The 71877-nt window shown below is 30.8% G+C and overlaps 9 protein-coding genes across 13 annotated transcripts in view; 2 read left to right on the forward strand and 7 right to left on the reverse strand.

Moving 5' to 3' along the window:
* Positions 1 to 657: 657 nt before the first annotated feature.
* On the reverse strand, positions 658 to 4097 carry LOC114177004 (thaumatin-like protein 1b). Of its 2 annotated transcripts, none has more exons than XM_028062219.1 (3): positions 4021 to 4097; positions 3034 to 3724; positions 658 to 1128 (listed from the first exon to the last, which is right to left on the reverse strand). In XM_028062219.1, exons 1-3 carry the CDS (start codon positions 4073 to 4075, stop codon positions 993 to 995), a joined length of 882 nt encoding a protein of 293 aa, XP_027918020.1. In that variant the 5' UTR covers positions 4076 to 4097; the 3' UTR covers positions 658 to 992. The 2 variants fall into 2 exon arrangements, with proteins under 2 accessions (XP_027918020.1, XP_027918021.1); XM_028062220.1 differs by having other exon boundaries at positions 3034 to 3667; positions 4021 to 4092.
* A 4281-nt stretch (positions 4098 to 8378) lies between these two features.
* LOC114174934 (cold shock domain-containing protein 3) lies at positions 8379 to 11348 on the reverse strand. Its single transcript, XM_028059667.1, has 2 exons — positions 10466 to 11348; positions 8379 to 8697 (listed from the first exon to the last, which is right to left on the reverse strand). Exon 1 carries the CDS (start codon positions 11253 to 11255, stop codon positions 10500 to 10502), a length of 756 nt encoding a protein of 251 aa, XP_027915468.1. The 5' UTR covers positions 11256 to 11348; the 3' UTR covers positions 8379 to 8697; positions 10466 to 10499.
* A 1319-nt stretch (positions 11349 to 12667) lies between these two features.
* Positions 12668 to 15186, reverse strand: LOC114176250 (ferredoxin--NADP reductase, leaf isozyme, chloroplastic). The gene is made up of 9 exons (XM_028061224.1): positions 14903 to 15186; positions 14480 to 14714; positions 14234 to 14367; positions 13969 to 14047; positions 13744 to 13835; positions 13564 to 13641; positions 13343 to 13405; positions 13025 to 13259; positions 12668 to 12941 (listed from the first exon to the last, which is right to left on the reverse strand). The coding sequence occupies exons 1-9, from the start codon at positions 15005 to 15007 to the stop codon at positions 12874 to 12876; spliced, it is 1089 nt and encodes a 362-aa protein (XP_027917025.1). The 5' UTR covers positions 15008 to 15186; the 3' UTR covers positions 12668 to 12873.
* A 2844-nt stretch (positions 15187 to 18030) lies between these two features.
* On the reverse strand, positions 18031 to 20896 carry LOC114178026. The gene has a single exon (XM_028063699.1). The coding sequence runs from the start codon at positions 20370 to 20372 to the stop codon at positions 18366 to 18368; it is 2007 nt and encodes a 668-aa protein (XP_027919500.1). The 5' UTR covers positions 20373 to 20896; the 3' UTR covers positions 18031 to 18365.
* Positions 20897 to 30651: 9755 nt separating this feature from the next.
* LOC114178951 (40S ribosomal protein S4-1-like) lies at positions 30652 to 32954 on the reverse strand. Its single transcript, XM_028065108.1, has 5 exons — positions 32858 to 32954; positions 32309 to 32386; positions 32044 to 32224; positions 31669 to 31766; positions 30652 to 31325 (listed from the first exon to the last, which is right to left on the reverse strand). The coding sequence occupies exons 1-5, from the start codon at positions 32858 to 32860 to the stop codon at positions 30891 to 30893; spliced, it is 795 nt and encodes a 264-aa protein (XP_027920909.1). The 5' UTR covers positions 32861 to 32954; the 3' UTR covers positions 30652 to 30890.
* Positions 32955 to 40137: 7183 nt separating this feature from the next.
* On the reverse strand, positions 40138 to 40743 carry LOC114175847 (chaperone protein dnaJ 11, chloroplastic-like). Its single transcript, XM_028060677.1, has one exon. It carries the CDS (start codon positions 40685 to 40687, stop codon positions 40382 to 40384), a length of 306 nt encoding a protein of 101 aa, XP_027916478.1. The 5' UTR covers positions 40688 to 40743; the 3' UTR covers positions 40138 to 40381.
* Positions 40744 to 45793: 5050 nt separating this feature from the next.
* On the reverse strand, positions 45794 to 46806 carry LOC114174956 (chaperone protein dnaJ 11, chloroplastic-like). The gene has a single exon (XM_028059691.1). It carries the CDS (start codon positions 46746 to 46748, stop codon positions 46443 to 46445), a length of 306 nt encoding a protein of 101 aa, XP_027915492.1. The 5' UTR covers positions 46749 to 46806; the 3' UTR covers positions 45794 to 46442.
* A 9869-nt stretch (positions 46807 to 56675) lies between these two features.
* On the forward strand, positions 56676 to 63087 carry LOC114178818 (mediator of RNA polymerase II transcription subunit 4). 4 transcript variants are annotated; one of them, XR_003603385.1, is made up of 5 exons: positions 56676 to 56820; positions 57059 to 57149; positions 57228 to 58462; positions 59344 to 59422; positions 62860 to 63087. XR_003603385.1 is itself a non-coding variant. In XM_028064925.1 (4 exons), exon 3 carries the CDS (start codon positions 57252 to 57254, stop codon positions 58416 to 58418), a length of 1167 nt encoding a protein of 388 aa, XP_027920726.1. In that variant the 5' UTR covers positions 56677 to 56820; positions 57059 to 57149; positions 57243 to 57251; the 3' UTR covers positions 58419 to 58462; positions 62860 to 63087. The 4 variants fall into 4 exon arrangements, 3 of the variants coding, with proteins under 3 accessions (XP_027920726.1, XP_027920725.1, XP_027920727.1); XM_028064925.1 differs by lacking the exon at positions 59344 to 59422 and having other exon boundaries at positions 56677 to 56820; positions 57243 to 58462; XM_028064924.1 differs by lacking the exon at positions 59344 to 59422 and having other exon boundaries at positions 56678 to 56820.
* A 6564-nt stretch (positions 63088 to 69651) lies between these two features.
* LOC114178480 (TSL-kinase interacting protein 1) overlaps positions 69652 to 71877 on the forward strand; it is a 7084-nt gene continuing 4858 nt past the window's right edge. Inside the window, exons 1-5 of the mRNA XM_028064413.1 lie at positions 69652 to 69938; positions 70421 to 70592; positions 70706 to 70791; positions 70882 to 70929; positions 71047 to 71156. Coding sequence (XP_027920214.1) covers positions 70463 to 70592; positions 70706 to 70791; positions 70882 to 70929; positions 71047 to 71156 — 374 coding nt within the window. The 5' untranslated portion in view covers positions 69652 to 69938; positions 70421 to 70462. The remainder of the gene's footprint in view (positions 69939 to 70420; positions 70593 to 70705; positions 70792 to 70881; positions 70930 to 71046; positions 71157 to 71877) is intronic.

The raw sequence follows: 71877 nt of genomic DNA on the forward strand, positions 1-71877 counted from the left end.
TTAACATTCCTCTTTTTGGGATAAAACAATTCATAATTAAAACAGAATTAAACCTAGGTAATTGTTGGAAAATAACTTTTTTTTATTAATTAAGACTGTTTTCTTATTTCCGAAAATTTACTTTTACTGTGTTAAAATTAAAATTAAAATGTATATACATAAGGACATTATTTATTATTTAAAAAAATAAAAAATGTTAATTGTAAATATTTAAAACAATTACATATAGATTGATATAGTGTATCATCATACAAATAGAAAATTTATTTTTTGACAAACTTTTAACGATATACACATAACATTTTTAATGAATGAAAGAAATGTTTGATGTGACTTAAAAAGAGAAAAAAAATATTTGATATGAATTAAAAAATAAACTTTATATAAAAAAAATTGTATAAGTATCGTAATCGATACAAATAATAATACGTGAAACTAAAATATTTGACTTTTTCTTCGTTCATTCCATTCTCAATTTCAAGTGGCTAGGTCATTTTCTCTCCGTCAAACTTATTTATATAAATTTCAAGTCATTTGAAAACACAGTCGATAATTACTCATGGTAAAACATTTAAATTTGATCAACTATTGGTATTTTAGAACATGTATATTGATATATTATGTGACAGTTATTGAAGCATTTAAGTTGGTAAGTGATTTTATGGCACCCAAGAATTCACTCTCTAATTGTAAACTATACAATTGCATCAGCTTGCAACAAAGAAAACAACTATACATAACACAGCCATATCACCAAAATCCGATTTAAAATCCTAATTCTGGTTGTGGAATCATCTAAATCTGTTGATTTTGTTGAAGTTGTGTTACAATCTTGACCCTGCTGCTGATTATATATGTGCGTGTGAACCACAAGTTGATCTCCTCATGCATTGTAGTAATGGAAACTATCATTGGCATGGACGCATAGTTCATCAAAAACTGAACTCTTCTGGAATATGAATTATAGTCTTTAATTGCTTCCATCACCTAATTTATAGTTGCCACCATATTGTTAATAAAACAGTGGCAAGACCTAATATCATCAGCTTCGGTGACTTCTCAGCATAACCATGCCCAACTGACACATCTACTGCAACTGGGAATTTCCCATTTCCTGATTTTATCGACCTGCGTAATATCAAAAACATTTATTTTACTTCTTCATTCTTTACAGAGGAACACACAAACAAACACAATTACAATATCATTGCTTCCATCTTAAGAAACAAAAATGAAAACCTACATTCTTCTTCTACCTTTATATTTCCACCAGTAAAGGCTTTTTACCCGGTTATTTTTCTCATTTTGGCTCGGGTCTGGGACCGAGGCATATTGGGGTGAGGTCAAAAGGTATCCCTTTTGATCTCGGTTGTTACCCGAAGCCATAGAGTCTCTTTTATGCTTTGGTTCTAAATGAACTGGAGCCATATGGTTCCTTTTCTGCCTCGGGTCCACGAGAACCAAAGCCATACGGTTCCTTTTCCACCCCTAGTTGCTCCGACCGGTGAGTCTACAAAACTCCCTGTGGTGATACCCCTTGGTGCGGCAATGGCTGCTTGTGCACAGTTGACGCAGGTTAGGTATGGTGAGAAAAGTGACGGCCTTGTGACATGCCGAGACGCAGAAGTTCCTGGATCTGTTGTGGTGCGACCTAAGCGAAAATTGGACCATGCTTGTGTTAACAAGTTTGATTCGCTTGGTTCAGAGATCATTAAAATGCCGAAGCAGTTTACCTACAAGGAGCTGAAGTCTGCTACAAAGTGTTTCAATGCGAATAGGATCATTGGTCATGGCGCGTTTGGGACTGTGTATAAGGGGGTTTTGCCTGAAAACGGGGACACTGTTGCGGTGAAGAGGTGCAGCCATAGCAGTCAGGGGAAGAATGAGTTTTTGTCGGAGTTGTCTATCATTGGGAGCCTGAGGCATCGGAATCTGGTTCGGCTTCAAGGGTGGTGCCACGAAAAGGGGGAGATTCTGCTGGTGTATGACTTGATGCCGAACGGGAGTTTGGACAAGGCTTTGTTCGAGGCAAGGACACCTCTTCCCTGGTCTCACCGGCGCAGCCCCCTCTCAGAACCCTTGGCTTCGAACCTAGGGGTTCCAAGTTAGCGTCCGAAATGACGGTCTCTCCCACCTTCGTGATCGCATTCGAGCATCGAGCTTCGCATAGCAACGTCGGGGAGCTTTCCGGCAAGCTGAGCAACTCTGGCGCGTTTCAGTTCTCCACCGGGAATGACGGCTCCGGTGACTTGTTGGATTTGGAGGAAAGTTTGACAGTGCTAGAAGAAACTAGAAGCTCTAGTATCGCTGAGTTTTGGGACAAGTCTGGGTTCGCAGAGAGAGATGGAGAACATGCAGCGGCGCGAGGAAGAAGCAGAAGTGTTCGCGATTTTGTGCCCTAATTAAACTATATGGTCTCGGTTCAATTAATAATTGAGGCATATAGTCCTATTTGACCCCGGTTCAGTGTCATTTTTGAAATTTCTAACCACGTTTTTTGCTTCGGGTCTGTTCAATCGAAATCGAAGCATATAAGCGTCTTTTGGCACCGGTTTTTTTTTAACCGAAGCCTATAACCCCTTTTGTCTTCGGATTTTTCTTGAACCGAGACATAAAAGTTACTTAGAATTGCAAAAATGCCACCGCGCCGTTATATGCTTCGATTCCTTGCCAACCGAGATCTATAAGACGAGATAAAAATGCAATTCTGCACTAGTGTTCTAATGAATTTTCCTAAACAGGTCTTTCTTTTCGTCACTAATCGGTAAAAGTTAGCATGATTCTCAATGTTAAAGAGATAGTTTTAAAATGAAATTTATAATCATTGAATAAGACTATGCAAGATTAGAAAAAAATACTCCTTTTTCGAAAAAACATTAACCATATTAAACTTAAGAAGAATATTTACAAGGGCTAAGAATACACTTCATCCTACATTAAATCGTTAAGAAAATTATTCATGTTTTTAGAAAAATATATCATTTTCAAAACAATAACTATTCTTAATATGGAAAAGAAATTAACTTATTATACCTTTTGGTGGAGGAGGGACAGAAAGTGATGCGGTAATCCGCAGAGGCGCAAGTGAAGGTGCTGGTGGCATCGTCGTATGCGAAGCTATAGGCGCGTGGGCACGCGCTCTTGAACAACTGCGAGTAAGAGCTCGCCTTGCATGTCTCAGGCGTCGAGTAGGGCCCACTACAACAATACCGCGGATCCCCAAAGGCTTCGCACGCGCTCTTGCACGCAACGCCTTCCCCACTCGCTGCTGCCCTCACCTTCAGCTCCGCCGGACACCCTCCGTTCAAGTCCGCCGCGCATCCGGTCGCGGTGCAGTTTCCCCCGCCGCCTTGTGCCTCAACCAGCATGGGGAGGTTGTAGCCGTCCACCACGCTGACGTCGTAGAAATCCAGTCCACCGCCGCCGTTCAAGGTGAACTCAGCTAGTGTGGCAGGCGGAGCTGCCCCTCCACCGTTGCATTCCATGGCGGAGGAGCCGCAGTCTCCGGTGACGCAGGAGAATTTTCCAGCGGAGTCCGTGGAGCACAGGGTTCGGCCCCAGAGGCGGCCGGACCAATTGGTGGGGACGACGAAGGCGTCGGACTGAGCGGGTTGCAGGGCAAAGCCGGTGGTAGCGAGTTGCGCCGTTCCGGCGCCGGACAAAATCCCTGGCCAAACCGGGAAACTACACTTGTTTACTATAGTAAATTTCGCTGAATTTGACCCTGGATAAGTTAAAATAGAAAAGGTTACTAGATAAATTTTTTTCATAATTATTTATACAGTGTTATAACTTAAAATTATTTTTTCTAAATAACTAATATATACATGGATAAAATAATCTGTTTTATAGAAAAAAATATACTTCAGGAAAAAAATAATATTTCCCCTCGGTATATTTTTAACAACATTTTACATTCTTAAAATTTCCAAGGAATTTTTTATCCAAATATCTACCATCTACGGAAAAGTATAAATAGAAGAAAGAAAATGTAGGTGTTTATGGAGATATGATTAGCACCTTTAAGAAAGTGAGAGAAAAATAGGAAGATGAGAGTGACAGTTGAAGAAGTCATGGATGAAAATGTTGAAGGTGTAGGAAACAGGGTTTAGTGGAGGAGGGTGGCTCAGTAGTGAACTCAATATATACACTGATTCTGATTCTGATTCTGATTCTGGTGTGGCTGCCATGTGCATTTCAGGTCCCACTTTAGCTACCACATGCATGCACAACACAACACAGCACAACCTTAACACTCTGAGTCCTCAAAGTGTGTTTTTTGGTGAGCATTTTTGAATTATTATCATAAGCTCCAGATCCAACGAACCTGTTATAAAATAATCACAGGTTCAGCTTTTCCATTAAATGTGTATCAGTGGTGTATGCTGACGGATACATGAGAGGAAAAGAGGTTAATGGCAATGAAGCATGCGCAGGATATGTGACATAAGAATTTGGTAAATTTTGAAGGCAAAGGAACAAAGATTGAGGTTCAGGTGTTTCAGTTTTCATGTGAATTATTATGTCTCATTTTCTGTGTCCAAAGTTACTGCATTCTCCTCTCTCATCACATGCTCCTACTAGGAATACCATAAACCCATACTCTATACAACGCACTTTCCACTAATTCACCCCAAAACGGAATAATTGGTTTTAAAGTTTCTGGTTAAAGAAATCAGATTTTGTGTGTATTCTAAAAGCAGCTTCTACTACTACATATTAAATACCAGAAAATATATTCTTCAGATCATCTTACTAAATATACTAACAACATAATTTTCATATATAACATATCTAATTTTGCAAATAGATATGTTTTATGTGATTAGGTTATATGTTAATAAGTCATATGATACACTTTTATGTTTTGTTTTTGTGAAAATCCAATATATATTGTTCTTGTGTGTGTAATATATTGATCTCCTATATTACTGTCTAGTGCTAGGAGTTTTCTTTTATTGTATTCAGCTTATATAATTTATTGTTGTCAATGTTTTGTTCTTGTGTGATATTAATCCTTAAAAAATAAGATTTTTACTTTTGGTTCTTATTTGACATTAATCCTTGAGGACTTTTGTCTGTATTAAATAGTTTTTGTAAAATGTTGACTTTGCTGAGTTTTGTCCTTGATTAGGACTAAAATAAAAACAATCAAGTTCAAGTTCAAGAGAGTTATTCATATAAAAGTGAACCAATAAAAATTTAAAAAACAAGAAATGCAATGCCTTCTAGGGATTAAACCCGATAAGAATTTTTATGGAGACAAAAAACAATTATATTATAAAAATAAATATAATAGTAAAGATAAGACTTAAATAAAGTTTAGGTCCTATGTCATGGATTCTTGTTTTGAGTGTTTAACAATAATAAAAAAATCTTCCAATACTTTGACTTAAGTATCTAAAAATTACAGTATTTTTAGATTTCATTTTTTATAATTTATTAACTATTTTTTTCATCCTAACAAATGATATATTTTCATTATATGTAGGCTATCTTGTGAGTGCACCTAACAGAAAGCCACTTAAGATATATATTTTTAATACTTTGAATTATATGATATGTATTTCAGATACATAATGAAATTGATGAAAATGGCATTAAATTAAATAAAAGAAATTAATTCATTAGGTATCTGATCTAAAGAATGTTAAACACTCAAAATAAAAATATCCGTATATTAATATTAGAAAATTATTTAAGCCTAAAAACTAATATACCAAAATATTTGTTTTCCTCCTTCCCATAAAGTTATTGATTTTTCATAATGTAAACAATATATTTCGAAATTACATAATGGAATCAAGAATTTTATGAGTACCGAAATGAAAAAAAAAAACATAATTTAAAAAAAATAAAAAGAAAATTTAACAAAAATGAATGCAACCCATTTGACACAATCCTCAGATAGGTATGCTAGGTTAGAAAATGATTACCTTACAAATAAATTTGTGTAGCATTTTGTTATTAACAGAATGATACTCCTAAAATACAACGTCGTTTGATATTATGATATAGTTTGAGTTAGGATCATTAAAGTATTACATTTTGCTGAGAAGAAGAACATGGAGAATGGCTTTGGCCTCATCTTCATCATCCCTTATCATGATCAAGCCAGTGGTGTCCCCAATAATGACCAGTTGGAACATCAATAGTTTAGAATTCTCCAAAGCCTTAATTCGTTTTCCTCTGTGGTGTTTGTCGATAAGGTAAAAAAATTGAAGGAAAAATTGGGTCAAGTTGGGATGGGAACCTTTTTCTCTTTTAGGTCCGATAAGGAGATGGAGCTCCGCCACAATGCCATTGACATGTCACATTGGAAGTCAAGCCAAGAGTAGGGCGAGGAAAAGATAGTCTTCCAAAGCAATATGATGGTGTCCTGGTCTGGTGTGACACGATAGCATCCGAGGTACAACCTTAGTGGAGTTATTTTTAGGGATGTCAACGAAGCGAGTAGGGTTAACTTCCCGTAACTTATTCATTGGATAAATTCGTTTCATATCTGTATCAATATTTATTAGGTATATGTTATACAAGTATTTGCATAATTTTTTAATATCCACATATACCTATAATATTTATAAAAAAATAAAAATAAATATTTAACAACATATTTTAACTATAAATTCAAATAAAATAAAATACATAACTTATTCAAATAGTGTTGAATGACAGTTTATAAAGAAATGATTTTTTTTTAAAACTAATTGATAAGAAATAACTCATTCAAAATAGATATATTAATATTTTAATCATGTTTTTGTTTTTTAATTTAAATTAGAGTATAACGGGTACGGATATCTACGGATACTATGATACCCGTACTCGTCCCATTAACATGTGGATATTAAAAATATTCGTACATGTTATCTGCAGATATCTATTTACAATATGCATCTCTTATCCGTTACGAATTTTATCCATAAATACTTACATATATGAATTTTTTTGACATTCTTAATTATGTCAGAAAAAAAATGGTTGTTGGAAAGGAAGAAAAAAGTTTAAACAGATAGTGATTACCTTTAAAATCCAACTTAATTTATTGAGACAAAAAACTTATTAAGAGATCGCATTAAATAAATTTATCGAATCTTAGTACTAAAATATTAATTAAATCTTCATTTTAAATGATTTAATTTTTGAATATCTTATTTTTTATAAAAGCCATTTTAATTTATTCAATAAAATTAGATTTATTAAACATAAAAAGTACCACCTTGATCTCGTAGATATCACAACAAAATAACCTTACAAAATATTTCTTACAAACTTCAACAATCTCAAATGACATCAAAAGAAAAATATATACGTTGTTATCAGCTAAAAAAAATGTATTTGACATGAGTTGAAAAACATGTGGAGAAAAAATAATTAATTAATATTGTTGAATTATTGAAAACATGTAAGTAATAGAATTATTGAACAGTATAAATTAGAAAAAAGAAAAGTATTCTATTTAGTAATGTTAAAAAAAACATTCAAGGTTAAGTGCCTTTGCATGCGTGGTAATGCCAGATCTACCGGATGTGGTCCTTGGATACATGGATGGACAAAAATTTAAATGTTTTTGTCACGAGAATTTGACGTCACACACTACTGAGGACTAAAGTTAGTGTTTAACACACTTTTAAGAATGGATTTGGTAATTTGCAAAATTTAATTTCAACCCCCACCATATACTTAATGATAACCTGAATAAAAAAAGAAAATTATAACAGTCATATACTGATCTTGGACACCGAGTTGAGTTGTTGAAAGCTTCTCTCACTCCATCACTTGATTGTGTTGTCTACCAAAGGTAACTATCACACCAATATCCTCCATTACGCGCCCCCTACACTCAGGAACAACAACATAATCACTCACCCAAAACTCCAACCCTCTAACCGTCAACATGTCTTCCATTCAAATTCGCCTAGTGCAAAGCCAGACCTACAACCCTCAACCTGCTCCTACCGACTTCAAAAGCCTCAAATCAACACCAAAATAAACAAAAAAACAAAACCTCATTTTTCATATTGTCACCAATCTCTTTATCCAGCTGACTCTCCTCCAATGATCCAACAACAAAGCTAAGAGAATTTTTATTATATAAATAAAAAATGGTAGAAGCAAACAAATCACCATGATTTTGAGTTTTCCTCCTTGTGAGTCTACTTAAGCTTTGTCTCTTGAAATAGTAAATAATCAAATTCGAACCTAAGAGTGTGTAGTTCTATCACTTCAGTGTTTAATCCTTGCAGTGTGACATCAAATTCACCCCACAAAGTAAATAATTCTCAGCCTATAAACATGGCATACCATGTTTATAACCAACACATCTGACAGTCAACATACATAGAGATGTTAACCTTGACGGAATTCTTTTATAAATCTCACGAAGCCACTTGGCAATTAACATTTCTTAATTCATGTGAGTTCAACAAAAAATAAAAGATACTAGGAGGAGAAGTTTTGGTAGCCATAATTTGTGTTGGGGATAAGATTAACGCTCCATCCAAGTCAATAAATAAATTGAGCACGAGCCCTGTTTTTTTGGTGACCATAGCTTGAATAGATTTTAAAGAAAAGATCAAACACCAATGGATGTTAATAAACGAGTCTACCAGACAACCGTGAGCTGGCATTTGATTTTGGTTCACTTCTTCAAATAGTCACTTCTCAACCCAATCCATTTGTATCTGGAACAATGGACTAAAATATACATGATAAGACAAAAAAGAAAAAATATTAGACTTGTTTCTAAAGTTTGCCAGGATTTTTTCAAATCCAACCCCAAAAACTGAGAATTGCAAGTGACAAGTGATCCGCAAGCACAAGCAACAACGACGAACTAAGTACGATATGAAGATGAAATGCAATCAACACAATATGTCGATGCCACTCAAGCTCGATAGAAATAAAGCCATTCATTCATTCAAGATATTTAGACAAGGTATAGACATCACAACAATGCTGCTCGCACAGTTTTTCTAATCACTTCTTAGTTCTTAACAAATTATAACATTTATATGAAACCATATATATAAATCCAATTGAATCGACTGCTCAGTTTGGTTTTGATAACATTTAGGTTAAAAAGTCAACCTAACCAGTCAAGCATGATCCGTTTGAAAAATATTCTGGATCTTATGCAGTGATACCATTAGCTTGGGAAAAAGACATGCCTTGCAATTTGCTACTTAGGTACAGGTAGAACACAAACACAGTACTGCAATTAGAATATTAGGTTCCGCAAGTGCACAAAACATTGACAGTTTCACAAGATTTTTCCCTGATAAGACTAAGTTTCAACAAGCCCAACCAAATGTACAGCTTAAGAACGAAATAAAATCTATTAGAAAATAACTAGGGTGTTTTTTTATCAGCAGAAAAGAAGAATTAGATGTGTGTTTGAATCGAAAAGGTAAGTTCTAACTAAACAAACATCCTTTGAAGATTCGAAAAATGCTAACAGCATGCTCTTCTGAACACTCCTTATTACTGAGTGAAAGACAATAAAAAAAATTGTAGTTCTCAATAAATTTTATACACTAGCAAAGCGTGTTATTGGTGATACTCCTAAAGTTTTAAAATTTCATGGGTATAGAGTTCAAAAGAGGGATTTATGGAATACCATGTTAAAAACACGTAAAGTTAGGCCAGTATAATTGGTGCAAATAACCAAATCTGGTAAAAAAAAACTCAAAGACTTGCATTCTAATGTCTCTAAAGAAGCTCAAATATCTAATAGCCAAGTAACCGCCCAAGCCGGCAACATGTTGATAGACGTTTAGGGGAAAGCTGATATGCAAACCAAACAACAGCTATGCACTGCAATTTTATTTAATAAATATAAGGAGTTAAAAAGTAAGCAATTTTAAAACAGTGACAAGGTGGGAAGAACCTCATTCTGATAATCTAAGTAAACTTAAGGTAAATGTGGAAATGTATGTTATACTCTCTACAAATCTACTTCTCTTGTTTCCAAGACTCAACAGATTGGGATATCCACTTAACCAAATACAATCATGAATCTTAATCTTCATTCAATCATTACCCCCGTAATTGCAAGTTTCATACAAAATTAATGCTCGCAATAATCAATGACCAAATCCAAACACACACCAATAAAACACAAATCTTTGAGAAGGGCAACACTCCACAATCTCTTGAGAACTTCACTCTAAATTTATGATCACTTGATTATGAACCTTTGAGACAAATAAATCAAGATATAAAATCTCAAGTTCGGGAACAAAGGTAGACTATAAATCAGAAACAAGGTCTAACCGGCAGAGTAAAAACTAAAAAAAAAAGGAGGCAAAATCGCCTGCGAAGCAGTACCATAGTCAAAAACCAAAACCACATAATTTTTTTTGCCATATGTATAAACTTCCCCGAAATTAGAAGAATAATAAGAGAGGCTAATAAATTACTAACTGTTAAAAGGTGCAAAAAAAGAGAATATGTACTATTCCACCTTTTTCTCCCTTCGCAAAACGTAACCCTTCACCTCACCCGGAAGCCTCGACACACTCCCTCGCAAAATGCCCAGGCTTCCCACAATTAAAGCAGGTGCTCTTCCCAGCACCGCCGCCGCCGCCACCACCACCACCACTATTACCACCGCCGTACCTTCCTCCTTCAATGCCGCAATCCCTAGCCAAATGACCTACCTCCCCACACCGAAAACAACCGCCACCACTACCACCACCACCACCACCGACGCTCTTCGCGGTTGCGCAATCCCTCGCCATGTGTCCAAATCCACCACACCTAAAGCAAGAGCCGCTTCCGCCGCCGCCTCCTCCGCCGCCGTTTCCTCCGCGCACGCAATCCCTCGCGAGGTGACCGAACCCGCCGCAAACAAAGCACCCTCCCCCGCCTCCGCCGCCTGAATTGCTGCTTCGGTTGCAGTCCCTAGCCAGATGGCCGAAATCGCCACACTGGTAGCACGTGGCTCCGCCAGAGCCCGCGCCATTCCGCCTGGAGCCGAAGCCGTACCCAGAACCACGATTGCCGGCGGCGGCGCGGGGCTGGAGCGGTGCGCCGTCGATTCCGGTGACATCGACGGCCTTGGTCTTGTCGTTGTCGCCGGTGGCGATAGCGAACTCGACGCGATCGCCCTCGAGGAGAGTGCGGTAACCGTCGGATCTGATGGATGACTGATGAACGAAGAGATCCTCGCCGCCGTCGTCAGGCTTAATGAAGCCGAAGCCCTTTCCATTGTTGAACCACTGCACAACGCCCGTGAATCTTTCTTCCGCCATGGAATCGGTTCGATTTGAAAGCCAACAAACCCTAGAGAGAGCCTCAGAGGTGGAATGCCACAACACAACACTTGGTAGAGTCTCTCTCTCTATATATATTCTATGTGAACTGCAATTCCAAGGATCATAAATCAAATCCAACCCTACCTGCGATTAATTATTAATTATTCATTAATTACTAATTATTGATTAATTAAACCAATTTCTGTTTTTTTAAATTATCGTCGATTTTCATAAACAACCGAGTAATGATCGAATATGTCTCAAATTCATATATTTATCCCACTATTTTATTATCAAAATTTTATTGTATGTTAAATATATTCTTAAGTGTGAAAATAAAATATAATTAAAGTTGAATCTATATATCTATCACAAGTATGTTGTACTCATAATTATTAAAGTTGTACTCATAATCCCACTATATATTTTCTTAAAATGATCTGGTTTGTAACTATTATATAATAATGAGTTATCATTTTATTGTACTTTATATTTATGTTTTATTTTTAATTATATTAAATTAATATACGTATACATAGACATAATTATTTATATTCTAAAAATAACTAGACATTAAAAAATATATGAATACAAGAAGAAACTTTGTTATATATATATATATATATATAAGATAATTGAAACTAAAAACATTTTCAAGAATATGAACATAATTGAGACTAAAAAAAATCTTAGGACCTATTTGAGATTTTTTAACAAAAACATAGACCAAATGAGTATTTTAACATATATATATATATATATATATATACACACGTATAAAAAGGATTTTTGTTTTTTTACATGTTTTATTTTTTATATTTTTAAATTTCATCTTTTAAGTGATAATTATTTTAAACAAAAGTAATTACATTTTTATTTTTTAAATAGCTGTTAATTTAAATTTATTTATTTTTAAAATTAAAGAGTGATTGTATTATATTAACTTTTTAAGTGACTGATTATTTAAATTTATTTATTTTTTAAATTGAAATGATTATTTATATATAATGACAGAAATGTCTAATGAATTTATTTAAAAATTAGAAATTAAAAAATAATGTTTAATAGCTAAGTTATAATTTTATTTAATAGTTCAATTGTTTCAGAGGCAAGGAATTTTCATCATACTATGTTATCCAATTCAAGAAAAAAAATAAGTTGAATTTTTCTATCAAATTTAAACGGAATCGATCATATCATAATAAGTAGTAGCTTATGTTGTGTTGTTAAAAGTAAGTTATTATTTGAAAAACAAATGTTAAATATTATATATAATGGTTAAGTAATATATTTAAACAAAATAAGTCAAAATTTAAATTAGAAACGAAACACAAAAACAACATCTATTTTGGCTTAACGTGATAGAAGTTTAGAATCCTGATTCAAGTTGGTAGAAACAATGCGCGGGATAGTGAGACAATAATAAGGTTGGATTCATGTATGTTGGATCATCCCTCAAAAATAGTACTTGTAAAACTGACAATGAAATTATTGATGAACAATATAAAAATTGTCAAAGAAAAAATTACAGGGTCGTCATATATCTACACAACGAAGGAGGAGTGATACACTTTGAGACTTGTTGCAGCATGAAGTAGGAGTTGATATCTGTAAATTAATACACTTCCACATTCCATTGCTCTGCTTTCTTCAATTGCTTCTTGTAATCAATCCAATCAATGCCTATAGTACACAATCAAAACACAAAACATAATCAATCAGGTTTCTCTCAAAATCATGTGCCAAGCCAAAGCAAAATTTCTTACCATCTCTTGCAGCCAATGATACCATAATGTCATCAATTCCCTTTTCCATTCCTTTTAATCCACACATATACACAAAAGTATTATCCTTCTTCAGTAGTTCCCAAAGCTCTTCTGCATATTGAGCCATTCGAGTTTGGATGTACATCTTCTCTCCTTGCTCATTTGTTTGTTCTCTGCTCACAGCAAAGTCAAGCCTGAAGTTCTCTGGATATTTCTCCTGCATCTTTTCAAATTCCTGCCCATACAGAACAACTTCTATCACTATACTAAAATCTCTACAAAACAAACCATGAATGAGAAAACTCTCATTCTTCTCACCTCCTTATAAAGCAATGAGCTGCTTGTAGGTACACCCAAGAACAGCCATGCCAAACCATTGAACTACATATACGCCAAACATGGTTAATAATCACATGTTTCCACTTATAAACACATACTAATAATGTTCAAAGAAATACCTAAAACTTATCTCACAAAGCAAAAATGGCTAAATGAATCACAACATGTGAATAAGTATACTAGATTTTGCAGACACTTGCCTTGTAATCTTCGTGCTTCTCGAAGAACATTTTCCATAAGAATGAGCGAAATGGGGCAATCCCAGTTCCAGTTGCCAACTGTGAAGAAAATTTCATTGATCAATGGTGAAGACAAGAACAACCGTCGTGTATATGTACCATATTCGTTTTCATCTTATAATAAAATGAATGATAGTTTACCATGACAACGGTGGCATTAGGATCTTTTGGCATAAGCATTTCTTTCCCAACAGGTCCAGTTATTGTTACTTCAGATCCTGGCTTCAGGTCACCTGAATAAAGAGGAACATGAATAATTGGTACAAGAACACAGTAGATACCATTACTGTAACAAAGTAAAACAGCCAAATAAGATATTCTAGCCTACATTGTGTTAAACATAAAAAACAAACCACTCATCCTTACACAAGAAATTTGAGCACACTCCCTTGACAATTTCTCCACTATCATTTGTGTACACTAGTCGTTTCACGCATAGAGAAACCTGTATGAAAGCAATCATATAGAGCTAACTTTTGAGTTCAAAGTAAGTGAAAGCACCTGAAGTAAGTTCAGAGCAGGACTCAAGTATGCAAGCAACAAAATTGATCAAATAAAAGCGTTATGGCGTTTACAAAATGAAACCCAGAAACTGCAATGTAATATTGTTAATATATGACATGGTACTCACAGTCTTGGAATCACCAAAGTCACCAATGGCACTGCTGGCAATAGAATACAATCTCAGTTTATGAGGTTTGCCATTCTTGTCAATACCGTCCGGAATTACCCCAATTGATTGTCCTTCTCTGTAAGGAACCTCTCCTGAAATCAAAACACTATAACATTAGCTCAAAATACAATTTGCATCAGCAATCAACTCTATAAAGAGAAAAAAAAAAAGAGAAAAAAGAGGGAAAACTAATGAACTTCGCACCCTCGGTGCTGAAAACCATGTGCCAAGTTTCTCCTGGAGCATCATCCCCTGTGATCTTTGTGTTGAGAAGGCATCTACCAATGTATGGGGCTTTGGGCTTGAACTTGTTCACAATCACACCTTCATCCTGTTTCTTAGACTCTTTTTCAACCTTGGCTGGTGCCTCAGTGGTGACTTGAGCTCTGATGGAAACCACCCTTCCGTTGCTGGAAACATCTCTGTATTGAAAAGGAACCTGAGATAGAAACCCTACTTAATAACCCAGATCATCTAAAACGCAATATCAATCCTCAATTAGATACATTTTCTTAGCTACTCTTGATGTAATTCTCCAATCATAAATGATAAAAATTTGCACTGAAAGTCATCATAGATTATCAAAATGAAATGATGAAAATTTGTGATGGAAGATATTAGACATACCTTGTTGAAAATGACTCTCTCTGGGGCAACGATGGAGGTTCTACTTTGGAGAGAGGTGGACTTGGTGGATGGAAAAGAGACTGCAGCACTAACAGCAGCAGCCATTGGTGAAGAAATGTTGAATGAAGTGATGAATTTTGTGTAGCAGTGAGGGATTTGAGTATGAATGAATTTAGAAAAAAGAGAAAAGTATAAGATTTGAGTGGACGAGATTTGGAAGCAAATGCAGTGGCGGATATTACATTAGGATAAGTTTAAATGTGTGATGGTATCAACAGCTTTCAACTATCACCTTACATATATGTACTTCCTTCGCCTCCAACCAAATTCAAAAAATGTCACCAAATGTTGAAACCAGAAATAAATTTATTGTTTAAATTATTTAAAAACAATTTAATTCATCCTACCATTTTTTTTCTTTTCTTCATTTAGTGTATTTCTTTGAGTAGTTCTTTTAATGCTTCACTTCTCAGAATAATCACCATATTCAAAAATAAGTTTCTAACTTGTAAAACTATTTTCACGATATTTTGATGAAGTCGAAGCCATTGGAATCTTGAATTCGGTTTTCACCACAAAAAAAAAAAAAAATATATATATATATATATATATATATATATATATATATATATATATATATATATATATATATATATATATATATATATATATATATATATATATATATATAAGATCTAAAAGCGATATTTTCCCCCTGTAAAATGCCAACTTGACTGGGCAATGTCTCTTTTGTTTTGTTTGCATCTAAGGCAGAGAACTGAAAAGAATTGTCTAACAACAAAAACAGATAAAAGATGGAAAGGGATTGAAAATATAACGTACATCATTCTTTAAAAAAATTAGGTTAATTGATTAAAGAATGGTCTGAAATCATTAGTTTACTCGTAATATATATAGAATATTAAAATAAAATCAAGTTCTCTAAATTAAAATTATATTAACAATAGAAGAATTGTTCGAGCCTATTTATAAGTAAATTTTTTTTTAAAAGGTCAATACACACCTTTTTTACATTTTATATTAAGAAATGTTATTGAAAAAAGGAACATAAAATCTCTGGCCTTTACTCCCTGCAACCCCACAGTTTCTTTGCATACCCACTCAAATTTTCAAAATGATATTTTACCTATTTTAAAAGTGATTTCCGAATTATATATTTACAAAAATCATAATAAGTTTATGAAATTTTTGAAACAAGATTTTTAGAATAAAATTTTCATAACAAAATTTGCATACAAGATTTTCACAAAATGAGATTTCAAAACAAAATTCTTAAGATGCATTAAAGCTTTTCGGAATAAAATTTAAAATAAATAAATAATCTCCACAACACATATTATTTTTATATCTTTAATATTTTGACATCACTTGAAAATTTAGATGTAACACATTTTAAATACTCTTCCTTCTTTCGTCTCCAATACATTTTTTAAGAAAAAACTATGACGAAACATAAACTTCAAAACAATACATGGTGAGAGATGAATGTGATAGGTAAAAAATATTTTAATAAAACAAAATTAATATTACTCTTACAATTAAAATAAATCAAAGTATAATTAATTAAATTAAAGTAAAGTAAAATGTGGATGATTAGTTTTTAAATAAATAATTTAATAGATGTAATTATTATTATTATTATTATTATTATTATTATTATTATTATTATTATTATTATTATCTTGCCGACCTAATTCACTTGAAACAAACATGGTTAAATGTGTTTTATAAAGAGTTTTTCGGAACACATAAAAATATATTTCAAAAAGGAATTTTTGAAACAAGTTTTTATCCTGCATTTTCTCTCTTCTTCTTCTACAACAGTGGTGATTATGGAAGCGGCGACGTGGTAATGTGATGCAGGTCATGAATGTTTGAGTCTTTTTCTATTATTATGGGGAATCAATTAGTAATTGTGGCACTACAAGAACCAATATCCATATCTCTTATATGTTTTGGCCCATTCGACCCAATCTTCACACCGAAATTTCTGACCAATTCTAAGCCCAAAATCGTCGAATTTTTAGAAAGGGTTAATATAAGAGAATTTTGTTACACATAATTGAGATAATATTTTTTTAAAGTTAAATATGTTTTTTTCTCTTAAATTTATTTGACCTCTCAAACACATTCCTCTACTAATATTTAATAATATTAAAGTAAAAATATGTCAAATAACCAAAAATATGTTTAATCCTATTTTAAAATAAACCAAAAGTTACATTTACCTCGTTAATATTGCATTGGGAAATTGTCATAATCTATATAAAGATAAGTTTGACAAAAGTGTTGAGAGCTGTGTGATGGAGCTTCATGATCAAACAATGTCAATGGATTTCGGAAAATGTTTCACTAACTCTACAGAATCAAAATGTTTTTGTTCAAAGTCTATTTAAACCTTAAGTTAGAACAAAGAAAAAGAAAAAGTTAATGTTGGATCTTTCAGGAAAGTGGTTAACTAGATACATAGAAATCACTCAAAAATCTAGTTATACAGATACAAATCCAATTTGATCTTAAATAAATTTATCCAACTTTAACTGATTTTTCACGTATTTTTAAAATTATAGTTAGTATATAACTCCCTTCTCAAGTTTGTCGAAGTAGTCTTTCTTTGAAAATTTTGTTTTTAAATCATTATATTTGTGATAGTTCATTCTCTAGATTTAGTTAACTTTATTGCAAAGATTTACAATGAGTTATCAAAGAAATCAAGAAATTGCATTCTTCTAATCTAAATTGACACAAAACGAATACTTTTGAAGACAAATTGTGTAATTAGTGATTATTTTTCGGTTGAAAGTGAACAATACACGAGTGGCCAAACAGTGTGAGTATGAATTAGTTGTGACTCCACTTTCAGCATTCATAAATGTTGGGTTTTGAAAGACTACTAGTGTTGGGTACTGATTGATACACTTAGCCGAACTACCCAATCTGACGAGTGTTTTATCTGTTGTAGGATTGGACAACAGTTTCTATCATAAAGAAACGAAAAAGTCTTCCGAAAATAATAAAAGTGTTAAAATCGGAACATAACAAGCATGTATCAGCCTCGGTGCTTTCAGTAGAACAAAAATTTGCTACTAGTACAACCCAGAGGCAATGGAGGTAGTGTTTTTGTAGCTTTACATTTTACTTTCCCATCAGAAAAGAACAACATAATACTGTTTAAGAATGCACGATTACAAAGTATAATTTTATAACTGTTTGCATCACTGGTTACAATTTCTATCGTATCAGAGGGTCAACTGGAGAGGTGGGAAGGGAAGGGAAGTCAGAAGAAATGGTTTAGCAAACAATTCTCTTTATAGTTAAAAACAGATCTGAACAATTGGATAAGGCATTTGATTGTATATACACTCAGAAGAGCAATGGATCAGACATGAATGATTGACAAACCTCACAACCACACCAATGAATTACTAACTAACTCTTCCTATTATTGATGCAACTTTTGGAATCCTCTTGAACCTCTAGACTGATAAAGCTCAAGCCTACCTTTGGATTCCTGCAACAAAGCCTCGATGGTTTCATCCTGCGTCACGCTGGGTTGTTTCGAAGCCCATTCAAGCACTCCAAGAACCTCGGCCCGAGCAAGATCCTCGCTGTCCGGCACATGCAATGCAATGTAGGAGAGCAGAACCAGTGCCGAAACCTGAACTGTTTGTTCTCCAAGATACACAAGCTGGACCAAGTGTTTAGCACCACCTGCGCTTATGATTGCCTTGGAGTGATCAAGGTGGAGGTAGTTTTCAGAGCAGGCAAATTTTGTGAGAGAGATTGCAGCTTCTCTTGACACTTCTGCCTCTCTTTCATCAAGAAGCCGGACCAAGGGACCGATTATCCTTGTCTCTGTTGCCCGGAATGTCCTTGCCAAATTCCCTATAGCCTTTATGCAAGGAATGAGGAGTTTTGTGTCTTCCTTCTCGATGATCTTGAGCACTTGATCAACAGCAGCCTTGCAAGCAGGAGAGTTGGGTTTGAAAGCTGATCTTCTCAATTCTGCATCTTTTTCTGCCACTGCAGTGATCTCCTTCACTGCCAAGGCACAATTGTACTTCACATCCTCAGACCCTTTCTCAAGGAGAATGGCAAAGCACAAGAGAGCCCTCGATTCGGTGATGCTCCGACAAATGGCCACGTTGCCCTTTAGGAGCTGCCGGAGGGCTCTTGCTGCCATTGCTTTCATGTAAGCCTTGTTCTCCGGGTCCTCCAGTTCCCTTCCCTTCATGTTAATCCCAGAGTAGGTATAGCTTTGCTGGTGGGACTGATGGTTTTGCTTGCCATTGCCATTGCCATTGCCATTGCTATTCCCATTGGCCTTTGGGTTCTGAGCAACTCCATTGTCTTCATTGGACTGTTGCTGCTGCTTGTTGGCAGCATGCATTGCCATCGTGCTTGTCACCACTTTGTGCATCTGATTTGTGGACTTATCACCCAGAGGATGCTGCATGCGACTCTGCATCAGCTTCTCCTCATCTTCACTCTCCTTTCTCAAACTATTGCCATTAGAGTTATTACTGGCCATAACAACAGCATGGATTGATGTGGGTTTGTAGCTAACAATTGCGTATTTACTATGCTCCTGAACGGTTTCGAAAGCAAGATGACTTACAAGCAAGCGAACGATGTTATGCTGAGCGAAAAGATCTTGACATTTAGGGTATTTAGCGGCCAACTCCGACACGGCCCAGGCAACCACAGCTTGAACTTTCATGGGACCTTCTTTCAGGACTTTGGCGAAGACAGAGCACACCCCCGCGTGGATCATAATCTCCACGCTCTCAGGGTCACGGCCGAGAAGCCCAATAGCCCTGGCGGCGTTCTCCTGACCCTCTTTTTTCCCCTCCTTCATCAGCTTCAACAAGGGTCCAACCCCACCTTCCTCGATGATCAACTTCCCGTAGCGGTCGTTGTCACGTGCGAGCGACACCAGCGACGCGGCTGCATCAGATCGGTCGTCGAGAGAGCCCGTGTGGAGGGTCGCCACCTGCTCCCAAATGAGGCCCAAAATGGGCTCGTTGGCGGCTATCGGAGGGAGCCCGAGATACTCGTCGCCGCGATCCTCCGCCGGAGCCGACACCCGGAGGAGCCACGACACGTCGCCGATGGAATTCTCGAGTTGGGACGACATCTTGCGAAACGCCGCCGTCGGAATGATGCTGAACACGCGCTTCATGAGGCCGTTGGCACGGCATTTCAGCACCAAAGACAGCGCCTTGTCGAGGACGAGTTCGGTGTCGGCGATTATGCGCCGCGTGGGACGCTCGTACAGGTCGGAGCTGGCACGCGCCGCTTGTCGAAGAAGCCCCGCGAGTTTTTCGGTCTTGGATTTGAGTTCTAAGCACTCTTGCTTGAAGGAGGAACTGGCCTCTTCCGCTGCCTTGGTGACTTGGTCCGCCAATTGGATCGGCTTTGCCAACAGTTGCTTCACTATCTCCGACATCGCTCACTCCTTGAAGGGTCCGATCCAAAACCCAAGTTGCAAAAGCTCGAACCTTTATTAAAGGAGGGAGTGATTAGCGAAAAAGGGTTGGTTTTGCGGCCCTACAATCTCGGCTTTGATGGAGGGAAAACGGCGAGGTTGTTGAAAGGTGCCAAGAGAATGCGGTGTGTTATGATCTGGCAATTGTCTGCGAGTGAATATGAATATGTATGGAGTGATGACGATGATGTTGTGTTGTGTGCCGTTCTAGGTCTGAGGGCATGATTTGTTGAAATATTGGGACTTTGATTTGTGAGAGAAAGTGTTGGGGTGGACGGGTCTTACAAGATCGAACGCGCTTTCTTCTTTCTATATAAAAAATTTGGTCTTTCAACTGTAATCGCTAGCATGACAAGAAAGCACAACTATTTAGGAATTTAGGAATAACCCAGGCATTTATTTTCGCTTCAAGAATCACTTTTGTAGGTAAAATGGAAGAGAGAAGATAAATAAATATCTGAAAGGGATTAATAAGAGTAGGTTTTGGAGATTTGAAAGGTATTAATTTGCATGAAAGAGAGAGTAGTGCCAGCGTTATGAACTTATCATATTGGTTCACCATAGATTTAGAAATGAAAGTGTGACCACATTATCATTATTAAAAGCATTTGGATTTAGTTAGTTGAGTTTTGTTAATGTTTGCAGACAATCCTGATAAATCTAAGTGACTTCCAGCCAGTGTATGTATGTATGGAATCCACATTTTTACTTTAAATTAAACAAAAAATCTGAATTAACGCTTGCAGACATATTAAGTAATAAATTAAGAGCATTAACAAATAATAGAATTTTTCTATTTTGGTGTTTAAAGTTCATTTGGTAATATGCTTGGAAAACTTGTAAAATCTTGAATTGATTGTTTTAAATTATATAGCTTCTCTAAGACATGGTCTCAAAATCCAAACTTTGAAACCTTTGTTTAACATATATTTCTTTCTCAGTCACTCCATTTAAAAATAATACGTATTAATTTAAATACAACTCTAAAAGTTTGAGTAAAGTCGATATTTGATGATCATAACATTGAGTTATTACCCTTATTTTATTGTGTACTATTTTATTCCTCGTAATTCCTTTAATTTTTGTGCAGGGTTAAAATCCTATTTTTCATCAACAAGTGTACACTTTGGTTTTTGAAAGAAGATTGGTTCTGATACCTACCATAATAATGTCTTTCATGGTATAATTTGATTATTTGTTGTTTTATTTTATTTGTTTGATCTTGTTTCAATTAATCCTTAAATCTAGAAACACTTTTATTCTACTTAAACTAACTTTTGTTTGTTCTAAATCTTACACAACATATCTAATCCAGTACTGGAATGATGTATCAATTAATATTGAATTTTAACCACACCTATCAATTATATTAAAACATAATTATTCATTTATATGTTATTCTTTATAGACTATTTTGTATCTTTATCATACTGCTTCATCAGTCATTTTCATCTTATTATTGAAAGCTGCTTTTAAATCTGTATGTTGGAAACCTATAACTTATTACAGAACTAATATTCAGACACATAATTTTCAATTTTTTCAATTTTATTATTGTAATCTTATTTTTGAATGCAAATGAGTGCAACTTTTCAACTATCATAGTCAGTCACTGTCTGGACTATTTTTTTTTTTTCTAAATATATAACATTATAATTCTTTATTTATTTTTGTAAATATTTCTTTTCAAATTATATTCATATTTTTTATTACTTATATCTAGGTGAATCTTTTAACATGTGAGTCAAAGTGAAAAAATTCTAATATAAAGAGTTAGAAATTATTATTATTATTATTATTATTATTATTATATTTAAATATAGAATTGAAAACACAATATACTACATGTAGTGCATATACGTTTTTTTTATCATAATAAAAAATAATAAAAAATTTATTATTGTAATTATAAAATTAAATATAATAAATTAATAGTTAATTAAAAAGATATTAATTTTAAAAAAGTGATTAAATTGAGAAAATTAATTAAAATTCAAAGAAACTTTCTTTAATAAAATTATTATTTTAATTTAAAAAACTTTCACTTAAAAACAAATATAAATAACAAAAATTATCTCTCTCTATATATATATATAATTTTTATTATTATTAGTATTAGTATTATTATATTTAAATAAAATTTCGGTGAAATATATTTCTAATTATTCTAAACAAAAAATCTTTTTGTCATATATTTTTAGGAATAGTTTATTTATTATTTATATTAACTTTTGTTATTTGGACTATATTCATAATACTTAAACTATTTTATATTTGGACTACTTGACTGCAACCAAAGTCGTTTTAAATAAAATGATTTTCAATCTTTCCCAAACTCCAACTTTAACAAAAGATATTAAGCATAACTTGAAAAATGATCACAATAGATTCTACATGAATAAAAAAATTATTCAAAAGTAGGGGTGACAAAACAAATCAACCCAGCTCGTTTGGGTCTAATTCGCTTGTGACCCGCCAAAAATGGGTCGGATCAGACTAGTTTGTCACTAATAAATAAGTTGAATATTGTAATCCATCCTGTCTTACGACGGGCTGGTCTGCCTTTTTTTTTATTTTATTTTAATTTTTGTTTATAAATCTATTATATATATATATATATATATATATATGACTTTAAAAATGATCAAAACAGATTTCACATGAAAAAAAAGTTATTCAAAAGTAGGGGTGACAAAACGGGTCAGTCCAGCTCGTTTTGGTCTGATTCGCCTGTGACCCGCCAAAAACGGGTCGGGTCAGGCTAGTCCGCCACCAATAAATGGATTGGATATTGTAATCCGTTCTGTCATATTGGTCCGCATCTTTTTTTTTAATTTTTGTTTATAAATCTTTTATATATATATATATATATATATATATATATATATAAAATATAAAGAAGTATTATTTTTTAATTATTTTTAATTTTAAACAAAAAATTTAAAAAAAAAATGGATTGGCGGGTCAGGACAAACTGGCCCGTTTTGACTCGCTAAACTGGCAGGCTAGACGAGCCGGGTTACAATAAATTGACAGGTTGAAATTTCCAACTCAACCCACCATTTTTTAGTAGGCTGGCGAACTAGTTCGACAGACCTGACCCGCTTTAATATTCTATTCAAAAATCACGTGTTTTGATAAATAAATAAAATTATTTACATAAGTAATTTTCTATGTCAAAGATTCCACATATTATAAAGGAATCCCTTTCTAGACCACGCAACTTGCTTTTTGGAAGATAAGTGAAGAACATTGAAGTTTAGAAGAATGCACTCACATACCACAAACTTATTCATTGGTGGCGAACACACTTCCAATGATTTTTTTTTTTCACCTAAATAGCACTAAAATTTACCTATATAACATACTATATTAAAAATTTACATAAACGCTATGATTTTTTTTTTACAATATGAAAAACTGAGTTTTAATCTGTATTATCTTTTGTAAAACTTTAATCCAATTTTTTTTCTTTTAATTTTCAAATGATAACAAAATTAAAAATTAAGTTGGAATTCAATTTTTCTAAAACTGAATTCTAACTATAATGTTTTAATCCATATGTCCTATTTAGATGAAAAATCTACTATGATGACATACACATTAATTTGGAACAGTTGAAAAGCTTTTGAGGCTGGAATTAATAAGTTGCATTTGAAAAGTAGAAAGAAAAAGAAAAGAAGATGCCACTAACTGGTAACCACATATAAGGTATTGGTCCACTTTTTTATTTTCTTTCATTATTCTCAGACACTGACATAACAATACATGTATTGATCATCATTCTTAAATTTAGTTATTGTTTTTTGCATAAACTTTAAACTTTTTATTTTTACTATTTTTGAAAAATATCACTATGTAAGTTTACAGTTAGGTGTTAAATAAGTATTAAACTTTTAATTTAATATAACTATTTTTTATTTTGTAAAATTGCCCTTAGTTACCTCCCTCGAAGATGATATTCTCATCTGAATAATTTTAATTATTTTAAGTAATGATGATACTAAATAGAACTTATTAGTTTAATGTGTTTTTCCACTAATTATAAATATTCTTTTATATTTAAATTCAGGAAAGTGTTGAAGTTATATCTAACTTTAGATAATTGCCATGATTGTGGACATAACACATATTTAGATATGTATCACATCATACTAACTTAACAAATTATTTTAAAAATATAAAAGTTAAAGTCAATACTAATATTTTCGAAAATTTAAAATCGAACTATTGGAATAAAAATACACTTAAATCCGTTTCCAACAAAGACGTTGGATGATTATCAAAGGGAATGACACTTTTAATTCATCAACGTGAGATTATTTTTCAACAACACCTTTTGTAACATGATATGTTATGCTCACTAAAAAATGAATAAATTTTGTGAAAAATGTTAAAATGAATTTGAGAGCAAGAAAAAAAGGTTTAATTTTTTTATATTACAAAATTGTTTTGAATTCAAAATTGTAAACCAGGGTCAGTTGAAATAAGGTGAAATCGTGAGGACTCATGACGACATTCAAATTTTATATTTCATGAATGTGATCAGTTTTTTTCTTTTCACAAAAATAAAGTCATCAGGACTCCTAACGATTTTTTGTATCAGAAAGGAAAATTGTTAGAAGTCATGATTTAATTCAGTTTTTTTTAAAATATTTCTTTTAAATGTAATTAAATATTTTTTATTTTTTAAATTTGAGTTAATTGATACAATAAATAGTAAAAATAAATAAAAATATTATTGAAATAAAAGTAGACATTAATATATAATTTTCAATGTAATTTATTACGTAATTTTTTATTATATAAGGTAATGATTTTAATATTTTTAGTTTGATGAAAAATATTGTTAATTACGATCAACTTTATCTACAATATACTATGGTTTATCAACTATTTATTTTAATTTATTGTACCAATCAACTAAAATTAAAAAAAAAAAATATTCAGTCTCTGCGCTTAAAAAGATAATATATAATTCAAACTCTTTAAAAAAGTTATTTAAAAAAATATTAAATTAAAATCGTCATGGATCGATGACAATTTCACTTTTTTATATAAAAAATCTTTAGGAATTTTGACGACTTCACTTTTAAAAGAAAAAATTAATTAATCATACTCATAATAACTTTTCAATATTATTATAAATTTTGACGACTTCACTCTATTTTAAAAAAAATTTAACTGATCCTGATTTACAATTTTGGGTTCAAAATTATAAAATTTAATAATTTAGAGAAACTTTTCCTCAAAGTTAAATCTGTTTCATCACTTCAAATATACCAATTTTGTCTACGAATTTTATATTAACTATCACTTATTGTTGATAGAAAAGTAACCAGACCGTGTAAAAGTGTAAAATGCAATTAACAACTTACGAAAATTAAATGCATTCAACAACGTGAAAATCATGAAGCAGGTTGTTAGAGATTAACAAAAAGCACTTTTTTCACTACTACGTAGTGTTCGCTGTAGGAAAAAAAAAAGTTCTTTTTTTCACTAGTACCATAAATTGGTATACATTATAACATATATTTCAACATAAATGATGAAACAGTTATAAAATATCAATGATCATAATAAAAAATAAATATAAACAATCATTTGTTTAATACTATAATTTACTTCGAGTTAGATAGAAAAAAAAAGTGAATATAAGCTAACTATTATTTTTATGAATAATATTAGAAGGTAAAAGCGATTAAAAAATATAAAAAATGGTGTAAAATATATATTAGAAGCATAAAATTTGACGTGGGCATTGATCTAGGGTTAGTGAAGAAAAGTGCAATGGGATTGGTACGAAAAGTGAGGAAAGTGAGATTCTTTGGGTCCAATATGAGTTGGGATTCCATCACAAAAAGACACAGAAGGTCCCTTTCACTTTATAAAGGAAATTTTTCATAAGTTTTCGTAAATCAAAATTGCAATACAGCTGCTTTTTATTTACATTTGGATATTCCTCCTCCAAAATTATTCCATTTCGATATGTTTGGATCCTTTTATTTTCATAAATACTTATGAAAAGAATACCAAAATATTATTTTGCAGATGAATTTAAAATTAAAAGGTTTTTTTTCTTTGTTTAGACAGTGGTACAACTAAGAAAAAATCACACCACTGCAAGAAAATAGAGTGTGTATTTGTTTTGACGCCAAGAAAAAATAATTTTAATGGAATTGTTTCCAAACCCATTATAGTTGACGTGTGTATGTGAAAAACTGCACAACTTATCCAATACAGGAAAATCAACGTACCTCGGACAAAGGGTCAATATAAGACCAACTCAGTGGCACCAACAATGCAAACAAACCGATCCAATCCTTAATTTTCGCACTGTTTACCTTTTTTTGTTATTGTTGTTATTCATTTACCATGAATTGCATAATCTTCGTTCGTGGAAACTTCGCCCTTTTGGACTGTTATGGGAAAAGTAAGTTGTCATTGTCATGTTTGATGTGCACAAATTCATACCCATTCTCACCTTTTTGTTATGCAAAGCATTGTGATTTGAGTACTGCTTCAAAATTTTCGTGGTGCACTTTCAACTCGTTATGTATAATTTCATGGTACTTTGTAATATTAAACTCAAAAAAAATAGCACAAAACCGTTTCGTTTGTTAGTTTATTTCGTTTCTACCTGCTTTGGTCGGCTTGCTGAGAAAATGACCATGACACAAACAACGACTATTTGTTATGTGTTTGTCATAGCCAAACGTGATGAAAAATGCTTTCGGAGATAAATTTACGCATCCTCCTAACGTTTGTTTGAAAGGAAATTGAAAACCTTAATACAAATAAACTAATAATATGCAGCCGTGAACATGAAGTTGCAATACAACATGGGTAGAAAATAAAAGTTTTTAGTTATTCACATAAGCCACAAATTTCTATGCAATTTTGTGTTGTGTTTGAACGAGATAATTTAGAAAGATAATTTATTTATTTGAAAATTTTAATTTTTCTATATTAAAATGATTAGTTTGAATAAAGTAATTAGAAAGAAATTAAAATTTAAGGAATTTCAGAAGATATTTTAAATGAATAAAACCAAATAATTTCAAATATCCTTAAAATTACAATAATTTTAGAATTTTTTTCATTTTCACTCCAATATCACTCCACTTACGGAGGTCGAGTGGAATCATCTCAAGCAAAATGCTTAGTCGAGTCAACCAGAGCTGAGGGCTCAAGTCGGGTTGGTTCAAACCAAAGATCGAGTCTGGTTAATCGGATCGTAGATTGAGTCAGTCCAGCGAAAGGTCAAGCCGAGTCTGCTCAAGATGAAACTTGAGTAGAACCATTCAAGGATGAAGGTCGAGTCAAGCTAACCCAAGACAAAGCTCGAGCTGAGCCCCTCCGAGCTGAAGGTCAAGTCGAGTCAACCAACACCAATAGTCGAGCCAAGTCAACCTAGGTTGAAGGTAAAGCCAAGGCAGGACAAATGTTGAGTCGAGTCGGCTCGGGACAAAGGTGGATTGATTTGGCCCACTCCAAAGGTCGAGCCAAGTCGGTCTGGGACAAAAGTCGAATTAAGTCGGCCCGAGATGAAGGTCAAGTCGAGCCAGTCCAAGAAGGTCGACTTGTGTTGACCTGGGACGTAGGTCGAGTTGAGCCAATCTGGGGCGGAGGTTGAGCTGAGTCGGTCCGGGAAGGCTGAGCCAAGTCGTCCTAGGATGAAGGTTTAGCCTAGTCATCCCGGGTCCAAGGTCCATCAGAGTCGGTTCGAGCTGGTGGTCCCATCTAACTATGACACAAATACCAGCGACCACAGGTATCCGTGGATAAAATTTGCGGCTAATAGTTAGTACTCGCAGGTGTTTATTACCCGCATATAGCAGGTAGCGAGTATTTTAATACCTACTTATAAATGAATCAAGTGTGGGTATCATACTACCTGCACCGGCAAGTACCCGTTATCCGCAAAAAAATTAAAATTAAAATTTAATTTAAATTTTATTAAGTAAAATTTAATTAAATTAAAACTAAAGTTATATTTTATTAAGTAAAATTTAATTAAAATTAAAATTTAACTTATATTTAATTTAATTTTATATTATATTTTGCTTTTTTATAATTTTATTTAAATTTTATTTTAAAAACTATAAAATATGTATCATTTTTAATTATTTGCGAGTATACGGGTATCCACGGGTACTCGCAAATTTTTTTAAAATCTGCAGGTATTTTTTAAACGGGTACCCAGAGGGTACACGGGCAGGTAGCGGATGAATTTTTTCTTTTGCGGGTTTGGGTTGCGGGTAGGCATTATCTGTACCCAACTCAACTCATTCCCATCCCTAGTCCCATCGAGTTGATCAGACCGAATGTCAAACGAAGTCGACCCAAACCTAAGGTCGAGTTGAGCCACTCAGGGCGAAAGTCGAGCCTAGTCCACCCACGTCAAAGATCGAGTAGAGTCGCTCAGGTCGAAGGTCAAACGAAACCAATCTAGGTCGAAGGTCGAGTGGAATTGGCCCGAGTAGAAGATGAAGCCTGGTCGGGTCATTCCAAAGGTAGATTCGAGTCAACTAATGTCGAAGGTCGATCTGAGTTGACCCGAGCCAAAGGTCGATCTGCTTCAACCCAAACTGAAGGTTGAAATCAATCGATTATAGTTTATGGTCAAGATAAGTCAAGCCTGGCTAAAGACTAGTCAACCCAGGTTGAATCTTTCTGAGTGGACCTGGACTAAAAAGAGCTAAATCAACTCGGACTCAAGGATAGAGTCGAATTGGCCTAGGTAGAAGATTAAGCTTTATTGGGTCGTGCCAATAGTAGATTCGAGTTGACTCATACCGAAAGTTGATTTGAGTCAACTCGACCTATACTTAAAGTTGAAATCAATCAACTCTAATATATGCTCAAGATGACTCATCATTGGCTAAAGGTTGAGTCTAGTCGGCCCATGTTAAATCTTCTGGAATGGACCTGAACTAAGAGTTTATCTTGACTTGAGATCAACTCTCAAAGATTGGCTCATGGGTTGGTCATAACCCATGTGACTTTTGTTGCTATTTTTGGGGTGGTTTCTTTTAAAAAAAACACACATGGGAAGAATTAGTTATTATCCATTTAATTTTTGTTTAAAAGTTAATTCTATAAAATTTTAGTTAAGTTTTAAATCTGTTTTAAATTTTAGTATTTAATTTTTTATATTTTTTAATCAAGTATTTATCGTTTAATTTGTTTCGTTAATGGAGTAATATAACTATTATTTTGCTCCATGTCTTATAGTCACGTGTTAAAAAAGATATTAGACTTTGTAATTAATGAAACAATATTGTAACTAATATAAAATAATAAGTGATTTTTATTACATTGATATTATTTTATATTAATGCGAGAACTTTTTTTTTTTACACGTGAAAACAAGAAAGTAAAATGATGTGAGAAAATAACATGTGATTTCATCAACAAAAATGTTAAACAGCAAATAGTTAATTATAAAGTATAAAAATGGAGTAGTTAATAGAAAAAATAATAATAAATTTTCAAATGAAAATACTCATTTGTAAGCTATTTAAAATTTAATTAAATCTTTTATTAATTAATTTTGAATAACTTTTTAGAAAAAGTAAGAAAAAGAACTTGGTTCATGAAATAAATAAAAAAAAAAACTCAGATATTAGAAAATGAGAAAGAAAATTTGTCTAATAGTATTTGTAGTGATAAAACTGCATTACAAGGATTTAAATTTGTGTGGCCTTAGAATACAAAAAACGTTTTATCTTAATAGTGAGGTCGTGTTATAAAAACATGAAATAATCCAATAACCTTTTAGGGTATTCTTGCAAAAATCTGTTTACAATATCCAATTTGATAGTGAGTATTTGAATTGCACATACAAATAATACTATACGGAGTAGAAACTTTACATTAAAACTTAGTATTTCTGAAACATGAAATAAATATTGACAGTCGTGCAACTGAAAAATTTGTCTGTGTTGTATATTTTAACATATATAACTACATATACGTTCTACATAAAGAAAAAGAAAAAGGAACTATACGACGAAGTCCAGTATTTCCAGCACCTTGTATCATTTACATATGTAGGTCTGTAAATTAAATCATAATAAAACACTACCACTTTGTGTGTGTGAGTGTGAGGGGGTATGTTTGCATTGTTAACATTTAAATACATGTTGCCACGAATTGTTTACATGAGAATTGCACAGTTTGAATTATCACGAAAGAACGCCTAGAGGGAAAAAACAAGCTGATATGCAAAAATATATTTTCTTAAAAGATGCATTGATTGGACTTAGTTAAGAAACTTGTTGCAACTAAAGTACATCAAATCTATGGAATGGAAAGATTCCTTCATGCATATATAGCAGCAGCAATAAGAGTTCTATGGTTCATTAAGAGACAAAATTCAACGGATAAAATCTCCAGACAATATAAATTAGAAAGCAAAAACCATCGCATAAAAACTACAAGCACTCAAAAGTAGTCTATTCATAGCCTAATGATTTAAGCAGCAGTAGCTTGTTGGGCGGCAATCCTCTTCCTGGCTTCCTCGATGATCGAAAGCTTAATACCTTTACCCTTAGGAAGAGATACCCAAGGTTTTGTTCCTTTACCGATGGTAAACACATTGCCCAAACGAGTTGCAAATTCGTGCCCAGTAGCATCTTGAACATGGATAGTCTCAAAGCTTCCCTTGTGCTTCTCTCTGCTCTTGATCACTCCAACACGCCCTCTATTCCTTCCACCTGTCACCATAACTACATTCCCAACATCAAATTTGATGAAATCAACGATCTTGTTTTCCTCCAAGTCCAACTTAATGGTGTCATTGGCCCTGATGACAGGGTCTGGGTAGCGGATGGTGCGCCCATCATAGGTGTTCAGGTATGGGATGCCCTTTTGCCCAAACTGCACTGACCGAACCTTGCAGAGCTTGAACTGCCATCAAACAAGGAAAACAAGTGGATTCATAAATACTAAGCAAGAACTAGGTCGCAGCAACCAAATCCAAACAACTACCCAACCCAAAACATAATGCTAAAAAGACAACTCGATTCACAATTACTGAGAAAACTAGGTCGCAGCTGCAAAAATCAAACTACCCAGCCCAAAAAAGAATGCTACAAAGGCTCGGTGGAATGAACATTCAACACCAGATCAATAGTGTATGCAGAATAACTTAACACGATAAATCCACAGTCTGTTATTGCATAATAGTAGTGTAATCTCGAAAAAGGGTAGTGAAGAACGAAATTTATTCAGTGCAACCAAACTAAAGTACCTTAGCTTCCTCGTCCCTGACTGAGTGAAGACGGAATCTGCCTTTAGTGTCATACAGCAAGCGGAAGTTCTCATTTGTTTTAGGGATGGATACAACATCTGTAAAGATATAAAATAAAATATAATTGTATAAAACAGAAAATAATACATTGCATTGAGCAAATAAATAAATGTAGTAATGTTGTGATGGGCAAACTCTCTCCTTTACACTAGGTTAGCTGGGAGTTGCATTTCATCATATATAGAGAAATACATCAAAACTCATGAAGCAAACGATAATAATATCAATGAATTACCATAACATATTATGCAACCCCCAATCATCAAACACAAAATGGTTATAGTAATTCTTAAAATTGACAATAGCCATGCATACCCATAAAACCAGATGGATATGTCTTGTCTGTCCTGACTTTGCCATCAACGAGGACATGTCGTTGCATAAGAATAGCAATGACTTCACGGTATGTCAGGGCATACTTCAGCCGGTTTCGCAGAATGAGAATGAGTGGCAGGCATTCCCTAGATTTGTGTGGTCCAGATGAGGGCTTGGGAGCCTAAACATTTAAAAAACAAGTTCACATCAGACTCTGAAATGCTCCTTTGAAAACTGTTCAAAAGAAGATGAAACTTTCACTTACAAATGCACCACCCAGTTTGTCAAGCATCCAATGCTTTGGGGCATTGAGCCTCTTCAAATGCTTCTTCAATCCTCTAGCCTGTCACAATCATGCATTCAAATCCAAAACTCAAACACACATTAATTAAAAGAAAAACACATTAAATTTTATTATCAAGTCTAAAGTCAAACAAATAAATCCCGGAGTCACAACATACAGAATTTTTCGCCTCTATGTTATCTTTATAAGAAAGGGGAAAAAAAGTTCATATTCAAATCTCAACATTCTTCCATTTTCATTTGCAAAGTGAAACCTACAGAAACCCCATTAAACTCTTCAAAGGACATGAACCCATTGTTAATCTAATGCCAACATCATGATTTAAAACACAGATCTGAATTCTAAACAGATGACAACACTTTGATTGCAGAGAAGTAAAACATAAGTTCAGATATAAAGGAAAATTGAGTTAAAGATGCCATTACAATAAATGACTAAGATCAAACCATTACGAAAACGATATTCAGAAGAAGTCAAAACTCTAAAGCAGAATGAGAAGAGGAAACAAACCATTCTGGATTTGAGAGATACGCTGGAGCTCCCTGCTACGGCACCACAGAACTGAAGAAACAGAAGAGTTGCGTCTCTTTAAAACCCTAATTCTTATTCTTGCACTCATTTCTCTTTATATTTTTTGGTCCATGTGACAACTCCACTGAACCAACTTAGGAAGGTCCAAAATGCAGGCCCAAACTTGGCCCAGTTTTTAAATTTTCGTATGTGCTATTTTTTAACTTCTATTTTTATTGATTTGCCTCCTTTTTTATACATTTCTTTTTCTACAAATATACTTTTTGTTTAAACCTTTTTGCAAATATTAAAACTTAACATTCTGAAAAAAATAATTGAAACTAATTAAACAAGCAATTATTTTTTCCTTAATTGAATAGTGAAATTAGTTCTAACTAGGAGAAGCAATTCTAATTAATTTTCAATACATAACTATTTTGTTATAAAATATGCTAAAAGCTCCTCAAATTTTTCAAAATGTTTTATTTTCAAGATAATTTTATTAAAATATTTTAAAATTATTTTGAAATATTATAAAAAAATCTTTAATAGACAATAAATTTAATTCAAATGTATTTTAGAACAAAGAAGATTTGATTAGGCTTCGTAGATAAAAATTCTTTTCTGTTAATACCAACAAATATTGTCACTAAATAGATGATTATAAAGTTTATTATCTAGACTATGCTATTATGCCAAATATCTTCTTTCTGACGTCCAATTTTTTTCAACTTTATCTTTAAGTAACTGTTTTTTTTAATTTAATCATTTTTTATTTAATTTTAAAAATTAAATAAATAAAAATATTTATAAGATTAAAATATTATCTATAATTAAATTATAAACATTATTTATATTAATTTTATAATCATAATTTCAAAATTTTTATTATAAAATAAGTGAACACGTACACATAAAAAATGCATTTTTGCTAATTTAATATAAAACTATTTATAATATTTTTAAAAACAAGTGATTTTATTTAAATATCATTTATCCATCTGTATGATAAAGCAATTAATATTTTTCGGTCTTATCGATAAAGTAAGACAAATTATATAAAACAATTGTGCAAGATAAATCGATATCAAATAGTGATATCATTTGTGTTAGTGTTCCCAGTTTACAAACAAATAATTATGTTGACTTATTTAAGTAATTTTAAAAATATTTTAAAATTTATATTTTAGTTATTATTTTTTATCATAACAACCAATACTCTTTTACATGTATATTTTTTATTATAAATATTAGATTGAATACTCATATTAATTTAATAAATATAATATTGATGTTAAATAAAATAATTATTTATATTTATAAATATATATAATCAGTAATGCATGTTTGATGTGTATAATGTGAACACCATTTTTCTAAGAAAAATAAAACTCGAAACATAGTATATAGTATTTAAAAGACATTTCTCTGAATTAAAATAGATTTATTATTCCTGACTAACGTACATACAAGTGCTATTGCGCATGTGTGCACCCATTTTTTAAATATGAATGATAGTATGTTAATAGATGATAATAGTGTAATGTTATTAAGTTAATATATAAAATAAATTTATATTTATTAAAAATAAAGTAAAATGAATAGAGAAATTAATTGTTGATGAATCAAAAAAAGAAAAAAAGATAAACAATTTTATAGAAAATAGGTAAAAAGAACCATTAATTTTAAAAAATTTAATAAATAATTATATTATGAAGGGTATAATTGATATTATGAAATGTGGACACAAAAGAAAGAATTCTCTTTATATATTGTTATAGATTAAAATTAATTTAATCACGAAACCACTTTTAGTTTTCAATGTAAACTTTAATTCTCAATTTTTTCTTGGTTAAGTTCAATTTGCTTATCGTACTATTAGTTTGTTTAATTTAGTACCTCAATTATTAAAAAAATTCAATTTGATCTTCTGTGTTAGGTTAGGGTTAACACTGTTTCCGTACAGAACACATGTCAAGCTATGAAGTTTTTAATTTTTTTAAATTTTTTATTTTTTTCAAAAAATTTAAAAATTGTCACGTGTTAATTCACCGTCGTGTCATGTGACAGCTTACAATCATGACACATGGCAGTGGTAATACTTGTTTCCAATTTAGTCCTCTATTTAAATTTGTGGTTCAATTTAGTATCCAATTTTTTTAAAACGATCCAATTTTGTCCTTTTCAATTTGAGACTAAATTAGTAACTAAGTTTAATTATAACTTACATATACATGTTAAAATAATTGTTTTGAATTTATACATCAAATCATTACACCTAAATATTCAAATTATTTTATTTTTTACATATATAAAAGATTTCAGGTGTAAAAAATTACAAAGGTAAAAAATGTAAAAAATTGAATTAATGAGTAAGCTTATAATTTAATATTTGAATAAAAATTGAAAACATATCATAGTTTAAAATTTCAAAAAATCATAATTTTATAATTATACACTTTTGAATTAAAATATTAAAATAATAAATTTATAAAACTATAATAATAATAACAATTATAATAACCATTTATTCCTCACGAGATTTGATGAGTCTTTTTACTATTAGTCTTAGTCCACGTCAACTAGAGATGGCAAATAAATCCGTCCCCGTGGGTATTGTCTAAACCCGTCCCCGTTTTGACGGGAATCCCCGCATTGACTGGGTATGGGTATGGGTATGGGTATGGGGAATCCCCGATTTTTTCAATTGGGGATGGGGATGGGGATGGGGATGAATATATACCCACCATAATACTCGTCCCCGCCATATCTCCATCCTCATTTAAATCATTAAAATATTTATAATTAATTAAGTAACCCTATATATATATTCTTTCTATTTTTTATTTCTTCTAAATATTTGGTTTGTCATGAAACTCATTCGCATCTCCAATATATTTTTTATCTTATCATAACTTTTATGTAATTATGTTAAAATGATGTATGTCAATTAAAAAAAAAATTATGTCTAACATTTGAATATTTCTATTATTTTTTAATATTTTTATTTATTGTATATTTTCCTTTCACATGAGAATGTTTAATACTCTTAGTTTAAGTGTTTAATAGCATAAACATTTCATTTACTAGGTAATATAAAAAAAATCTTTACTTATTATTATTAATTTTTGTTTCATTTGAAGAACTATTTTATTTCGCTAAAACAATTTTTGTTATTTTTCAACCATTGAGTATATATGTTGATATTTGAAAAGTTTTCTTAGATCTCTAAGATATTTTTCGTCTTATCATACCTTTAATTATACATTTGTTTTTCTTAGTGCAATTCCTTCCAATAGTCTTCAAATTGTTTATAAGACACACATTTGTTAATTTTTTAATATTTTTTTTTGTTTATTTTCATCATGTAGAATACTATTTCGATAAATTTTATCTAATTATTTTTTATTTTCTACTCATTACAATCATACTTTAATTTTTTCACTATAATTGTATAAATAATTTTTATTTACTACAATATAAAAATTTAATGTAATTGCCATGAATATTTTTTTTATCACCATCCAACATATATTGGAGTTTAAAAGATACAAGATCTATGATAAACTTTTATTATGTTTATTATTTGTTCTTTGCGTCCTTTGTGTGATTCCTTCCAATAGTCTCCAAATTGTTTATAAGACACACATTTGTTGATTTTTTAATATTTTTATTTTTTGTTTATTTTCATCATGTAGAATATATCTAATTATTTTTTATTTTTTAACTCATTACAATCATACTTTAATTTTTTTCACCATAATTGTATAAATAATTTTTATTTACTACAATATAAAAATTTAATGTAATTGCCATGAATATTTTTTTACCATCATCCAACATATATTGTGGTCCAAAAGATACAAGATCTATGTTAAAATTTTATTATTATGTTTATTATTTGTTCTTTGCGTCATTTTGATCAAGTGATGTATTATATTTTTTATTAGTGTATAAAAAATAGATTCATTATAATTTAAAAAATTGAAGTAAACAAACATTTAAAATATATTTTAGGTTTAATTACTCGGATGGTACCCACTTTGGTAGGAGGGTGTCAATTTGGTACCCGTCGGAAAAAAAAAGTGTCAATTGCGTTCCCACTTTTGAAAAAGTGCATCAAGGTCCCTTTCAGAAAAAAATAATTAACGCCGTTAACGGCATGCCACGTGTCACTCTCACGTTTTTTTAATTTTTTTTAATTTTTCTTTTAATTTTTTAATTTTTTTTTGCAAATTTGTTGTGTTGCCACGTGTCAAGTTCCTGTTTTGACACGTGGCAATGTCAGTGTCACGTGACAGGATAATGCCACGTGTGACAATTGTCATTGTACTGATCTCAATTTAGTACCCATATATACCTGATTGTTTCAATTTAGTCCTCATTTTTTGTACCTTTGGTTCAATTTTATCCCAATTTTTTTTAATAATTGAAAAAGATTTTTTAAGTCATTTTTTTAATAAGATTAAAAGTAATTAAGTATAAATATTTTTACAACATTAAGTACTCTGATATTTATATTAAAATTTACATGTACAAAAAATGTTATACTAATAGAACAATATAATCATCTACTTTTTTTTCAAAGTAAAACAATATTGTTTATGTCAAATTCAAGACCAAATCTATTATTTGTATAAATGTTATTTTCAAAATGTTATTTTGATGTGTAATTTTACTTATATACTAGTTATCTAAATCATTTTCATCCGATATGGGACTTCAAACTCATATTAAATGATAACAACCTCCCCCCTTGACATTTGATGTGTAATTTTACTTATATACATGAGATTTGATAAATAATTTTACTTGTATACATGAGATCCTTGTACAAAAAGAAATCTTGCATCAAATCTTTGGACAATTAAAATCTTATTATTTTAATTCAAAGTTGTATAATTATAAAATAATGATTTTATTATTTAATAAAAATTCAAAAACATATCATAGTTTAAAATTTCAAAAAATCATAATTTTATAATTATACACTTTTAAATTAAAATATTAAAATACTAAATTTATAAAACTATAAAAATATAAAATTATAGAATTATGAAATTCTAAAATAAAAAATAAAAAATTATAACATAATATTATGATGATAATAATAAAAATAGAACAAAATAATAACAAAAAAATAAAAAAATTAATAATTATTATAATAATAATGACTAACAATAATAATAAACTAAAATAATAACAAATTAAAATAATAATAATTTAAAATAAAATAATAATAATAATAATAATAAATAATAATAATTTAAAATAATAATAATAAGCTTATACTTTGGGACTTCAACCTCATATTTGGGCCTACCCAGCCCTAACCCAACCCATAGTCCATAACCAGATTTGGGACTTCAACCTCATATTAAATGATAACAAACTCCCTCCACAAGATTGCAATTCTTGATATATACTAGTTATCTAAATCACTTCCATCTAATGTGGGACTTCAAACTCATGTTAAAAAATAACAACCTTTCCCATGAAATTTGATGTGTAATTTTACTTGTATGCTAGTTATCTAAATCACTTTCACCCGACGTGGGACTTTAAACTCATATTAAATGATAACAATCTCCTACCCACGAGATTTGATGTGCAATTCTACATATATATTAGTTATATACTTTCATTCGACCGCCATCCGAGGTGGGATTTCAAGTTTATATTACCTCATTTTACTTATTTATTAGTCACAACAATAAAAATATTAATACTAATAATAATATCAGTAATAATATGACTTCATTATGTTTTAAGTCCCGAATAGATTTTAAATCTTTCAATTGAGTCATTCATAAATTTTTGTAGTCTATTGAGTACTCAATAAATATATTTGTTTCAATTGAGTTTTTGCTGCTGTTAACTTTTCCTGATTATTGAGTGATGTTACTTTTAAGGGACTAATGCTGTTATTATGTTGTCGTATCACCTTGATGGTAGTCACCACATGTTATTTTATCATTCAAAAATTTATAATTTTACAATTTATGATTTTATAATTTTTAAATTTTATGAATTTTTTATTAAACAATAGTATAATTTTATGTTGTTATCATTTTATTATTTTCTATCAAAATTGAATAATTATATAATTATGATTTTATTATTTAAATTAAAATATAAAACATATCATAATTTTTATATTTCATAAATTCGTAATAAGAACTCGTGGTAGGATAAAAACATAAAATTAAAATTTCTATTTAAATTAAAAGCCTAATTAAATTAATAAATTTTTCAATAAAATTACTACATAGTTTTTATTATTTATAAAATTTATATGAACTTTCTCAAATAATACTTTTATTTAACCAAATGGATATCTAGTTGTTTATAAGACAAAAAGAAATCTTGAATCAAATTCTTATTATTTTAATTCAAAGTTATATAATTATAAAATAATGATTTTATTATTTAATAAAAATTCAAAAACATATCATAGTTTAAAATATCAAAAAATCATAATTTTATAATTATACACTTTAAATTAAAATATTAAAATACTAAATTTATAAAACTATAAAAATATACAAATATACAAATATACAATTATGAAATTCTAAAATCAAAAATTAAAAATTATAACATAATGTTATGACGGTAATAATATACAGAGAAAAAAATAATAACAATAAAAAATAAAAAATTTAATAATAATAATAAATTAAAATAATAATAATCATCTTAACCATTCCTTCCTCATGAGGTTTGTAATGTTAATCACTTTCACCTCATGTGTAATTTTATTTATATACTAGGTATCCCCTCTGAGATTTAATGTGTAATTTTATTTATATACAGTTATTAAATCACTTACACCCGATGCGGGACTTCAAACTCATATTGAACATATTGTCTAAATCACTTTCAGTCAATGTGAGACTCCAAACTCATATTGAATGATAACAATATCCTCCTCTGAGATTTGAATGATAACACACGAAGCACACACCTTCCATAAAGTTGGGTAAGAGAAAGACCTTTCCACTGACACAAAAATGAGGAAAAAGAAGAATAAGCAAACTCAATTCTCATCAACTACGAATACTAAACTCACCACTTAAACGCCACTATATTCACCGCATCATTACAAACTGCAAAAAAATGGATCCTTTTTGCCAAAATTCATTCTAATGACGAAGCACACACCTTTTGTACCTTTTGTATGTTGGACAAGAGAAAAATCTTCACACACATCTAAAGAGGAGAAAAGAAGAATAAAATAATTTTTCAGAGGAATACAGACTTTGCACATTATCCAAACCTCGGAGAAGACGAGAGGTTGAAAAGTGGAAGAAGACAATTGAAAAGAGAAGGTTTCTTTTACTTTGATGGTTTTTTAGTTTCAGCTGTAATTTCATCGAATATTTAATGAAATAAAAAAAGAGTCAACATGTTACGAGAAAAGTTGTCACTTGTTGATTGCTAGTATATCATTTTCCTTTTTTTAACAGAGGAGTAACTTTTGCTTCACGTGTTCATCTGGCGTGATTGCACCGTTCGCACCCTCTACCAGCACTGGTCAGTTTCCCATCTTCGACCATTATAGCCGGAAACTCCAGACGACGCTGTTGAGAACACTCGCCCACGTGGAATCAAGTTTCGATCATACTTGGCACGCTTATCGAGATTCAATAGCGTGCGATAAGCATCATGGATCTTTATGAACTCGCTCCCAGAGGATTCCTTTTTCCCCATCGGAGCCACGTCCGGGTGGTAGACCTTCACCAGTTGCCGGTAAGCCGCTTTGATTTCTCCTTCCGACGCGGCTGGACAGATTCCCAGAATCTGGTAGAGCGTGGTGCACGAAGCCATGCTTTGAGGACTCAAAACTTCGGTGTCGGTGGCAAAGGATACAATTGACCTGAATCTGAATGTGTGAGGCTTTTGAATTTTGAAGAGGTAATGGTTTGTTATATAAGAGGAGAGGGAAAGTTCAAAAGATTCAGAAGAAGTTAAAACGTATTATTAAAATTAGATAAATTAAAATATTATAATATTTACTAATTGATTATGTTTTCACTTTATTTTCGTTGCAAATGCTGTGGGAAAAAATTTAAAGATAAAATTATTTTTACTTTTCATATTTTTAATTTTTTATATTTTTAATTTTCAATATTTATTTATTTTTATTCTCTTTTTAGGGATGACAACCGAGAAGCAGATACAAGTTTCATCATCTCATCTCATATTGCAATAAAAGTTGTTCCCATCATAAATCTAACATATATACAAATTTTGTCACATCCTCGTCTCTACCGAGTAGTGGATATACTCATATACTCATATCATATTTGTTTTTTTACTATTCTAAATATCAATTAAATCATTTATGTAAAAAAAATAAAACAAAAATCACACCAACATAATCATGATTATCAAAATATCCAATATTAAAATAACATATTTTTTTTTTCAAGAAGTCAAATATTAAATAAATATATTATAGTTGTATAAATTTCAAAGTATGAAATAACAACTTGGAGAAAAATTTAAATAATTATATAAATAATAAAAATTACACAACTAAAATTTTATAATAATAAAAACATTTATTAACATAATTATGAAACATTTATTAAGAATTACTTGCATTTGATCTAATTATACATAGAAAAAAAAAAGAAAAAAAAATATGAAATAGTAATTCAAATTGAAAAATTTAGTTATTAAAATATAATGTACTTTCCTCGTCATATATTATTTTTAGTTATGAGAACATATTTTTCTTTTAATTTATCCTATATAGAATATTAAATGAAAATTCATAAAATATTACTAATAATATATATTAATAAATTAGGAGTTGCTGATAAAATATTCTTTTATATATATATATATATATATATATATATATATATATATATATATATAAAAGTTATCTAATAAAATATTGGTATTACTTTGAATGAGAATGAGGATAGAGTAAAGATGACTATTTGGATGAATATGATGAAAAGAATGAAACGTACATCCACATACTCAATGTGAAAATTATTCGTTAAAACAAAGATGATTTCAAATAATTAAAAAAAAGAGATTTATTTGTCATCTCCACTTCTTATTTTTTTCACGGTTTCAAATAATTAGAAGGTTAGTGTCTTGATAAAATTTGCCAATTAGAATGCAAATATTTATCAAATTTAATATAATATTTTAGTTCACTTAATTAAATTTAATCGAATGAGATTCCATTAAATTAGGTTTAGTTCTCCTTTTGTAGTCCAATCAAATTATAATCTTAGGAAATGATTTATGAAATACCAAAAATTCAAAATAAGTCTTTTATAATAACTATAAAACAATAACAACACTTGTAATACATAGATAATACTGTTCATATAATAAAATGTAAAAATAATTTTAATTATTAATTTATTAGATAAATAATATTTTTACTGTATAATTTAATTGGATTTGAAATTTAAAATTTATTTGTAATATTTGAAATATAATTTTTCTAATGTAGATAGAATATTTAATTTCACATCTTATTGAGGGAAGTTCTTTAAAAAAAAAAAAAACTTTCTTTGGTTTTAAAACCTAACCATAGCCAAACAAATCATTTCAAAGTGATTTTCATGGTAAGCCCTTTTCGGTTTTCCAGCTAATTTTTAGGTATAAAGCATAGTTTGTCTTTTGGCAAGATGTAGCCAGAAAAAGGCCCTTATCCATATATTCTTTCAAAATAATTTTCATTATAATTTTTTCTTTTGCATCTAATTTCTGGTATACTTTCTTTTGCCGGAACACTGCCACAAAAAATGTGTACGGCTTCTACAATTTTTGTAGGATATATATAAGTGATTATAAAATTTGATTTTATTTAAATGTGATTTTAATCTTCATAAAGTTAATGATTTGATTTATTTCTTATGGTATATTTTTTTTTTGTTTTTTTAACCTTTTTAATTTTGTTGCAAAAAATAAACTAATTTTAGTTTTGATTGTTATTTTTTAAACTTTGATTATGATGTTGAAATTATTTTAAAAAGTAATAAAGGTTAACTTTCAAACCTATTTTAGGTGTATAAATTATATTTTTAATTATTTAAATTTTGCTTCATTTATATACTTGATTGATTGAGTGATTTTGTATTTTTGAGCCTTCTATTATACACATATACATTGTTTGAATGATATTCAACTCCATACCACACCAAACAATTATAACATAGTATTGTTCAAAAAATTTCAACATTTACTATAATTTTATACATATTTGATTCTTCATGCCAAAGTAATAATAATAGTAATCGGAAATCAACAATTTCATTCAAAAATTCATATAATTCACAAATATTCAAATCCCCACATATTTCATACTTCAAAGCAATAATCTCATTCAAAAGATGTAATATTAGTTCTTCTTACATAGATTGAAACATGTTTTATTCAATAGTATCTATAGCAATTTATACGAGTATTCAAAAGGTCAATAATATACAAGACTTTGTTTTAATGGTAACTTAAGATAGAAAAAAATGCGTAAAATAAAAATCACGTATGAATGATTTTACTTGTCAAATTCAAGTTTTAGCTTATTCAAAATAAATTACACTCCTTTAGCTCCTCAAGATCTTAACATTACCATATTTTCCATAATAACCAAAATCTCATTTGTTACATTAGAGAAAGTTGTGACTTCTATAGGTTTTATAACAATTCTTTGTGAAACATAAGAATTAAGATAAGAAAAGTTATTTTAATATGTGATTGACCATTTAATTGTGTGTGATTGTAATTGTAATCATTATAGAGTTGGTAATTGGTACATAGAAAATAAATTTAGTGGATTTTATAGTTATATTGGCTTTGAAAAATTGTTAAACGGGTCAAATTGAATATTCTGGGAATACTTAAAAAAGTCAAAATAAATTATAATAACGAGTGAGTAAATTGTTTTTTTTTAATTTAAATGTGTTTTAAACCGGTTAAGATAATTGGTTTGAAATATAATTGGCGTTGTTTTTATGATTTTCATTTTTTTTTCATATATTACTTGAGATGACCATTAATTTGTAGTAAAAGTAATATCATTCAGCTCACTACGAGATTTATCATTCCAATTGTTGAATCAAGCGTTTATATTAGGCCAAAAACTATAGCTATTAGTCAGGTACAACTCTTTTTACTTAATAGCGTAACAGTCAAAGCGTCACAATTCGATTGTGACTCGGTCTACATGAGATTTTTAACCATTTTTCGTATCATAATAGATCCAAGATGACCCAACTGTTCATGCTAAACAATGGACTCATTTTGATTCGTAAGCTTTTGACTTAAAATGACATGTGTTTCAAATTGCACTAATATATGTGTAGCACAAGTCATAAGAGAATATTGGTAAGTTCTCCAATACACATTTTTTATTCAGCTCAATTCCCTAATATACATCTTTTTTTTTTATTTAACTTAATTATAGTGATGTAAGGATATGTACATCTCTTTCATTATTTGTCTGTCTCAATATGATATTCATTTACACAAATATCCTTAAAACTTAATAAGTTTCTATTAAACTTATTTGGTAGATGTATAATGGCTCTTCTGGAGCCTTCAAATATATTTGTAGTACTAGAGATAATGCTAATATTAATTTCTCACATCACAAAATAAAAGGAAAAAAATTATTATTATTCTTGAGAATTGTATGAGTTGTTGTACTAACAACAAAACATAATATATTTATTAGTCTATGCAACACTATTTGATCATATATATAATTAAATTTTAATGTATTTAATAAATAATCCTTCAATCGAGTCACAACAATAAAAATATTAATACTAATAATAATATCAGTAATAATATGACTTAATTATGTTTTAAGTCCCTAATAGATTTTAAATCTTTCAATTGAGTCATTCATAAATTTTTGTAGTCTATTGAGTACTCAATAAATATATTTTTTTCAATTGAGTTTTTGCTGCTGTTATTCCTGATTATTGAGTGATGTTACTTTTAAGAGACTAATGATGTTATTATGTTGTCGTATCACCTTGATGGTAGTCACCACATGTTATTTTATTATTTAAAAATTTATAATTTTACAATTTATGATTTTATAATTTTTAAATTTTATGAATTTTTTATTAAACAATGGTATAATTTTATGTTATCATTTTATTATTTTCTATCAAAATTGAATAATTATATAATTATGATTTTATTATTTAAATTAAAATATAAAACATATCATAATTTTTATATTTCATAAATTCGTAATAAGAACTCGTGGTAGGATAAAAACATAAAATTAAAATTTCTATTTAAATTAAAAGCCTAATTAAATTAATAAATTTTTCAATAAAATTACTACATAGTTTTTATTATCTATAAAATTTATATAAACTTTCTCAAATAATACTTTTATTTAACCAAATGGATCTCTAGTTGTTTATAAGACAAAAAGAAATCTTGAATCAAATTCTTATTATTTTAATTCAAATTTATATAATTATAAAATAATGATTTTCTTATTTAATAAAAATTCAAAAACATATCATAGTTTAAAATATCAAAAAATCATAATTTTATAATTATATACTTTAAATTAAAATATTAAAATACTAAATTTATAAAACTATAAAAATATACAAATATACAATTATGAAATTCTAAAATCAAAAATTAAAAATTATAACATAATGTTATGACGGTAATAATATACAGAGAAAAAAATAATAACAATAAAAAATAAAAAATTTAATAATAATAATAAATTAAAATAATAATAATCATCTTAACCATTCCTTCCTCATGAGGTTTGTAATGTTAATCACTTTCACCTCATTTGTAATTTTATTTATATACTAGGTATCCCCTCTGAGATTTAATGTGTAATTTTATTTATATACAGTTATTAAATCACTTACACCCGATGCGGGACTTCAAACTCATATTGAACATATTGTCTAAATCACTTTCAGTCAATGTGAGACTCCAAACTCATATTGAATGATAACAATATCCTCCTCTGAGATTTGAATGATAACACACGAAGCACACACCTTCCATAAAGTTGGGTAAGAGAAAGACCTTTCCACTGACACCAAAATGAGGAAAAAGAAGAATAAGCAAACTCAATTCTCATCAACTACGAATACTAAACTCACCACTTAAACGCCACTATATTCACCGCATCATTACAAACTGCAAAAAAATGGATCCTTTTTGCCAAAATTCATTCTAATGACGAAGCACACACCTTTTGTACCTTTTGTATGTTGGACAAGAGAAAAATCTTTACACACATCTAAAGAGGAGAAAAGAAGAATAAAATAATTTTTTAGAGGAATACAGACTTTGCACATTATCCAAACCTCGGAGAAGACGAGAGGTTGAAAAGTGGAAGAAGACAATTGAAAAGAGAAGGTTTCTTTTACTTTGATGGTTTTTTAGTTTCAGCTGTAATTTCATCGAATATTTAATGAAATAAAAAAAGAGTCAACATGTTACGAGAAAAGTTGTCACTTGTTGATTGCTAGTATATCATTTTCCTTTTTTTAACAGAGGAGTAACTTCTGCTTCACGTGTTCATCTGGCGTGATTGCACCGTTCACACCCTCTACCAGCACTGGTCAGTTTCCCATCTCCGACCATTATAGCCGGAAACTCCAGACGACGCCGTTGAGAACACTCGCCCACGTGGAATCAAGTTTCGATCATACTTGGCACGCTTATCGGGATTCAATAGCGTGCGATAAGCATCGTGGATCTTTATGAACTCGCTCCCAGAGGATTCCTTTTTCCCCATCGGAGCCACGTCCGGGTGGCAGACCTTCACCAGTTGCCGGTAAGCCGCTTTGATTTCTCCTTCCGACGCGGCTGGACAGATTCCCAGAATCTGGTAGAGCGTGGTGCACGAAGCCATGCTTTGAGGACTCAAAACTTCGGTGCCGGTGGCAAAGGATACAATTGACCTGAATCTGAATGTGTGAGACTTTTGAATTTTGAAGAGGTAATGGTTTGTTATATAAGAGGAGAGGGAAAGTTCAAAAGAATCAGAAGAAGTTAAAACGTATTATTAAAATTAGATAAATGAAAATATTATAATATTTACTAATTGATTATGTTTTCACTTTATTTTCGTTGCAAATGCTGTGGGAAAAAATTTAAAGATAAAATTATTTTTACTTTTCATATTTTTAATTTTTTATATTTTTAATTTTCAATATTTATTTATTTTTATTCTCTTTTTAGAGATGACAACCTAGAAGCAGGTACAAGTTTCATCATCTCATCTCATATTGCAATAAAAGTTGTTCCCATCATAAATCTAACATATATACAATTTTTGTCACATCCTCGTCTCTACGGAGTAGTGGATATACTCATATACTCATATCATATTTGTTTTTTTACTATTCCAAATATCAATTAAATCATTTATGTAAAAAAAATAAAACAAAAATCACACCAACATAATCATGATTATCAAAATATCCAATATTAAAATAACATATTTTTTTTTTCAAGAAGTCAAATATTAAATACATATATTATAGTTGTATAAATTTCAAAGTATGAAATAACAACCTGGAGAAAAATTTAAATAATTATATAAATAATTATGAAAAAAAATTATGAAAAAAATTACACAACTAAAATTTTATAATAATAAAAACATTTATTAACATAATTATGAAACATTTATTAAGAATTACTTGCATTTGATCTAATTATACATAGAAAAAAAAGAAGAAAAAAAAATATGAAATTGTAATTCAAATCGAAAAATTTAGTTATTAAAATATAATGTACTTTCCTCGTCATATATTATTTTTAGTTATGAGAACATATTTTTCTTTTAATTTATCCTATATAGAATATTAAATGAAAATTCATAAAATATTACTAATAATATATATTAATAAATTAAGAGTTGCTGATAAAAAATTCTTTTATATATATATATATATATATACATATATATATATATATATAAGTTATCTAATAAAATATTGATATTATTTTGAATGAGAATGAGGATAGAGTAAAGATGACTATTTGGACGAATATGACCACAAGAATGAAACGTACATCCACATACTCAATCTGAAAATTGTTCGTCAAAACAAAGATGATTTCAAATAATTAAAAAAAAGAAGTTCCTTATTTTTTCACGCTTTCAAATAATTAGAGGGTTAGTGTCTTGATAAAATTTGCCAATTAGAATGCAAATGTTTATCAAATTTAATATAATATTTTAGTGCACTTAATTAAATGTAATCGAATGAGATTCAATTAAATTAGGTTTAGTTCTCCTTTTGGTAGTCCAATCAAATTATAATCTTAGGAAATGATTTATGAAATACCAAAAATTCAAAATAAGTCTTTTATAATAACTATAAAACAATAACAACACTTGTAATACATAGATAATACTGTTCATATAATAAAATGTAAAAATAATTTTAATTATTAATTTATTAGATAAATAATATTTTTACTGTATAATTTAATTGGATTTGAAATTTAAAATTTATTTGTAATATTTGAAATATAATTTTTCTAATGTAGATAGAATATTTAATTTCACATCTTATTGAGGGAAGTTCTTTAAAAAAAAAAAAAACTTTCTTTGGTTTTAAAACCTAACCATAGCCAAACAAATCATTTCAAAGTGATTTTCATGGTAAGCCCTTTTCGGTTTTCCAGCTAATTTTTAGGTATAAAGCATAGTTTGTCTTTTGGCAAGATGTAGCCAGAAAAAGGCCCTTATCCATATATTCTTTAAAAATAATATTATAATTTTTTCTTTTGCATCTAATTTCTGGTATACTTTCTTTTGCCGGAACACAGCCACAAAAAATGTGTACGGCTTCTACAATTTTTGTAGGATAGATATAAGTGATTATAAAATTTGATTTTATTTAAATGTGATTTTAATCTTCATAAATTTAATGATTTGATTTATTTCTTATGATATATTTTTGTTTTTGTTTTTTCAACCTTTTTAATTTTGTTGCAAAAAATAAACTAATTTTAGTTTTGATGGTTATTTTTTAAACTTTGATTATGATGTAGAAATTATTTTAAAAAGTAATAAAGGTTAACTTTCAAACCTATTTTAGGTGTATAAATTATATTTTTAATTATTTAAATTTTGCCTCATTTATATACTTGATTGATTGAGTGATTTTGTATTTTTGAGCCTTATGTAACGATAAGTATAATAATTATACATCGCTTGAGTACAACTATACACAAATACATTGTTTGAATGATAATCAACTCCATACCACACCAAACAATTATAACATAATATTGTTCAAAAAATTTTAACATTTTCTATAATTTTATACATATTTGATTCTTCATGCCAAAGTAATAATAATAATAGTAACCGGAAATGAACAATTTTATTCAAAAATTCATATAATTCACATATATTGAAATTCCCACATATTTCATACTAAAAGCAATAATCTCATTCAAAAGATGTAATATTAGTTATTCTTACATAGATTGAAACATGTTTTATTCAGTAATAGCTATAGCAATTTATATGAGTATTCAAAAAGTCAATAACATACAAGAACATCTTTACTTGAACGATCACTTAAGAGAGGGAAAAAAATGTGAAATAAAAATCACATATGGATGATTTTACTTGTCAAACTCAAGTTCTAGCTTATTGAAAACAAATTACACTCCTTTAGCTTCTCAAGATCTTAATGTAAGACCCATTTTTCCCTGTCCCTTTTTATTTTAAGGGTTGCCCCAGTCTATTGGGCCTAAGGGCTGGCCCAAATGAGAAATCCAGACCTAATATGCCCTAACCCTAACCTTTCTGCTTACTTTTCATAAAACAGACCCGCCTCCTTAGAGTCGTTGCCGTCTTCCTCGCTGCCGTCTTCCTCTGCTAGGGTTCTGAAGTTTACTCAGATTCACGTTTAGCTTGACCTTGATTCTGCTCACGTAAGTGTTCTTTAACTCCTATTTTCCTCTCTAGTATAGTTTCATGGTCAATGTTGGGGTTTCCGCAATAACCCCGTTTTTATTCGTTGTTTCCAGTTTGCAAGTCTAGTTCTAAAGTTGTTGTACTATGTGGTTCAGTGTCGAAGTCTCGTATAACCCCCTTTCCAGGTAAGGGAAGCTAGTACCCTCTTGTTTGTTTAGTGTGATTGTTATTGTTTTGCATTTGTTTCGTGATTATTGAGCTTGTATGCTGTTGTGGATGTATGAGATGGTTGGCATTATTGTTTGAGTATGAAAATATGTTTGTGGCAGGGAGAAACAGTGGCGAGGTCTGATACTCTCGCCCAAGCGAGCTTGTCTCGCCTAGGCGAGACTTGCAGAAACAGGTCAGGGTTGCACTCGAGCTCTTGCTTAGGCGAAAGCTCTTGTTTTGAGTGAGGCACTATCTCGCTCAGGCGAGAGACGCTCGCCTAAGCGAGAATGCGTGAGAGTCTTGACATGTTGCTCCTGTTTTAGCCCAGGCGAGGAACTTCACCTTTAGGCGAGGAACTTCACCTTTGGGCGAGGGGTTGTCTCGCTTAGGCGAGGAGGGCTCGCCTAAGCGAGCCTACGAAAGTCTCCCAGCGCCCTTATCGTGATCTTGCCTAAGCGAGAGTCTACCGCCTAAGTGAGGGCACTCCTCTCGCCTAAGCGAGGGCTCCTGGCTTGAGCGAGATCTGCTGCAGGTTACGTTGTTTTTTCTTCGCTTGGTTAATTGGAGTGTTTGATTTATGATATACTCTATATAATGCATGAGGCATGTGAAATGAAATGCATGGTATAAGTTGTGGTTATAAATTGGATTGATGTGATTGTGTGATCTTGGCATGTGAAACAAATGAGATGGTTGGTATTAAAGTGGCATGAGATGAAATTCCACAATTATGGTTTGAGAATAATGGGTTGGTATGGATTCACTGAGAAAATGAAAGAGGTGGATTATAAAGAGTTGGTATGTGATGTATATGTATATGTATGATAAATCTTTCTTGATTGATTGAGTATGATTGGTCTGTGTCAGTGCGTAATTCCTTTGAATCTCTAGGTGAGATTTCAGGGTCGTGCTTCAGTGGTCGGGACGTAATTCCATGACCCCTATTAGTGGGTGTTCATGGTGGTGCTCCATCCGTATAATTTGGTAAGGATTCAAGGTAAGGTTACATCCTGACACTCTAAGGAGTTAGTTAGTCTCACTTAGAGCGGACTGAATCTTGTGGTGAGAGTAGCAGGAGGCTCGAAACTCATTAAGGGCTAACCTTGTGTGGGGGGGATTGGAAACATTGTAACATTGGTAACACTTAGCTCGTGGGTGAGCAGCTCGGGGGTGAGCAGAGATATCCACCACAAGTGTAAGCATCCGCTGAATCCGACTAAATTATACATATCCGGATGAGTCGAGTCGAGTCTTAGTGTATTGATTTGAAAGTCATAACATGCTTGAGTGATGTATGTATAGTTGACTATGAAAGTGTATCTGATTGCATGATGAAACTATTTTTGGGCTCTAGCTTACCCTTCTATTTGTTGTTGTATGTTCTTTGGTGTGGTCTTTTCTTTTGCAATGATCATCAACTTGTTGATGTGAGCAGAGGTGAGAACTCCCCGTAATCATCAGGGTGATGGAAGTTCCGTTGCATAGCATGTTTAGACTAGATCTAAGCTTATTTTGGCTTTCTTTTTGGGCTATGGCCCATGTACTAGTCTATCTTTTAAATTCCTATTTGATTATTGCTGAATGTTGTAACTGGTTTAGTTTTGGCATCGTGGTGTGCCTTGGATAATTGCAAGGAGTTATGTTTAAAACTCCAGGACTGCGCTACTATAATATTTTAGTGTGACGCTTCCTTTTAATTATGTTTATTGATTAAATGGGACGTTACACTTAACATTACCATATTTTCCATAATAAGCAAAATCCCATTTGTTATATTTGAGTAAGTTGTGACTTCTCTAGGTTTTATAACAATTCTTTGTGAAACATAATAATTAAGATAAGAAAAGTTATTTTAATATGTGATTGACCATTTAATTGTGTGTGATTGTAATTGTAATCATTATAGAGTTGGTAATTGGTACATACAAAATAAATTTAGTGGATTTTATAGTTATATTACCTTTGAACAATTGTTAAATTGGTCAAATTGAATTTTCTGGGAATACTTAAAAAGGTCAAAATAAATTATAATAACAAGTGAGTAAATTGTTTTTTTAGTTTAAATGTGTTTTAAACCAGTTAAGATAATTGGTTTGAAGTATAATTGGCATTGTTTTTATGATTTTCATTTTTTTCATATATTACTTGAGATGACCATTAATTTGAAGTGAAAGTAATATCACTAAGCTCACTACGAGATTTATCACTCCAATTGTTGGATAAAGTGCTTACACTAGGCAAAAAACTATAGCTATTAGTCATAGCACAACTATTTTTACTTAATAGTGTAGCAATCCAAGCGTCACGATTCGATTGTGACTCGGTCCACATGAGATTTTTAACCATTTTTCGTATCACAATAGATCCAAGATGACCCAACTGTTCATGCTAAACAATGAACTCATTTTGATTCGTAAGCTTCTGACTTAAAATGACATGTGTTTCAAATTGCACTAATATATGTGTAGCACAAGTCACAAGAGAATATTGGTAATTTCTCCAATACACATTTTTTATTCAGCTCAATTCTCCAATACAATCTTTTTTTTTATTTAAGTTAATTATAATGATGTAAGAATATGTATATCTCTTTCATTATTTGTCTCAATATGATATTCATTTACACAAATATCATTAAAACTTAATAAGTTTCTATTAAACTTATTTGGTAGATGTATAATGGCTCTTTTGAAGACTTCAAATATATTTGTAGTACTAGAGATAATGCTAATATTGATTTCTCACATCACAAAACAAAAGGAAAAAATATTATTACTCTTGAGAATTGTATGAGTTGTTGCACTAACAACAAAACATAATATATTTATTAGTTTATGCAACACTATTTGATCATATATATAATTAAATTTTAATGTATTTAATAAATAACCTTAGCTCGTTATAGGTACCACCTAAAATTAAACAACTTTGCAACTCATTTCAAATAAAACTAAGTATAAAACATCATCTTCGAAAAACTTTGAACCTTTATATATGTATATTTATAGTATAACAAAATCAAAATCACAAACCCATATCAAAACCCTTATTTCACATTCTTACGCATAATATGTATATTTTAATACATCATTAACTTAAAGATATTCATTTGTAATAATGTATAATATTGGTATTTGAATACTTCTATTTACACTTCTATAACAATTATTATATAAGACCTATATAATAATAAATGTTAACAGTTCACATATATGTTCTATAATACAAAAGAGAAAAAATATTTTTGTATACTCATACATAGTACCAACATTAGACATACATATTTTAAATCAATATAGTAAAAATACCATAGAAAATTTACCTTAAATTAAATTATAATGAAAATAAATTAAAAACTTCATCACGTAAAGACTTCTTCTGCCATTTTATAAAAAGAAACAAATATTTTTTAACACTCTCATCACCCATGAGGTGATCAATGTTTTCTTTTGGTTTAATTAAAAAAAACAACAATATCAAGTGGTATCAATATGGCCATAAGCAAAATCACCATCTTCATAACAAATTATGTTTCTATGTTCTTTCCTTATTTTTTAAAGACGTTTAAGGGTACAACAAGTACAATCCAAATGGCTTTTTATTACCACAATGGTTGAGAAATAATGAAAATTGTTTTAGCGAAGTGAAGTAGTTATTTAAATGAAACAAAAATTAATAATAATAGAATAAGGAAGATCATTTTTTTATATTTCATACTAAATTAAATGTTTATGCTATTTAACACTTAAATATACAGTGTTAAATGTTCTTGTGTGAAAGAAAAATATACAATAAATAAAAATATTTTTAAAAAGTTGAAATATTCAAATGTGAAACATACAAAATATTTAATTGACATACATCATTTGAACATAATTGCATAAAGGTTGGGATAAGATGAAAAATATATTGAAGATTCAAATGAATTTTATGTCAAACCAAACAATTAGAATAAATAAAAAATAGAGAGTGTGTATTAATATATATATATATATATTGTGACCCGACCCACTTGGCCTTTGCCATGAGACAATTGATGCCACCTGCAACAATCTACCCTTAAGAACTGTTCACTAAGAATCAAATTCGTGACCTTGGCTTTGATACCAATTGTTAGGATCGAACGCTTACCACTAAGCCACCAAAAGCTATAACCAATAGTCAGGACACAAATTTTTTTAGTTAAGAGTGTAACAGCCAAAGCACCACGATTCGATTGTGACCCGGTCCACTTGGCCTTTGTCACAGGATAATTGATGTCACCTGCAATAATCTCCCCCTCACAAATTAATTGGGGCCATAGTCAACCAAATTGGTTTTCTCCTTGCATATAACATATTTTCCTACAGGTAAGATCTATGTCATCTTATCTGACCCATTCTCATTAGTATGAATTTTCTCTAATGACAGTTGCTTCATCTCTAATCCATCCTATATCCAATGATATCAGACTTCAATATGCTTTGACATTGAATGAAAATTTGAGGTCTTGCTAAGATGGATTGCACTTTGACCATCACAATACACCACATTTTTCTTGTGATAATCCCAACTCTTGTAGGATTTTTGCATCCACAAGAGTTCCTTAGCAGCTTTTATAATAACAATATATTATGCCTTTGTAGAAGATAGAGCAACACATTTTTGTAGTCTAGATTGCCATGACACTACTCCCCCTGCAAAAGTCATCATATAGCCATAAGTAGATTTTCTAGAATCCACATCACCAACCATGTCTGCATTTGTGTAACCATTCAACACATGCTCACCACTTCCAAAGCATAAACAAACTCTAAAAGTACATTTGAGATACCTAAGTATCCATTTCACAACTTGCTAGTGCTCTTTTCCAGGATTAGCAAGGAAACGACTCACAACACCAACAACATGAGCAATGTCTGATCTTGTACACACCATGACATACACCAAGCTACCAACTGTAGATTAATATGAAATATTTTGCATTTCTTCTTTCTCATACTCATTTGTAGGACAATCCTTTGAGCTCAACTTGAAGTGACCTGCAAGTGGAGTGCTAACAGACTTAGAACTTTTCATATTAAATCTCTCTAATACCTTTTCAATATATTTTTGCTAGGATAGCCACGATTTTCCATTTTTCCTTTCACGAAAAATTTTCATGCTAAGAATTTGATTAGCAAGACCTAAATCCTTCATTGCAAAGAACTTGCTCAACTCTCTTTTAAGACTTTGAATGTCATTTTTATCATGACAAACATTCAACATGTCATCAACATAGAGCAAGAGAATAATATATTTTTCATTAGGAAATTTCTTCACAAAAACACAATGATCAGAAAAAGTTTTATCATACCCATGATCCATCATGAAGGAATCAAATTTTCTATACCATTGCCTTGGAGCATGTTTGAGCCCATACAAGCTCTTTCTCAATCTGCAATTTTAGCCACTGGTGAAAATATCTCTTCAAAATCAATACCCTTATTTTGACCAAAGCCTCTCACAACCAATGAGATATGAGCCTAACCCACACAAGGGATTGACACAACTCTTAACCCAAAACGTTAAGGCGGTGGATTTATGGGTCTTCATCCTTATATGATGTTCAACTTTCACAATTTTACTCAATGTGAGACTTAGACTCACACTTGAATTCCCAAAAATATTCCTTTCATGTGTGTGTCCCTTTCTTAAGCTAACCCCATACTCTAATACCATTGTTGGGTCTTTCAAGGGAGGATCACCGGAGAGATCTAACACCAATGAGATATGAATCCAACTCACACATAAGGGATTGACACCACTCTTAACCAAAAACTTAAAACAATGAGTTTATGGATCTTCATCCTTATATGGTGCTCCTCAACTTTCTCAATTTTACTCAATGTGAGACTTAGACTCACAATTAGATTCCCAACACAATAAAGAGAATGGAGAACAACTTATCTATATGTTTTTCTATGTGTCATTACCAAGAGAAAAAATATCTATTTATAAATATAAAAGACAATCCAACGAATCCAACTCAAGGAGTACAGTATAAACAATTTAAATAACATAAGTTAATCAATCATAACTAAATGTTAAGTCGACGACATTAATTAATCTCATAAATTGAATATCTTTGTGTTATATATAATCAATTGTAATACTAATTGATATTATAAGACTTACTTTTTACATTAAATACAATTTGATGTTAAAAAACTATTCATTTTCTACATCAGGTTATCAAAATTATTCTTTTATGTCAAAAAATAACTGATATTAAAAGTTTATTTTGTAATAGTGATAAACAATTTGAAAGGTTATATTAATTTAATAGAACCGTGTGTTTACAATATGTTGATATGATAAATATTTATTTGTTAAAATATTGAATAAAATAACGAAAATTTGATTTTTTTTCAAGTTATTAATTATAATTTTAAAATCTTCTGTAATATTTAATCTTATAAAAATAATTATATAAATAAGACATAAATTTATATAATTTAGTTAATTCTTTTAAGTATTTTCATAAATTATAAAAAATCAATCAATTTGTTTTATTATATATATATATATAATAAATAAATATTACCATATATATATATATTTATATATTTTTTTTCAAAATTGTTATTAGAGGACTAAATTGTAATACAAAAGGAATAAAGGACCTTATTATAATAAAAAAATTGCCACACTCTGGGGGAACAGGCTTTAGATCTATCTAGGAGATTATGCTGCTTCTTCTATTATCATTCTTTAGGGTTTGCTGAATTTCAATTTCCCTTCACTTCGCTACAATGCACCTTTAGGTTCTCGTGATTCCTCCATTTTTCCCTTTCCGTTACTCATCAAGGTAGACGAGTTCGTACTCTGATTGCCAATGATACCCGTGTGTAAAATTAATTGGAGAGTTTGAATGAGTTTTGCCTATAACGTACATTATGTGTTGCTATGTGAAGTACCCGTGTTCATTAGTTATGATCCCTGTTCCTTATAACTTATGATCCTGTATTGCAGCCGATGCTTGAATTTACCCTTTTTAACATTGAATTGATTATCCTATATTTTGACTGTACTAAAACTTTTTGCAGGTGATGTTTTTTTCTAAAGGATTTTGAGCAAAGGTCAGCGTGTAAAACCCCTGTAACTGTTAGAGGATAGTGTCCCGCTTGTGTTTCTGCAGTGAGTAATGCTTCTATGCCTCGTGATTTGGTGAATACGCTTCAACCTACTGAATAACCTTTTTTCATCCCTTCATAGAAATTTGTTTTCCAGGTACACAAGATGATTCAACATCAAATTGTGCAGTCCCCTGCTAGACTAGGCCTCGCAAACCCTAATTCTCCTTCAATTCCGAACCCTACCCCGCCAAAGCTCCCTCCAACACAGACCCAGCAACCCCAAGACCGCAACTCGTCAACCCCTTCTTCTGCTCTTCTATCACTCCTCCCACCCCTTCCCAGAGCCCAAGCACTTCTTCTCCAAATGGCTTCCTTAACTTCCAAGCTCTTTGAAGTTTCCCCTAACCGGTCTCTTTGGGTCACTGCCTTCCGTGGATCCATTCCAACTTTCCTCTCGTCTCATTCATCCACCCCGCTTGACGCTTCTCCGTCCACTGTAAAAGAAATAATTTCCCTCTTTACTGTTCTCCAAACCCAAATATTCGAAGCTGTTGCCGAACTCCAAGAGATTCTTGACCTTCAAGATGCCAAGCAGAAGATGGACCGTGAAATTCGTTCCCAAGACTCAATGCTACTTGCATTTTCCAACAAACTCAAAGATGCTGAGTGCTGCCTAGACATCCTTGTCGATGATTACTCTGATTATCGCCGCTCCAAGCGATCGAAATCTGGAGATGATGATTCCATGACTTCATCAACTGTCTCTTCTCAGTTGAAGCTGTCAGATATATTATCGTATGCCCACAAGATAAGCTACACCACCTTTGCACCACCGGAATTTGGAGCCGGCCAAGCTCCTCTTCGCGGCGCATTGCCACCTGCACCGCAAGAAGAGCAAATGAGAGCTTCTCAGTTGTATAATTTTGCCGACCTTGATGTTGGATTGCCTAAGGAAGTCGAGTCCAAGGATAAAATTGTTGAAGCTATTGTTGAGCCTCCACCACAGATGGATACTAATACTGTTCCGAATTTGTCTGCATTTCAAGGAATGCTGCCTCCTGTGCCACCTGGTTGGAAGCCGGGAATGCCTGTCCAATTGCCTACTGATTTGCCACTGCCCCCGCCTGGGTGGAAACCAGGGGATCCTGTGCCATTGCCTCCAATGGACTCCCTTCAAATACCGAGATTTGCAGAGCAACAAATGCAACCTCACATTCCTCAGCCCAAACAACCAGAAGTTATTCAAGTGCAGCCAGTTAATTTGGACCTTGGAGGAAGTGACACTAGTGACTATAGTAGCGATGATGTCAGCTCTGATGATGAAGATTGACAAGTTTGTTTAAACTGCTCAATCACAAATTGATAACTGTACAGGTGAGCGACTTTGCACCTGACTGTTGTGTCACTCCCAAATGTTATATATATGTCCTGTCAGTTGTTTCTCAAGAATTGGTTTTAATATGATGTTTTCAGGATTGGTTGAGAATTAATAAGAACTTTTTATCGCCTTGTTCCTTTTGGTATTTTGTGTACTTAATATAATCCTCTGCTGAATGCTTAGTGTTTCTGCTTTAGGCTCTAGAGAGCACAAATATGTATCTTGTTTTAATAATTTACTTTTTTACCACGACAAATGAATTGCTCTTTAAGACATTTTTGTACCAAATTATGATGAGGCACCGTGTGAATATCTTTTTATGTAAAAAAAAAAAATACTTTTTCTAGAAAAACTAACTACTTTAGTAAATAAAGAAAATTCAATCTCTAGAATTTTGCCGCCTTTTACTAGCTGATTCCTCAGTTAACCATTACTCCTTCATCTATACTCGTCATACAATTATATTGAGTTGTGAATAGTAACCATTTCTCTCTTGTGGATACTTTCATTATCATAGATACTCATCAGTCATTTCAAAACCACCTTTCTCACTCTTCCACCCTCTGAGAATGCAGCACTCGATGAATTTTGCCTACTCACCCATTTTCACACCCAATGGCATTCAGTTCTCTAATTTCAAAATACTCATTAACTTTCTCATCGCATTCTTATTTTTGGTCCTAGGGTTTGATGATTTTGATTGTGTCTTCTGCTTTGTGGACTATTTTAGTTCTCGTTGATTTTGATTTTCCTATTTTGATGTTCTTCCTTACCGGTTTGGAAGGAATGATAGATGTCATAAGATACTATGGATCTGCTTCTACCTTTAGTTCGTTTTGGATATATTTTCTAGAGGCTTAATCCGTGACTGTTACAGGCTGATATGCTTGATGCTTAACTATAAGTGGCAATTAGGGAGTTTGCTGTCACATCATTCAGAATTAACGTACTCTAGAGTGAGTCTCAGTATCAATCATTTAGGATCTTGTTTTTCCGTGCTCAACGGTCTAATTTGCATCATTTTGTTTGAATAATGTTTACCAAACACTGCTTAATTAGGATATTCTTCATATTATGGTTGAGACACTGCCATTGAAATTGAAGTTAACCAAGCATTTATTTTTCTTCTTGCTTTACTAGTGCTAAGTGATGGTGGGTTAACATGCTAGTTGCTTTATTTACAAGTCTTTTATGGTTGAGATTTGAAGTTTATCAGTCTGTGACGTTTATAATGTTTTGGCTCTATTCTTTTTGTGGGGAAGGCTGGAACTATATTAATATTCCGCTTAGCATGCTAATTGCTAAGTATTGTTTTGCTTATCTCTAGTGTTTCAAAGAAATCTTGAAAGGAAACCAACATACAAAGCAACATGGTATTGATTTATAATGTCTGTTTTCTGTCTTTGTAGTACACAATGGAAAATATCTGTAATCACTTTTTGATTTAAAAAAACCTTAACATTTCCCCTTTTCCTGATGCCTTCTTGATTGAGAGGCTGTTTACAAACTTGCAGAATATTGTTTTGCTTTCAGCTTTTTTTGATATTAGTATTAGAAATCTCACCTCTATTTGAGATATGGTCAAATTAAATTATAGTACACAGGTGGGCATAAACCTCACTTTGCCATCCAGTTTTGTAATATTGAATTAGATTTTAAATTCACTTTCTCAGACAGTATCAAAACTTGTCCTGATAAGGTTTGTTGGCATAGCATGCCATTTACAAATATCTAGTCTTGTGCTTGAGATGTCTGATCCTTAGTATCCGAACCTTAGTATGAGGTGTGTTGAAGATCTCATATTGACTATATATATATATATATATATATGTGTGTGTGTGTGTGTGTGTGTGTGTGTGTGTGTGTGTGTGTGTGTGACCAAGTTACAATATAGAAGTAGAGAGAAACTCTAACATAAGAACTTAGATATCTCAAAGAATAAGGGGAAGAAACTTTTAATGGGTTAAATATGTTTTTGTCCCTTAATTTTCAATAAAAATTGGAATTAGTCTCTTTGAAACTTTGACCAATTTAGTCTCATATTTAAAAAAACGTGAATTTATTCTTTTGAACCAAATTTTGTTAAGTTTATTTGACATTTCAAACATGTTTCTGAGCTAACATTGAAGCAGAAATGTGTCAAACGGTATAAACAACTCAAATACTAGCATGAAACGTGTTTAAAACGTCAAATAAATTTAACAAAATTTGGTTAAAAAGATTAAATCCATGCATTTGTAAAGTTGGGAGACTAAATTGGGTCAAAGTTTCAAAGATTGACTAATTCCAATTTTCACTAAAAGTTAAAGGACCAATAACATATTTAACCTAACTTTTAATATCTGAAATGATCTCTTTATCTTTATTGAAAAGAAAAACAAGAAAAGTACATTCGTACCCAAGGAGGCCTCTCCTCTCAAACTAGACATTAGTTCAGTAAAAACAGTTAATACGTCCAAAACTCTCCTATTTCTAAAATATATGGCCTGTTTATAGGTATTACATCAAGCTTTTAAGAAGCTCTCAGCTACCCTACCCTGTGTACAAGCAATTACAAGCTTCACCCTTAGTAACCCTTTCCTTTTTCTATAATAAACCTGCGGAGGTTTTTCTTCTTTGGGATAACCTGAAATCATTTCCGGGATACCTATATCATTCCCAACAATGAATGAATATGATACATGGATTTTAATTAATTAGTGTACTGTACAGTGTAAGACAAAGGTTTGTCAGTGTCTCTTGTTATTTGATACAGCAGCCTCCATCTGCTTGCTAGAGATCTATACCATCCTTGATCACTTTTTATATTAGGATAGATAAGAAGCGATAGGTAACTATTTTTTGAAGGATAATTTTAATTTAATAGTTATAAACGAAGAAGTGTACATGTTCAGATGTCTCGGTACATTGTTGTGTGGCCATATTTAGTTATTTTCTTTCTTTGTTGAGTAATGAGAAAATATGTGAATCCATGAGGTGTTGCAGTGGATTTGGGTGTCTAGTGCTTCATTTTTAACTTCGTGTATCCTCTTAATTTGGAATTGGAAATTGGGGAAGTCACTCCAAGAGAGAAAGGATCCAAGCGGCAATCAAAATGTCAACACAACAACCTGTTAACTGCAGCTTCTTCCTGCATCTCCATATATTTCTTCCTGCACGCCCATCTGAAAAAGTTCTTATTTTACCCTTTCTGGATTGTGCAATTTGGATGACTTTTTTAACTGAAAAGAAACCCTTTGGGATGGCACAATTTGGAAGCTGAAAATGACTTTTAAAATGTGCAATCTGGAAGTCAAATGATTTTCGGATTGTACAATCCGAAAGCTTTTTTTTTTTTTTACTTAATCATTTTTAGCTTTTGGATTGTGTAATCCGAAGAAAGGACACAATGCCAAGTTTTTTTTATATGGGGTGCAGGAAGAAACATTTGGAGTTGCAGGAAGAAACTATCCCTGTAAACTAGTACTTCTAACCAAATCAGGTTCAGATTTCAGAACCTTTAGATCATATTGCTTTTATGTCTGGGACTTTTGTTTTCCTTTAGGCAGGACCAGCACAACTACCACGTGACACTGACAGTTTCACTTATCGAAAAAACACACCCAATTTGTTCGTCAATGAATGTTCTCTCAAGCACTAGCAGCCAACGCAAACCCAATTTCTTTGATCCTATGGTCCCTGGCCTGTATAATAACACTAGCTAGCCAATGCAACCCCAACCCAAACGCTATTCTAAGGTCCTGCACCTTTCATCAAAATCTTGTGTAATACATGTATTACGTATATATGTATATATACCTATGTATTATGTTTGTGTACTAGTATCTGCCTACTATTTAGGTGAGGGAGAAATATGTCTATCATGGATGTTAGGTGAGGGCATACTGGTAATTTGAGAGGGCGAAAGCTGAGAAAATCCACTTCAGACTGAGATCTAAATGATGATCCTGTTGGGGTGGTCCTTCGTGGTGATTGTTTTATTGGTACGGAAATGAGAGGAAAGGGGGACAAGACTTGTAGGGAAGGAATCTCTTGCAATTTCTTGTTACAATATATGGTTCTTCACAAAAACTGACAGTAACTCTAACTGCCCCATTCCTTGTGGTAATTTCTACAAGACTACAAACAGTTTGTCTCAGTTGCTTACCTCCAGTTCTCTCTCCCTCGTAAAACTACCCTTTTTTGTTGCTAAAATCAAGGGGAAGCCTGATTTCAGATTGTGAATTCCTCTGTATTTATGAAATAATAAAGCAGTTATATGTCTGGGGCATAGTGATAAGGCCGCATTGTGGGCAGTTGGTTTTCTTTTCCATCTTCATTTCTTATATATATTTTTTTTCTGGTATCTCTTGATTTCCATGCTGACATTCTTGTATTTGTTTTTTGTTTTCAGGTATCTCACATGGATCAGATATATCATGAAACTATATGGGTAGTTCTTTAATCTCAATTTTATGTCCCATGTTTGTATTAAATCTGTTGTTGTTGAAGATAATGATTAATATTTATTTATTTATTTATTTATTTTTCTCGTGAGTACTCTAGAATGTGCTTTGCAGTCTTGTTGAGGTAAATGAGAAGGTGGTTAGTGAGAAATTTTAGGAAATTGGCTTCAAGTCTATTTAAGAGCATATAGGAGAATATTTAAAGCGTTTTTGGATTATTGGAATTTAGAAAGAGTTAAGGATTTTTATGATGCATTTTTGTCTAATCAAATCCTTGGAGGTTGGCATTGTATGATTTGGATTTCAACCTTACGTTTACATATGCATTTAAAACGATGGAATCTCATTTATGAAATTCGAAGAAAAAGTTGCAAACAAAAAAATTTCATTTATGCCTCGTTCTTTAACTTTTACTTAAAGTTTATCAAGAGCAGTTCAACATTAAAATTTAGGATAAATAGTCAATTTTGTCATTGTGACGTGCTTTCAGTTCTTTCTTTGCATGTACACAAAATACGTTAGTTTGGGAATGACAAATCGTTTCAATTTGGTCGTAGTCTTAGATCCTCTACATGACGGTAATGGCGTATATGTGGGTTACTTACAGTAATTTAATTAACATGACCAAGTAAAAGTTGATTGTGTTATTTAAATTTTTTTAAGACTCGTGATATAACGTTATTTTGTTTTTAATTTACTTTTCTATTTCAATTGAATGTTATTGGTTTCTAATTAAGTGACACTATACATAGATTCCTAGCAAAAACATTATTATCTCTCCTTTTGCTTACATTTCTTATTCTTCATATTTTCCGTCTCTATCTTGTCGTACAAGTAGTGATTGTAATTCATCTTTATTTTCGTTTTCATTATTTGCTTGAGCTTTTCATTGTATAAAATTAAATTAGGTAGAGTGAAATGCAAGTAATACAATAAGATTTTAAATTTTATGAGTTGTAAAAGTGGTTTTTAAATGTTTTATACATGTTATATTTGAGTAAAAGATTTCACTTGAAACTTTATTGAATCTTGTTAGCAATGTCTTACCTTTAATCAAGCATATGCAACATGCAACTATAAGATTTTGTATAGCCTTTCAAATGTTAGCTTTATTTGAACAAAATGTCATTTCCTTAGCTTTCACATTTTTTTTATCAAATTAATCAAAACAATACAGCGAAGAAGATTTATCTAGTCGATAAGCCGTCATGTTGCCATACTTTTACTTATTTAGGTTCTTTTAACATGAGTATAAGTTTAATTTAAAGTATACTTTTATTCTAACATGACATTTAAAAACACATTTCACGACATATATTTAATTTTGGTTAAAATATTCTCGTGGTCCATGTTTTTGTTGAAAAATCTCAAATAGGTCATAAGATTTTTTTTAGTCTCAATTAGATCCATATTTTTTAAAATGTGTAACAATTAGGCCCATTCCGTTAGTATAGAGTTAACGGTGTCAAAGATGTGTCACGTGTCAGCTCCACATTTTTTTGAATTTTTTATAAATTTTTTTAATTTTTTAATTTTTTTTTTGAAAATTATTCATGTCACGTGTCACTTCAGTATTGTGCCACGTGTCAAGTCAGTAAGGTGACACGTGTCAATGTCTGAATCTCAATTTGGTCCATATATTTGTTATTTTTATTACATTTCAGTCCATTTTTTAATTTTTTAAATATATTTATTTTAATTTTTTACAAAATTGTTCTAAAATTTTATATTTAAATTTATAAAATTGTTAATTTTAAACCAACTCTAAATATAAATTATTTAAAACAATTTTGTAACAAGTTAAAATAAATATTTTAAAATTTTAAAACAAAATATAAAATAAACCTAATATTGTTAAAATGTTTAATTAAAATATCATTATAAAATTTATATAAAAGTTAAATTTGATCTCAATTGGGAGAGGATGAAATTGAAAATTAATAAAAAAATGGACTGAAATATAATTAAAATAACAAATATATGGACCAAATTGATATTCAAACAATGACTTGACACGTGTCACCTTACTGACTTGACACGTGGCACAATATTGATGTGACACGTGGCATGAATAATTTTTTTAAAAAAAATTAAAAATTAAAAAGAAAATTAAAAAAAATTAAAAAATTAAAAAAATGAGAAACTGACACGTGACATATCCTTAACACCGTTAACACCATACTAACGGAATGGGCCTCATACTAACGGAATGGGCCTAATTGTTACACATTTTCAAAAATATGGACCTAATTGAGACTAAAAAATATCTTAGGACCTATTTGAAAATTTTCAACAAAAACATGGATCAAGGGAGTATTTTAACCTTTGATTCTTTAATTTTATGTGCTTGTAATTTTTAAATGACAAATTTTGTAGGAATTTTTTGAATGCGGCGGCTAAAAGCATTCAGTTTTAATTTGCCATTTAAAAGCATAATTAATAGTTCACATTTTATTTTTATTCTTAGTTTTTCTAACATATTCACAATTTTAAAAATATTTAAATACATTGAATTTGAGTTATCATTATTTTAAATTGTTTTATTTAAAAAAAATGTTCGGATGAGATTGCTGAAATTTTGTGAATTTAATTTTTTTCATTTAAATAAACTTTGTCAATTACCATCAAATGCAAAAAAAAAGTTTAAATATAAAATAATTGCAAATAATTCAAAAATTCTGCATCACTAATTTTTAGTTAATATTGGTTTATATTATTTTTTCAATTAAAATTGGTCAAGTTATTTTTAATTTATATTTGCAAAAAAAAAAATCTTGAACTTTGATCTTTTAAGTTGATGTTCAAATAAGATTATGTTAGGCATCATTATGAATTTTTATATCTGGATTATATTGACACTTCAAAACACATCAATCATTTGCCGAAAAATTATTAAAAAGAAAAAAAATAAAGAATACAAAGAATTAAGCATGGGAGACCGTACTAAATCCATGATAAAAGTTACATTTTACGAAACATAGGTAAACTATACCTATTATAAAAAAAAATCAAAACAAATACAGGTAAAACATTAAACTACTTATATTGTTCTCTATGAATCAAAGCTAAATTAGATAACTTATCAGTACAATTTTTTCCTCATGAAAAGTTTGAGAAACTTTGAACTATAAATGCTTACAAAAATGTACGCATCGATGACATCTCCCTTTAAGACTTCAAGGAACCATTCATTGGTTCAAAAAATCATGACAAGCTAAAGAAGAATCACTCTCCAACCAAAGCCTTTGAAAGTCATCAAAGCATAAATGTCTCCCATAAACACAACATAAATAGAAGTTTGCATTCCTAAAAAAGCTAAAAAAATACCCACATATTCACCCTGACTTCTTCTAAAAATACAAACACACGAAGTTAAACCAAGACAACTCCTAGTTGTACCATCAATATTCACCTTGAAACCAATTAGTAGATGAAACTTTCCATATTATGTCTATAAATAAAACCATCCTCCCCTCTCTAGTTTGAATATTGAAAAATTTTATCACTAAAAGATCATAGACAATATTATTCATATGCTTCTTAGATTTTTTTTCATGGTCATATGCACTAACTTCTCAATTTAAAAAATAAGAGAAGAAAATATAATTGGATCCAAAAATCTACTATAATTTTTCATCCTCCGAATCATCCAAACAAGTGGAGTAATGAGAGTCACTTTAATCACTTTAAGTAAATGACTACAAGAAGACTTCATAAATTGAACAACTAAGGTCAAAGAAGAAAACTATAAAATCTTAAAAACCTTAACCTCCAAATCAAAAGGTAAACGTCCATGTAACAATTTCCAAAAGAAGCAAAATTTTAGTTGGTAATGGATCATCCAATCAAATCAAGTTTCCCCAATCTACACTTTCCATCCTAAAAGAATAAATTATTTTTGCAACTTTTTGAAATAGTACATGTTATCATCCAAAACCCAATTAGGCACATGCTCATCCTCATTAACCATTCAAGTAGAAAAATCACATAAATTGACAACAAAAGAAGGCTTAATTATGTATTAAAATTTCTCATAAATATGAAAACTTTCAATTGAATCCATGCTATATTTGTGTGGTATATTGAATACTCACTAAATTTAATTTTTTTTAATTGAGTCCTGTATTTTTTTTTGTGTTAATTGGGTGATGTGGCTATTAAGTGACTAAAGTGGTTATTATCTTGCTAGGTCACTTTGCTCACCACATGTCATTTTATTATTTTAAAATTTTATAGTTTATAATTTTATAATTTATGATTTTATAATTTTTAAATTTAATAATTTATAGTTGTACAATTTATAATTTTTTTTAATTTTGAATTATGATATATTTTCAATTTTGAATTAAAATCGTAAAATTATAATTTTATAATTATACAATTTCGAATTAAAATATTAAAATCATAAAATTATAAAATAAAAAATTATACAATAATAAATTTATAAAATTTAAAAATTTAGAAATTATAAATCATAAATAATAAAATAATAAAAATTATAAAATCATATATTATAAAATTTAAAATAATAAAATGGCATGTGGTGACACGTGACCAAGTTGACTTGAGAAGATAATATCACGTCAGCCATTTAACTGCCATATATAAGGATGGCAAAAATACTCGTGACCGTAGGTATCCACAGATAAAATCTGCAAATAGTTGATACCTGCGGGTAGCGATAACGAGTATTTTAATACTCATTTATAAACAAGTTAGGTGTGGGTATCATACTATCCGTACTCGTTACTTGCAAAAAATTAAAATTAAAATTATTTTTATTAAGTTAAATTTAATTAAAATTAAAATTATATTTTATTAGATGAAATTAAATTTAAGTTTAAATTAAATTAAATTTATATTTGATTTTACATTTTTTTTGTAATTTTATTTTAAAAATTGTTAAAATATATATTTTTTAAAATATTTGCGGTTATCCATGGGTACCCACGAATTTTAAAATATTTGCGAACATTTTTTAAATGGATACCCGGGTCAGGTAGTGGATTTGGTAGCAAATGGATTTTTTTTTTTGTGGATCAGGTTGCGGGTAGGCAGTATCATACCTAGTCCGACCTGTTGCCATCCCTAGCCCTGGTTAATAGTAAAAATGAATAGATTTAATTAAAAAAATTTAAATTTATTGAGTACTCAATAAATCATAAGTATTTATCATAGACTCTATTGAAAAATTTTAAATTTATGAAGGACTTAAAACATAATTAAGCCTATAATTTATATATTATTTTATATTTAATTATTATATTTGGATGTTTTTAATTTAATTTTTATAAAAAATTATCAAGTGTTTAAAATATGTATTTTTGATTTTGGTCCAAGTAACTTGTTTGATTTTTCTCTAAAAGATGAAATGATTATTATATTTGTATTTTTGTGTCTAATTTGTCAAATTTACTTGCGTTTTTCTACTTGATTAACTTTTGTCTTTCCATTATATTTTTGTCTAACTACCCAATTAATTTGTTTCTTTAGAATGAACGAACGAGTTGATTAAGAAATTAAAATAATCAAAACTTGAAGATTGAAGAACAAAAGAGTGAATCAATATGTTATGGATGATAAAACAAAAACAAAAGTCATATAATTCATTGACAGCGATAAATCTCAATAGACAAAATATTTCAAATATTCATTACATTAATTTTTCAATCAAAACTTAATTAAAAATAACTAAATTTACGTATATTTGAAACTTGATACTAAATTTCTTAAAATTAGAAATAATATAATTTAGAAGTGTAGGTCTCCCATGGAAAAGGCCACAGGTAACCATACCCATAATTCATTACATGTGGGCTTGATAAATTGCAAAAACTTAACCGAAATATTCTAAGGCTGAATTAAATTAAAAAACTAATCTGATAAAATTAATCTTCAAAATACTTTAAATGAATTTAACTTAAATATAATATGATTTGAGTCAATTAAATTAAATCAAACAACTTTAAATAATATTCAAATTATTTAAGCTATATATATATATATATATATATATATATATATGAATTATTATCAATACATAAATTATTTTAGAATATATATTTTAATTTCGGAGATTGTAATTCAATTTAGTTAAAATAATTCTTTTTAGAAACCATTCAATTTAGTTAAAATATAACAATTTAATTCAACTTTTATAATATTTTAAATTTTTAAAACAATTGAATTCATAATTAAGTTAGTACATTTTAACCTAACCCAAAGTGACAACATAGATTCCAATGACAACTAAGATGTTAAGTGTATGGATGACCACAACAAAGGTCACATTGCTCCTCTTTGAAGTTGTGTGAAAAATACTTGAAGGTTGACGTGGTTAGAGCACCCTAATCCAATATATTAACACTCATAATATATTGATTAAAGAGTTTAAAAAATTTGAAAAAATAATAAGAGATCGATGAATGACTTGTAAATATGTAAATTTAAAGATTGAAGTTGCAAATTGAATTTAAGAACATATCTTTAACAACAAATTACTAGCGTAACCCTATAATATAAGAATACATTTTTTTAATAGTGGATATAACATTACAATATAACTGTTATGTATACAATAATTATGACTTTTCAACGTTGGTTGGAATAGTAATAAACTTATTACATATTTTTGACCTAGAATGAGTTGTAAAATTATTTCATAAGTGCAAAGGTTTTTTTTCTCTATTAATATTATCAATAATTTAGCGTTATTTAATATTATTTAAAAGTCATCAAAATTTCAAATTATTATCAAGGGACCATAGTGTAATAAAAAGGGAATAAAGGACTATTGGTAATATTTTCTTAAAAAAATTGCAAAGACTGGAAACGAAGCGTTTAGATTTAGAAGAACAGAAGATTCAGCTTCGTCGATCTTGCTTCTTCTATCATCATTCTACATCGCGTTAGGGTTTGCAGATTTTCAATTTCCCTTCGATTCGCTACCATCCACCCTCAGCATCTCGCAATTCCTCCGTTGTTCCGTTTCCGAAACTCATCAAATCGAGTGATATCGGCTCACAAGGTAAAATATTTCGTTCCTTGAGCTTCAATTTGATTATGTCCTCGTGTTACATACTCGATTCCTGCTTGTCAGTTTTACGAAATTCGAATAAAATGATTTTTACGCATCATTTAAATGTCTGCTGATGATATCTTTGTGGAAAACTAATCGGAGTGTGAATTATTATTTTTTTGTGTGCTTTTAACCTACATTGTGCGTTATGATATGTATCTTTATTCAATAATTGTGATCCCTTTTCCTCATAACTTATGATCCTGCGTTGCAGTTGAGGCATGATTTTGATACTCTATAATTTTAATTTTCAATGAAATTGAATGATATGGTAAATTTGAATTAGAAATCGAACTTTGCTAGACACATAATGAATATGGGCTTGGACCCATCCCTATGTAATGCTTTTATATGTATATATGTTCCTCAGTTGTGCTAATTGAAATACGAGAGGATTGTATGACATAAATGTATACCATTTCTCTCTTCAGACTTCAACATAAGAAAGACGAGCATGTAAACAAAGGAAAAAAATGGAGGCTGAGGCGCAAATCTCTCACGATTCAAATACTCAATTTCAGCCAGAGCCTGTTGTCTCAGTTCAAAATGGGGATCCTGGTGTTTCCTCATCTGTGGCAAATGTTGTTATTCCTCAGCAGCCAGGTCTGTTCTGTGCATCCATCATTCTTATTTTTAATTTACTGAGCAGTTGAGTTTGACTCATGTAGTTGTTGAAATGGGAAGCTAAAGGACTAATTGTTTGGTGTCATATATAGCTACAAAAAAACCAACCAGGCAGTGGGCTGCGTGGACTCGACAAGAGGAGGAGAGTTTCTTCACTGCATTGCGACAAGTTGGGAAGGTACATCATCTTTGGCGTTATTATTTAAACTTTACTTTGTTTGTTTCATATGGTATCATAATGATTGCTGATTGAAATATTATTGTGTAGAATTTTGAGAAAATCACTTCCCGTGTACAAAGTAAAAACAAGGATCAGGTATCCGTTACAACTACATGTGGCTTCTTATCCCTTTGCATTTTCCCATTCATTATGTTTAAATTGTGAACAATATCATGAATTGTTACTTCTCTATGTGTGGGGGTTGACTTGCAGGTCAGGCATTATTACTACCGGCTTGTGAGGCGGATGAACAAACTTCTTGGTCCAGGACTATGTTTGGATGCCAAAAACTCTAAAGATACTAATGCTGCAATGCTTCGCTGGTAACAATTTACTTGGAGTGGTTGTTCGTTAAATGGCTTTATGTACATGTGTGTGAAAGTGTGTGTAAGACTAGAATATTTGTCCACCAAGAAGTTATTTCTATTAAATATGTAAAGGGCTGATGATGGAGAATGGGTGAAGGACTGGAGTTTAGTTGATTTTATTGTATAGATATAGGAAAATAATGGAAAGAACAGGTTGATAATGGGAGGGGAACATGCCCAGGTACTGAAATGTGTCAAGCCTAGACCATAAGGGTAAACACTTTTGGTAGTAGGAAAATATTAAGGGGTGAAATTCTTCACTAACGTGCTTAAAGTTACATAACTTCCCTGCTTAAAGACCTTTTTTAATTTGAGACTAGACTGGACTGTTTAATAACTTGGTGAATGATAGTTGTAGTTATTTACCCTCCTCATAGTGTCTCCTGTAATTATAAAAAATGTAAATGATGAGAGATTATTACATTTCCACGTACCTTTTGTTTTCTTGTGTTCAACTCTTCTCAAGTGACTGAAAGGTATATTAGGAATGTAACGACTCAGAGACATCCTATGCTTTGGAAATATGGAATGTTAAAAAAGTAAATACCTTCAAAGATAACTAGTTGGATTTCTGATTTGAGTTTTATTTTTATATACTAAGTGAAAGAGTTTTACAGCTTACCCCATCCTCCTATGATGTATTGTCACATCACTTAATACTTGTTAACAGCATGAG

This window comes from Vigna unguiculata, chromosome 3 (assembly GCF_004118075.2).
Source record: "Vigna unguiculata cultivar IT97K-499-35 chromosome 3, ASM411807v1, whole genome shotgun sequence".
Classification (NCBI taxonomy): Eukaryota; Viridiplantae; Streptophyta; class Magnoliopsida; order Fabales; family Fabaceae; genus Vigna; species Vigna unguiculata.

Excerpts from the sequence above, each read along its gene's own strand:
- LOC114177004 (XM_028062219.1), bottom strand. The coding sequence starts at position 4,075 with ATGACTTCTTCAACTGTCACTCTCATCTTCCTATTTTTCTCTCACTTT. Across the intron at positions 3,725-4,020 it reads TTTCTCTCACTTTCTTAAAG|GGTCAAATTCAGCGAAATTT; the intron begins GTGCTAATCATA and ends TAACTTATCCAG. Across the intron at positions 1,129-3,033 it reads TGTCCCTCCTCCACCAAAAG|GTCGATAAAATCAGGAAATG; the intron begins GTATAATAAGTT and ends GATATTACGCAG.
- LOC114174934 (XM_028059667.1), bottom strand. The coding sequence starts at position 11,255 with ATGGCGGAAGAAAGATTCACGGGCGTTGTGCAGTGGTTCAACAATGGA.
- LOC114176250 (XM_028061224.1), bottom strand. The coding sequence starts at position 15,007 with ATGGCTGCTGCTGTTAGTGCTGCAGTCTCTTTTCCATCCACCAAGTCC. Across the intron at positions 14,368-14,479 it reads CATGGTTTTCAGCACCGAGG|GAGAGGTTCCTTACAGAGAA; the intron begins GTGCGAAGTTCA and ends TTTTGATTTCAG. Across the intron at positions 12,942-13,024 it reads ATCATTGGCTGCAAGAGATG|GCATTGATTGGATTGATTAC; the intron begins GTAAGAAATTTT and ends TGTGTACTATAG.
- LOC114178026 (XM_028063699.1), bottom strand. The coding sequence starts at position 20,372 with ATGTCGGAGATAGTGAAGCAACTGTTGGCAAAGCCGATCCAATTGGCG.
- LOC114178951 (XM_028065108.1), bottom strand. Across the intron at positions 32,225-32,308 it reads ACAAACTGGGTGGTGCATTT|GCTCCCAAGCCCTCATCTGG; the intron begins GTAAGTGAAAGT and ends TTAAATGTTTAG. Across the intron at positions 31,326-31,668 it reads TCAGGGACGAGGAAGCTAAG|TTCAAGCTCTGCAAGGTTCG; the intron begins GTACTTTAGTTT and ends GTTTGATGGCAG.
- LOC114175847 (XM_028060677.1), bottom strand. The coding sequence starts at position 40,687 with ATGGCTTCGTGCACCACGCTCTACCAGATTCTGGGAATCTGTCCAGCC.
- LOC114174956 (XM_028059691.1), bottom strand. The coding sequence starts at position 46,748 with ATGGCTTCGTGCACCACGCTCTACCAGATTCTGGGAATCTGTCCAGCC.
- LOC114178818 (XM_028064925.1), top strand. The coding sequence starts at position 57,252 with ATGATTCAACATCAAATTGTGCAGTCCCCTGCTAGACTAGGCCTCGCA.